The 72,089-nt window shown below is 40.3% G+C and overlaps 3 protein-coding genes across 4 annotated transcripts; 1 reads left to right on the top strand and 2 right to left on the bottom strand.

Moving 5' to 3' along the window:
* Positions 1–50,708: 50,708 nt before the first annotated feature.
* On the bottom strand, positions 50,709–51,338 carry LOC138874779 (uncharacterized). Its single transcript, XM_070153563.1, has one exon. It carries the CDS (start codon positions 51,336–51,338, stop codon positions 50,709–50,711), a length of 630 nt encoding a protein of 209 aa, XP_070009664.1.
* Positions 51,339–55,970: 4,632 nt separating this feature from the next.
* On the top strand, positions 55,971–57,038 carry LOC104226367 (uncharacterized). Its single transcript, XM_009778344.2, has 2 exons — positions 55,971–56,477; positions 56,595–57,038. The coding sequence occupies exons 1-2, from the start codon at positions 55,971–55,973 to the stop codon at positions 57,036–57,038; spliced, it is 951 nt and encodes a 316-aa protein (XP_009776646.2).
* A 728-nt stretch (positions 57,039–57,766) lies between these two features.
* Positions 57,767–65,889, bottom strand: LOC104226366 (ycf3-interacting protein 1, chloroplastic). Of its 2 annotated transcripts, none has more exons than XM_009778343.2 (6): positions 65,527–65,889; positions 65,402–65,446; positions 64,219–64,332; positions 60,531–60,611; positions 59,087–59,254; positions 57,767–58,091 (listed from the first exon to the last, which is right to left on the bottom strand). In XM_009778343.2, exons 1-6 carry the CDS (start codon positions 65,818–65,820, stop codon positions 58,002–58,004), a joined length of 792 nt encoding a protein of 263 aa, XP_009776645.1. In that variant the 5' UTR covers positions 65,821–65,889; the 3' UTR covers positions 57,767–58,001. The 2 variants fall into 2 exon arrangements, with proteins under 2 accessions (XP_009776645.1, XP_070011613.1); XM_070155512.1 differs by having other exon boundaries at positions 57,767–57,978.
* Between the last annotated feature and the right edge of the window lie 6,200 nt (positions 65,890–72,089).

Below are 72,089 nucleotides of genomic sequence, written 5' to 3'. Positions count from 1 at the left end.
TGCAACCCCTGAGAACCCTTCTCAATGGGTTAACCTAAACAAATTCTGTGCATACCACTCTGGCATGAAAGGGCATACCATTGATGAGTGTCGTTCCTTGAAAGATAAGATACAGTCTTTGATTGATAACAAGATCATTATGGCAAAAGAACCCGCTCCAAATTTCCGCAACAACCCTCTGCCAGACCATAAGGGTGGAGGTATCCACATGATTGAAATAGAATATGACTGGGATTCCGAGGGATCAATCGGGTTGATCGCAGAAGGTGATGACCCAAAGAAACCAACGATTACTCTCAATCCAATCATAGTCCAAATCCAACCGTTTGAGGACGCTGAGGTAAATATGTCTGTACCACTTGAGTTTGAAGCAGCGCCATCCGCAAAGACACCAGCACCAATTGAGGTTGAATTCGTGTCTCCGGCAAATGCACTCGCAACATTTGATGTTGAAGTCTTGCCACCCAAGGCACGTGTTCCGATCGGAATAAGGATAGCAACGCCGGTCCCAGTAGCGATGTCAACCATGACACCATTCCATATAAATGTTGTACCCTGGGACTACACAGCCGAGGCAAGAAGGAAAGGCAAGGTCAGGTTCGAAGAAACTGTCGCTGCACAGGGTATGACAAGAACTGGTAGAGTCTATACCCCTGAACACCTAGCTGAATCAAGCAAGCAGGCCTCCAATTGGCCGCCCCTCAATGAGACAGGTCTGGACAACCTTTGAAGGAAGATACAGGCCAAGGAATATTCGGTCATCGACCAGTTAAACAAGACGCCAACACAAATATCCATTCTCTCTTTGCTGCAAAATTCTGAGGCGCACAAGAATGCTCTGTTAAAGGTGCTAAGTAAGGCATACGTACCAAGTAACATCACCGACGGGGAAATGGCTAACATGGTAGGACAAGTGTTGGAGAGCCATAATATCACCTTCCATGAGGACTAGCTGCCACCTGAAGGACTGAGGCATAATAAGGCACTGCACATCACCGTGCAATGCGAAGATTATTTCATCACCAGAATCCTGATCGATGGAGGTTCCAGTCTCAACATTTGTCTGCTGGTAACACTCAAGAAGCTGGGTAAAGGATTGCACGAGATAAAGATGTAGCAATCAATGTGAAAGCCTTCGATGGTTCTCAGAGATCCACCATTGGTGAGATTATTTTATGCTTGCAGATGGGACCAACATGGTTCGATGTCGATTTCCAGGTGATAGACGTGCCAACATCTTACAACTTACTACTGTGGGTTTAGCAGAAGCTAAGTTTCTTGAATTAGGATACAAGTGCAGACCTAGCTGTGGGTGGCACTCTGTCATTGCTGTTGAGGTTCGAAGTTTACAAATTGATTATTCGAACTGCTAAATGATCTTTGTCTTCCAAGAAGGGTGAATAAAAGAAATTATATTCTTGTTAGCTAACAGTCAGCACCATCCATAGTCACTGCTGCTTTGTGATCTATCGAAAATAGATTAGTATGTGATAGGATGACTTTGTTTTAGTTGCTTGAGGACAAGCAAAAGTTTAAGTTGGGGGTGTTGATGTGCCGTAGAATTGCGAAACTTTTGATACTAATTACATAGGCTGTAGGTTGTGTTTTAAAGCATATTAAGTCAATTATTATGGAGTTTTGGTGTTTTGCAGCAAACTAGACTTCAAGAACCAAGAACAAGGAAAAGACTACAAAAATGCATAGAAGGGCAGAAATGCGGCAGGTTTGCGATCACAGAAGTGATGTGCGGGCCGCAAACCAAACGCAAAGTGAATAAGATAAACTCAGCTTTTGGAAATTGACTTTGCAGTCAATTCTGCGGTCGCATAACACTTATGCGGACTGCATAATGATCGCCGAATTGCAAAGAGAGTTTCTGCGAGAGCAGTTCTGCAACGTTAGATTGGATTGCACAATCAATATACGAACCACATAATGGTTCTATGATAGAGAACTGGGAAACTGGAGATTCAATTCCGCGATGGAAATGGTGATTCTACGGGATGCAAACGTGTTCTGCGGTCGCAGATGTGATCTGTAGGGTATTTTTGTCACATCCTGACCCCGACTTTTAGCCCATTATAAATAGAATAACAAAGATTTTTGGCCCCTTTTAGCCCATTATAAATAGAATAACAAAGATTTTTGTGGGCCATCTTGTTTGAAAAAGAGGCATTGAACACACTATTGTTTTGGAAGCTTTTGAAGAGAGGATCTTGTCATCTTTGTAAGTTTTATGGCTTTATTTATTACTTTGTTCTTGGATTCTAGTATGAGTAACCAGCTTTAAATACTAAGGTTGTGGACCTTAAATGAGTGTAATGTTAATGGGTGTTTACTATTGAATATATATATATATATAATGGTTGGTTGGTATTTATTCATTTCTCATGCTTCAACTAATGTTGATGGTTGCAAACATTGACTAATGCCATTTCACTCTATCTTTACTTGGAAAGGTAACTTAAGGTTTGGTAGAATTGAATAACAAAAACTTAAGGCTTTAAACGTTGTTTAATAGAAACGCTTAGGAATAAGTGAGTTTTATTTGGCATAAATTGGTTGTCCTTACTTTTATATTTGAGAAAATAATAAAGAGGAAATACTACCTAACTATTGGAAAATATTGGGTAGTCATTTACGAACCATTTGCATATCAAAGGACCTTCCATTAGAAATATATTATATTAACACCGATAGGATTATATGCTATTAATGGGGACACAACCTTGGTTTTCTTAATCAAATTAATTATACTCTCACAACAAAATAGTTATCTTGCTAATTCACAATTACAACATTCTCTTTTTAAGCTAACGGAGTAGAATTACGATTTAAGTCAAGTTTCACACTATTCAAGTAAACCTTTTCACACTTATTCCCCGTGGGATTCGACCCCAAACTTGCTGGATTATTATATTTGACACCGACCGTCTTACACTATTTATTTACGTGTAATTTGAGTGTATCAACCACCCGATGTTATGTCAAACGAAGGGATTACATCCCAAGAACCATCTTCCACTGAGGCGAGCAAGGATGAAGCGGAGGTCCTGCCCGAGGACATCTCGCTCGGTAAATAGTGGGTGATGAAGATGAACGTGGGGGTGGACGTCGTGGATCTTTGGCTAACTCTTGGAGAAGGTGGAAGGCACCCTTAGCATTCTTGAGTGGCACACTCTTGAAGAGATTGGGAGTATTCGAAATGACTTGGAGGGACGTACACAGACCGAGATAAAACTAAGGCAAACTACCACCGCCTTAGAGTGCAGACTCATGGAGGATTTGAGTACTATCGATGCTATGAAGGCAAAGATAGTGTCACTCGAGGATCATGTCGATGCTGGCATGACCGAGGCATCATCAATATTGTGGTGACGAGGGAGGCAAAGATCGAGGCTCCCAAACCCCTGGTGTTCAAAGGTGTTCGTGATGCTCAAGAAGTTGAAAACTTCCTTTGGCACTTATCATTTAACATGGGGAAATGCATCTCTATGCTTACATGCCAAGTATGCATGTCAAATGTAATACATCACAGTGATAACTCATGTATTCACACTCTCAGTGTACTCAATCACTCGGCACTCGGTACACTCAATCACTCAGCACTCGATGCCTACGCTCATTGTTGGTATGCCAGACTCCAGAGGGGTGAATCCTGCCCAAGCGCTAATGTAAGCCAATATGGCCTGCTGCAGCATGCAACCCGATCCCATCATGAATCAATAAAATTTGCTGTGGCATGCGGCCCGATCCCATCATGAATCAATAAAACATGTTGCGGCGTGTAGCCCGATCCCATCATGAATCAATAAAACCTGTTGTGGCGTGCAACCCGATCCTATGAATATCACTCACAATCTGGTCTTGAGGACCCAACTCAGTCATGAATCTCTACAGTCTCACAGGCTCACAGATCTCATACCACTCACCTCGAACAATGATAATATGATAAAACAGTAAATGATAACAGAGACTGAGATATGATATGCAAATGAATGAATATGACTGAGTACATGGGTGTAGCTTAAGCAAATAACTCATCAATAGAAATGACCTCGCAGGTCCCAACAAAATAAGTATATAGTCTAAACATGATTTCTAACATGGAGCACATCTCAATTATTTTAACACGTAGGAATTTCATGGATAGAAACAAGATTAGTGTGACGACCCGGCCAGTCGTCTCATGAGTTACCGCTTCGTTTTCCCCATTTTTAGCTTCCTTATGCTTCATTATCCATATCTTGTGTAATCGAGTTGATTTGAAGTGGTTTTAATAAGAAATAAGACACTTAGTCTCTTTTAAGAAGGCTTAAGTTGGAAAAGTCAATCGGATGTTGACTTATGTGTAAGAGGGTTCGGATGCGAGTTCCGATGGTTCAGTTAGCTTCGGGAGGTGATTTGTGACTTAGGAGAGTGATCGGAAGTGGTTTTGGAGGTACGGTGTAGAATTAGGCTTGAATTGGTGAAAGTTAGTATTTTGGCGAATTCCGGTTAATAGGTGAGATTTTGATCCGAGGGTCGGAATGGAATTCCGAGAGTTTCTGTAACTTCGTTATGTCATTTTGGACTTGTCTGCAAAATTTGAGGTCATTCGGACGTGGTTTGCTTGGGTTTTGATCAAAAATGGAATTTGGAAGTTCTTGAGATTCAAAGGCTTGAATTCGATGTGATTTGATGATTTTTGGTGTTAGTCGAGGTGTTTTGATGATTGGAACAAGGTTGAGTAATGTTTAGGATGTGTTGGTGCTTTTGGTTGAGGTCCCGGGGGCCTCGGGCGTGTTTCGGGTGAGTTTTGAGCGAGTACGAACACCCCGGAACTTAGAAAATGGAGGGGGCAGCAGTTGTGGTGCGGACCGCGCTCTTTTTTCGCGCTGGGCGCGCTGGCCTAGCGCTGACCGCGTCAAAGTGGCCGCGGCCGCGGTCACTCAAGACTGCAGGTTTCTGGTCCAACTTCGGAAGATCATATCTTTTGTTCCACAAGGAATATTGAGGTGATTCAAAAATGAAAGTTGTAGTCCTTCGTGTCTAGTTTCAAGAAAGGTAACGATATAGCAATTTGGACATCTGTAGCGAAAGTTATGGCCAAAATATTAAAGCATGTCCCTGCAGAGAAAGGCCTGCGCGGCCGCGGATGTTTCTGCGCGGACCCTGCTGATTTTGCGCGGACCGCGGTCATTTTTGTGCGGTCAGCGGTGTCGGAATCCGGGGGGGTACCCTATAAATACGAGGTTTTGGATTTTATTTGATATTTTGACCTAGAGAGCTCGGATTTTGGCGATTTTTCGAAGGTTTTTCAAGAAATTAGTCGGGGTAAGTGTTCTAACTCATATTTGGTTAGAGTACATGAATCTATCACTGAATTCATCATTTAATTTGTGATTTGAGATGGAATTTGGGAAGAAAATTGTGGAACCTTTCAAAAATGTAAAATGATGATTTGAAAGACCAAATGGTATCGGAATTGGATAATTTTGGTATGGTTAGACTCGTGAGGGTATGGGGATTCTAAAAATGTAAATTTTACCCGATTCCGAGTAGTGGGCCCGGGGCTCGGGTTTTGCTAATTTCGAGATTTTTGATATTTTTCGAATGTTTTCGCTTGGGCTATGTTCCCTTAGCATATTGTGACCTATTCGTTCTGATTTTGGATAGATTCGACGCGCGTGGAGGCCAATTTGAGAGGCAAGGGCATAGCGAGCTAGAGTTTTGGCCAGTTTGAGGTGAGTAATGATTTTAAATGATGTCCTGAGGGTTTGAAACCCCGGATTTGCATAACGTAGTGCTATACTAAGTTGAGATACACTCTGTGTGACGAGCGTGAGGTTCAATGCTACGGGGATTGGGACTTGGTCCATCCCGAATGATATTTTACTACATTTTTTATTGAGAAATACTTTATTATTGTGAATTGGGCTTGTTGCCATGCTTGGGGCCTTGTGCCGACCTGTAGATACCTTAGGGGATTTTTGACTGGTTTTCCTCACTTACCTTGTTAAAGAATTTATATCCTCAGTCATGTTTCCAACTGTTTAAGAATATGAACCAGATTTTTGAAATGTTAAACATAAATAGAAAGAGATATGAGAGCTGAGATCCCGACCGTACATTATGCCCGTGAGGCTGTGATTTTAAATGACTGAGAGGGGTCGAGGACCCACTAGTGAGGATATTTTATATGATATGGATCGGGCTACACGCCACAACAGATATATATTATACATATTATGGATCGGGCTGCACGCCGCAACAATTACTTATATGGATCGGGTTGCACGCCGCAACAATTATATAGCGCTTGGGCTAAAGGAGCCCCTCCAGAGTCTGCACACCCGCAGTGAGCGCAGTCGACTATTATTATTATGGATCGGGCTGTACGCCACAACAATATGCGGATCGGGTTGCACGCCGCAGCGGTAAATATATATATATATATATATATATATATATATTTTGATTCGGTTATCGTGAGAAGTATATGAATTGACAACTGAGGATAAGAACGAATAAATGAACTGAAATGCTTGAGGAGCTGATTTATACTGACTATATCTGTTTACCTGGTTTAAAGAATTTTCACATGATTTCCTTATCCACAGATGTTTAAATGATTTTACTGTTTTGATATAGAACTGCTTAGTGCCTTTACGTGATTTCATACTGTCAGCCATTATTTATTGTTATTACTTACTGAGTTGGAGTACTCACATTACCCCCTGCACCATGTGTGCAGATCCAGGTATAGCAGAGTCCGCACCTGAGTGCCGATTCCTTTCAGGCTACGTAGTGATTTGGAGTTACGAGGTAGTTGTTTGACGTACGCAACCCCTTGTCTCTCTTATCCTCTATCATTTACGTTTTCTTCAGACTGTTGTATCGGATTCCGTACTTTGTAGACTTATAGCAGATTCTGTAGTAGCTCATGACTTGTGAAACCCCGGTTTGGGCTGTGTCGGGATAGTTCCTGCTGTTATTATCGTTAAATTCCGCAATTTACGAGCATTATTTTATATGTTACTACTGTTTATGATGGTTAACTGTTTAAAAGAGGTGTTCTGTTTTGGTCTGGCTGGCCTTGTCTTCACGAGAGGCGCCATCACGACCGGGTATGGGGATTTGGGTCGTGACAAGTTGGTATCAGAGCCTAGGTTACTTAGGTCTCACGAGTCATGAGTAGGTTTAGTAGAGTCTCGCGGATCGGTACGGAGACGTCTGTATTTATCCTCGAGAGGCTGCAGAACTTTTAGGAAAAATTTCATATTCTTGAAACTCTTGTCGTGCGAACTTGTTGGTCCGAGTACTAAACTTCTGATATTCCATTCTCTCACAGATGGTGAGGACGCGAGCTACCGGACGAGGTGGACGACCACCAGTGCCACCCACTGAGGCCACCAGAGGCCGTGGACGTGGTCGTGGATGTGGCAGAGACAGAGCAGCGAGGGCAGCACCTGTTGATGCATCGGCTGCCCCGGCTGCAGATCAGGTTCCCACTATGGATGCTCCAGCAACACCAGTTCAGGCACCAGCTATGCCTATCGTGGTTCCGGGTCTTCAGGAGGCCTTGGCACAGATCTTATCAGTTTGCACTGGCCTGGATCAGGCAGTTTCAGCCACTACAGCCGTTTGGATGGTTCCAACCGATCGGGAGAGGATCAGGAGATTTGTGGATGGCCTTAACTACCATCTCCGTATCTTGATGACTAGGGAGAGGGTATTGGGTGCTACATTCGAGGAGGTGGTTGATATCGTTCGGGAGATTGAGATGGTTCGCTGTCATGATAGAGATGAGAGGGAGGCCAAGAGGCCTCGAGGCTCTGGCAGTTTCAGTGGTGCTCCTTCGAGGGGCTAGTTCCAGCAGGGTAGAGGTCGTTCTTTTAGGCCTGCTCAGTCGGCCCGTCCAGAGTATCGTGGGGCATCCTCAGGTCGTGGTTATCATGGGTCACCGCAAGGCCAGTCATCACTTAGCGCCCTTCCAGCTCAGAGTTCATCTCGTGCCCTATCAGTCCAGGGTTCTTCCGTGGAAGGTCCTTTTTCTGGCCATTCTGGTGCCACGGGTTCACTTCAGTCCCCATCTCCAGCACCGGGTAGTTGTTACGAGTGCGGAGAGTTTGGGCATATGAGGAGGTAGTGTCCTCGACTTCGCGATAGTCAGTATCAGCAAAAGGGTCAGCCCTCGACTTCTGCTCCAGTTACTTCACCACCCGCCCAGCCAGCTAGGGGTGGAGGTCAGGCAGCCAGGGGTCGCCCTAAAGGGGGAGGTCGATCAAGGGGCGGTCAGGCCCGTTTCTATGCACTTCTTGGCAGGCCAGATGCTATTACTTCAGATGCTGTCATTATATGTATTGTTTCAGTCTGCCACAGAGATGCCTCTGTATTATTTGATCCCAGTTCCACCTTTTCTTATGTGTCATCATACTTTGCTCGTTATTTGGGTACGCCCCGTGAGTTTCTTGCTTTACCTGTTCATGTATCTACCCTAGTGGGTGATACTGTTATTGTAAACCGTGTGTACCGGTCATGTGTGGTGACTATTGGGGGTCTGGAGACCCGAGTGTATCTATTGCTATTGAGCATGGTGGATTTTGATGTCATTCTGGGCATGGATTGGCTATCTCCGTGTCGTGCTATTCTAGACTGCCATGCTAAGACAGTCACTTTTGCTATGCCGGGTGTACCGCGGATCGAGTGGCGTGGTGTGACTGATTATATCCCTAGTAGAGTGATCTCTTTCTTGAAGGCCCAGCGTATGGTTGGGAAGGGTTGCCTTTCATATCTAGCATTTGTGAGGGATGTTGGAGCTGAGACTCCTAGTATTGATTCTATCCCAATTGTGAGGGATTTTCTCGATGTTTTTCCTGCAGACCTGCCGGGCATGCCACCGGACAGGGATATTGATTTTGGTATTGACCTGGTGCCGGGCACTCAGCCCATTTCTATTCCGCCATATCGTATGGCACCAGCAGAGTTGAAGGAATTGAAAGAACAGCTTTAGGAACTCCTAGATAAGGGGTTCATTCGGCCTAGTGTGTCCCCTTGGGGTGCACCAGTTTTGTTTGTAAAGAAAAAGGATGGCACGATGAGAATGTGCATTGATTATAGGCAATTGAACAAAGTAACAATCAAGAACAAGTATCATTTGCCTCGCATTGATGATTTATTTGATCAGCTTCAGGGGGAGAGGGTGTTCTCCAAGATTGATCTCCGTTCGGGCTATCACCAGGTGAAGATCAGGGATTCAGATATTCTTAAGACTACTTTCAGGACCAGATATGGTCATTATGAGTTTCTTGTTATGTCCTTCGGGCTAACCAATGCCCCAACAATATTCATGCATTTGATGAACAGTGTATTTCAGCCTTATCTGGATTCATTCATTATTGTATTCATTGATGATATTTTGGTGTACTCGCGTAGTCAGGAGGAGCACGCGGAGCATTTGAGAGTTGTGTTGCAGAGACTGAGGGAGGAGAAACTTTATGCAAAATTATCCAAGTGTGAGTTCTGGCTCAGTTCAGTGGCTTTCTTGGGGCACGTGGTGTCCAGCGAGGGTATACAGGTTGATCCGAAGAAGATAGAGGTGGTTCAGAGTTGGCCTAGACCATCCTCAGCCACAGAGATTCATAGCTTTCTTGGGTTAGCAGGCTATTATCGCCGGTTTGTTCAGGGATTTTCATCCATTGCATCGCCCTTGACCAAGTTGACTCAGAAGGGTGCTCCATTTGTATGGTCGGACGAGTGTGAGGAGAGCTTTCAGAAGCTCAAGACAGCCTTGACCACAACTCCAGTGTTGGTTTTGCCATCAGCTTCAGGTTCATATACTGTGTATTGTGATGCTTCAAGAGTTGGGATTGGTTGTGTGTTGATGCAGGAGGGTAGGGTTAATGCTTATGCTTCTCGGCATTTGAAGCCCCATGAGAAGAACTACCCCGTTCATGATTTGGAGTTGGCTGCCGTAGTTCACGCATTGAATATTTGGAGGCATTACTTGTATGGAGTATCTTGTGAGGTGTTCACTGATCATCGCAGTCTTCAGCATTTGTTCAAGCAAAAGGATCTTAATTTGAGGCAGCGAAGATGGTTGGAGTTGCTTAAGGATTATGATATCACTATATTGTACCATCCGGGAAAGGCTAATGTGGTGGCCGATGCTTTGAGCCGAAAGGGGCAGTGAGTATGAGGAGTTTGGCATATATTCCAGTTGGGGAGAGACCTCTTGCAGTTGATGTTCAGGCCTTGGCCAATTGGTTCGTGAGGTTGGATATTTCGGAGCCCAGTCGGGTGTTGGCTTGTGTGGTTTCTCGGTCTTCTTTATATGATCGCATCAGAGAGCGCCAGTATGATGATCCGCATTTGCTTGTCCTTAGGGACAGAGTCCAGCATGATGATGCCAGAGATGTGACCGTCGGTGATGATGGTGTGTTGAGGATGCAGGGCCGAATTTGTGTGCCCAATGCGGATGGGCTTAGAGAGCTGATTCTGGAGGAGGCCCATAGCTCGCGGTATTCCATTCATCCGGGTGCCGCAAAGATGTATCAGGATTGAGGCAACACTACTGGTGGAGAAGGATGAAGAAAGATATTGTGGGATTTGTAGCTCGGTGTCTCAACTGTCAGCAGGTGAAGTATGAGCATCAGAGACCGGGTGGCTTATTTCAGCATATGGTTATTCCCGAGTGGAAGTGGGAGAGAATCACTATGGAATTTGTGGTTGGACTTCTTCGGACTTTGAAGAAGTTCGATGCTATTTGGGTGATTGTGGATCGGCTGACCAAGTCTGCGCACTTCATTCCTATGTGTACTACCTATTCTTTAGAGCGGTTGGCAGGGATTTATATCCGAGAGATTGTTCGGTTGCATGGCGTTCCTGTTTCCATCATCTCAGATAGAGGTACTCAGTTTACTTCGCAGTTTTGGAGAGCCGTGCAGAGAGAGTTGGGTACTCAGGTGGAGTTGAGTACAACGTTTCATCCTCAGACAGACGGGCAGTCCGAGCGTACTATTCAAATATTGGAGGACATGTTGCGTGCTTGTGTTATTGACTTTGGAGGTTCGTGGGATAAGTTTCTACCACTTACAGAGTTTGCTTACAATAACAACTACCAGTCGAGTATTCAGATGGCTCCATATGAGGCTTTGTACGGGAGGCGGTGTAGATCCCCGGTTGGTTGGTTTGAGCCCAGCGAGGCTAGACTATTGGGGACAGATTTGGTTCAGGATGCCTTAGAGAAGGTGAAGGTGATTCAGGAGAGGCTTCGTACAGCGCAGTCACGTCAGAAGAGTTATGCGGACCGGAAGGTTCGAGATGTGTCCTACATGGTCGGTGAGAAGGTCTTGCTGGAGGTTTCGCCCATGAAGGGTGTTATGAGATTTGGGAAGAAAGGCAAGTTGAGTCCTCGGTTCATTGGGCCTTTTGAGGTGCTTCAAAGGATTAGGGAGGTGGCTTATGAGCTTGCTTTGCCACCTAGCATGTCGAGTGTGCATCCGGTATTTCATGTTTCTATGCTCTGGAAGTATATTGGGGATCCGTCTCATGTTTTGGACTACAACACGATTCAGTTGGATGATGATCTAACCTTTGATGTGGAGCCAGTAGCTATTTTCGGTCGCCAGGTTCGGAAGTTGAGATCAAAGGATATAGCTTCAGTGAAGGTGCAGTGGAGAGGTCGGCCCGTGGAGGAGGCTACCTGGGAGACCGAGCGGGAGATACGGAGCAAATACCCTCATCTATTTGAGGCTTCAAGTATGTCTCTTGACTCGTTTGAGGACGAACGTTTGTTTAAGTTGGGGAGGATGTGACGACCCGGCCAGTCGTCTCATGAGTTACCGCTCCGTTTTCCCCATTTTTAGCTTCCTTATGCTTCATTATCCATATCTTGTGTAATCGAGTTGATTTGAAGTGGTTTTAATAAGAAATAAGACACTTAGTCTCTTTTAAGAAGGCTTAAGTTGGAAAAGTCAACCGGATGTTGACTTATGTGTTAGAGGGTTCAGATGCGAGTTCCGATGGTTCGGTTAGCTTCGGGAGGTGATTTGTGACTTAGGAGAGTGATCGGAAGTGGTTTTGGAGGTACGATGTAGAATTAGGCTTGAATTGGCGAAAGTTACTATTTTGGCAAATTCCGGTTGATAGGTGAGATTTTGATCCGAGGGTCGGAATGGAATTCCGAGAGTTTCTGTAACTTCGTTATGTCATTTTGGACTTGTCTGCAAAATTTGAGGTCATTCGGACGTGGTTTGCTTGGGTTTTGATCAAAAATGGAATTTGGAAGTTCTTGAGATTCATAGGCTTGAATTCGATGTGATTTGATGATTTTTGGTGTTAGTCGAGGTGTTTTGATGATTGGAACGAGGTTGTGTAATGTTTAGGATGCTTTGGTGCTTTTGGTTGAGGTCCTGGGGGCCTCGGGCGTGTTTCGGGTGAGTTTTGAGCGAGTACGGACACCCCGGAACTTAGAAAATGGAGGGGGCAGCAGTTGTGGCACGGACCGCGCTCTTTTTCGCGCTGGGCGCGCTGGCCTAGCGCTGACCGCGTCAAAGTGGCCGCGGCCGCGGTCACTCAAGACTGCAGGTTGCTGGTCCAACTTCGGAAGATCATATCTTTTGTTTCACAAGGAATTTTGAGGTGATTTAAAAACGAAAGTGGTAGTCCTTCGTGTCTAGTTTCCAGAAAGGTAAAGATATTGCAATTTGAACATCTGTAGCGAAAGTTATGGCCAAAATACTAAAGCCTGTCCCTGCAGAGCGAGGCCTGCGCGGCCGCGGACGTTTCTGCGCGGACCCCGCTGATTTTGCGCGGATCGCGGTCATTTTTGTGCGGTCAGCGTTGTCGGAATCCGGGGGGTACCCTACAAAATACGAGGTTTTGGGTTTTATTTGATATTTGGACCTAGAGAGCTTGGATTTTGGCGATTTTTCGAAGGTTTTTCAAGAAATTGGTCGGGGTAAGTGATTCTAACTCAGATTTGGTTAGAGTACATGAATCTATCACTGAATTCATCATTTAATTCGTGATTTGAGATGGAATTTGGGAAGAAAATTGTGGAACATTTCGAAAATGTAAAATGATGATTTGAAGGACCAAATGATATCGGAATTGGATAATTTTGGTATGGTTAGACTCGTGAGGGTATGGGGATTCTAAAAATGTAAATTTTACCCGATTCTGAGACGTGGGCCCGGGGCTGGGGTTTTGCTAATTTCGAGGTTTTTGATATTTTTTGAATGTTTTCGCTTGGGCTATGTTCCCTTAGCATATTGTGACCTATTCGTTCTGATTTTGGATAGATTCGACGGGCGTGGAGGCCAATTTGAGAGGCAAGAGCATAGCGAGCTAGAGTTTTGACCAGTTTGAGGTGAGTAATGACTTTAAATGATGTCCTGAGGGTTTGAAACCCCGGATTTGCACAACATAGTGCTATACTAAGTTGAGATACACTCTGTGTGACGAGCGTGAGGTTCAATGCTATGGGGATTGGGACTTGGTCCATCCCGAATGATATTTTACTACATTTTTGATTGAGACATACTTTATTATTGTGAATTGGGCTTGTTGCCATGCTTGGAGCCTTGTGCCGACCTGTAGATACCTTATGGGATTTTTGACTGGTTTTCCTCACTTACCTTGTTAAAGAATTTATATCCACAGTCATGTTTCCAACTGCTTAAGAATGATATGAACCAGATTTTTGAAATGTTAAACATAAATAGAAAGAGATATGAGAGCTGAGATCCCGACCGTACATTATGCCCGTGAGGCTGTGATTTTAAATGATTGAGAGGGGTCGAGGACCCACTAGTGAGGATATTTTATATGATATGGATCAGGCTGCGCGCCACAACAGATATATATATTATACATATTATCGATCGGGCTGCACGCCGCAACAATTACTTATATGGATCGGGCTGCACGCCGCAGTTATTGTCACACCTCCTTTTTGCGCGCCCGCCCCGAAGGGTAAAATGCGCGAGAGAGTTTTTCCAATTTAAGTGACAATATTTGAAATGAGATTATTTATTTAATTCAGAGTCGCCACTTGGGAAAGGTTTGATTTAATTCAGAGTCGCCACTTGGGAAAGATTATTTATTTAAAGAGTCTAACGCGTTTAATGTCTTTGGGGAAGGCAGTGAAATTCACTAAACAGTCCATCCCAAATTTTAAGTATTTTATTATGACCAGTTATTGAGGGCCCCGCAATTTGCATTGTTTTATTTGGTGAGGCGTCTCATTTTATGAAAGGATAAACCTACAATGACTATATTTTTCTATTATGTCTCTATAAAATGAAAGAGAAAAGGTCTTAATTTATTTACATGCTTGAGTTGTTATAGTTGGGTTTCGAATATGATTCATAAATTCTGAAAATGATGCAAGCAGGGCAGTCCGTTGCCAATGCGGGCCCAGGCCCAACGTGTATGACATAAAACTAGACCTGGGCCGTCTTATACTAGGCATGTTACTACCTAGTTACATTATACTAGGCATGTTCTCAGTTTGTCAAATTAAAAAAAAACTTAGCAATCTAATTTTAATCCTAAACCATTTACATGCTGAAATTAACCAATATTATTTAACTAAACAATATTCCTACAAGTTTGAAATGGCCTATTCGTTTGATTTTTAACTAGACGGAGTTGCTACACCATTCATTTATTTTTAGGCAATATATAGATAGTTCATCCGTTAAGCTATCGTCAGATGTTCCACTATATATATTAAATAGCTACATGATTCTGATTTTTGTAAGCTAAATAATTTATATATACAAATAAAATTCAGAATATAATTAAATAAATTTAGAACTTCAACTCTTCATTTTTTCGTATTCATGCTTCCTGTTTCAGTTTACAATAATCAGCGTGTCAGTTGTGTACCTGATATTGGAAGCAAAAGAAAAGGGAGATCAGCAGAAATTCAGTAGCATACAACAACAGCAACCCCAGCAACCAGTAACAACCAACAACGAGAAACTTAGTGACAGATTTTAAAATCAAAACAAAAATCCAGACACAACAACAACAATCAACGGACAGAAGCAAAGGGAATATTATCAGATTTTGAAAGACTAGTTAGTGTTTAACCCTTAATTTCTGAATCCGTATATCAGAATATTTGAATTGTATATCATGTGTATATTCTTCTTCTTTTGAATTTCCAGAATGTTTTTCTTTTTATTTTTCTAAAGTCTTGGTATTTTTCGGAATTTCCTCTCTCTTAAAATTTTTCTTCTGTCTTCTCCCCCAAATCTGATTCAAGTTTTTCATTTATATCCCATCCCAAACCCTTTAATCCATTAATAAAACCACACTTTCTCCTACCAAACCCATTATCTTCCCACTCATCCCCCACTACATTAAACAAATATATCAACCCCACCTCATTATATCTTGTCCCACATGCCTAACATAAACAAATACAATATTCCCCTCCACTACATTATGTCTTGTCCCCATTATATTAAACAATTATATCACCCACACCCCATTACATTTTGTCCCCCATGCTTAACATAAAGAATTATTAAAAATGTTCAATTACCAAACTACCCCTCCGACCTTATTGCAATTACCATTTTACCCCAGAATGTACTGCAATTTACCAAACTACCCCCATCAGCTCTAAACAATTCAATTAATCAAACTCAACCAAAATATAGCCAATAAGACCAATTTCTTAACCAAACTCAACAACAAATCATATGAACAACATGAACAACATCAAATTAATGTGAATGAATTATCCATATTGGGAACCAATCCTGGTTAACTCAGACCAAAAATGGATGAGCAAGAAAACAACAATATTAACAACACAATACATGATTCATCAACGAATCAAAAACCAAAAACATAAACTCACATTAAATCACTGAATTAAAATGAACTTCAAACCAAGATGAACATGAATTAAATCAACTTTAACAACAAAACATGACGGATTCAAATGATTAAACCAACATATTTCCCTATTACAACTAAATTTTTTTAGACAAATAACAAAACAAAACCGAAGAAGAAACAATTATGAATTTAAACTTGAATCTAACAACATTAACAATTTCTGAAAATACATAAAACACATGAAACACATTGAAGAAATAATTAATTAAACTTCAATTTGTATCTAACCAACATTAAACTAACAACTTTTTACCTAAACAATAAACAAGAACGATAAAACAAACATGAAACAAACTGAAAAATTCACAAAATAATGAACAAAACAAACATTTACCGATTTTAGATTCGAGAAATATCACAACGAAATACGGACAAAAATAAAACTCAAAAACCAACTAACCGGAAATGAAACGACGAACAATGACTGACCAACGATGAACTTAAGAAGCAACTGAAGGAATGATGAAGCAGTAGCAGCAGTGAGGCGATACCGGACGGGGCAGCATCAGCGCAGCTGAAGCAAGCTGGGAACGATTGAAGAAGATGAAGCAGTGGCGACCATGGATGTCGAGCTCAAGCTTGAGCTCGACGAAGAGGACGAAGGCAGACGCGGCGGGGTCTATTTGGATGCAACAGAAGCAGCAAGAAACAGCTGGTCGTTGGTGAGGTTGAAGGCAGCCATGGACGTCGAGCTCAAGCTCGAACTTGATGCCGAACGACGAAGATGAAGCAGAAACAGTCATGAACTTCTTTGAACGTGCGGGGGCTGCTGGAGGTCGATGAACCGTTCGTCGTCGACGACTGGATATAACAGCTGAAGATGAAGCAACAACGCAGAAACAAATGCGTGAGCAGCAGCATCAGCGGCTGGACGCGAGGAGGAGGAAGGAGGGGTCGTTCATTTTGGTGAATCCGCGGGTGTGTGTGTGTTATGTCGCCGTGGTTGTGTGTGTGTGTGTTGTCGATGTGGTTGTGTGTGTGGCGTGGGGATGAAGGGAATGAGAGAGGGGCATCCATGGGAGGGGCTTTGAGCTCTTTTGGAGAAGAAGGAGAAGAGAGCAAAAGAGGGGGGGGGTCAGTTTAGGGTTTTTTAGGGTTTTCTTTTTTTTGTTTTGTTTTGTTTTGTTTTGTTTTTGAAATGCAAGATAGGGGGTGTTGGGTTATGGATTGGGTCGACCCGGTTTGAAATGGACCAGGTCATGTGGAAGGTTGGACAATTGTTTGGGCCTGGGGTTGAAATTTGAAGAAGTGGCCCAATCCGATTTTTCTTTGTATTTTTGCTCTCTTTTCTTCGTTTATTTTTCTAAAACTAAATTCTAAAACTCCTTAAATTATTATTAAGACTAAATTAAGTTATAAAAGCACAAATTAACTCCCAATAACAATTGACGCATAATTAAGTAATAATTAAGCATAAAATTGTATATTTGGACATTAAATGCTAAAAATGCACAAGATGCCTATTTTTGTAATTTTTAATTTTTGTAAAACAAACTTAATTACTAACAATTGTAGGATTATATCCTAAATGCAAAAATGCGACATATTTTTTTGTATTTTTTATTAATTTAACAAATAAACATGCACAAACAAATACAAATAATTATCCAAAAATGTCACAGAATTCTCAAAATTGCACACCAAGAAAAAATCATTTTATTTTGAATTTTTTGGGAGTAATTCTTTCATAGGGCAAAAATCACGTGCTTACAGCTGCCCCTCTTTGCCCGAAGACACGAAGGGTTTTCGTGCAAAGATAAAGTGAGCGATTTTTTCCCATCCGAGTACTCCGTGTGAAGCATTTTTTTTTTGAAAAATATTTGACCGAACCTTTGCTTCAGAGGTTTCCTACATATCTTGGGCTAAACAGGAATCAGGTCAATGTAGTTCGGGCAACTTTGGTAGCTGGGACTACCCTGGGATTGCGATGCTTGCTGTTACTGCTGTTGTTGTTGCCACCGTTGATTTACTGATCGCCTTATTACAACCAAAGGAAAATTGAAATTGAGCTAAATACTTATGCGTGTCAATTGCTAGTTACAAGATCCCTATCTATAATTCTTTTGCAACTTGATCTTGGGTCTTAGCTGATTCTGCTTGTAGACTTCGATCCGAATCTTGATGCTTGCAAGTTGTAAGCGCTTGTTTATTTCTGCAGTATTGAATGAAACAGGATTGGCGGAGCTCGGGAATTTGATCCAATTTTTTGAGCGACCTGCCCTTTGTTTGTTCCAAAATGTGTGAACATCTTTTTTTTCTTTTGTTCTTTTCTTCTTTTCTTTATTCTGGATTGAGACTCATCCCGTAGGTCGTCTCGATCCATGCACCTCAGGGTCAGACCTTCTGAGACAACAAAACAAACGAATGAAATTTTTCTGCCCCAGTTTCACTAGGAAAATTTCGTGAGTTAATTGCCATAATAATCTACAGCACTGATGCGGGGATTGGAAAAAAACCTAGTCTACGAAGCGCAACTTCAGGGATTGGAGCCCTAATGTCGCAAAAGGTAAAAATGCACAACTTAGGGATTGGAGCCCTAATGTCGGCTTAACAGAAAAACGCTCAGTTCAGGGATTGGAGCCCTAAGGCTGGCTGAACAGAAGAATGCTCAGTTCAGGGAGTGGAGCTCTAATGCTGGCTAAATGGAAACTTGCTCAATTTAGGGATCAGAGCCCTAAATTGGGAGGATTGCCAGGTTATGCTGGAAAGGGTCCACGGGTTATGCCGGGAAGATTCATCGGGTTATGCCGGGAAGATTCATCGGGTTATGCCGGAAAAAGTCCACGGGTCATGCCGGGAAGATTCATCGGGTTATGCCGGGGAAGTCATCGGGTTATGCCAGGAATATTCCACGGGTTATGCCGGGAAGATTCATCGGGTTATGCCGGGGAAGTCATCGGGTTATGCCGGGAAAGGGAAAGAGGTCCCCGAGTTATGCCAGGGAGGTCCACGGGTTATGCCGGGAAAGGGAAAGAGTCCTCGGGTTATGTCGGGGAAGTCGTCGGGTTATGCCGGGAAGATTCACCGAGTTATGCCGGAGAAGTCATCGGGTTATGCCGGAAAAGGGAAAGAGGTCCCTAGGTTATGCCAGGGAGGTCCACGGGTTATGCCGGGAAAGGGAAAGAGTCCTCGGGTTATGCCGGGGAAGTCATCGGTTTATGCCGGAAAAAGGGAAAGAGGTCCCTGGGTTATGCCATGGAGGTCCACGGGTTATGCCGGGAAAGGGAAAGAGTACTCGGGTTTTGCCGGGGAAGTCATCGGGTTATGCCGGAAAAAGGGAGAGAGTTCTCGGGTTATGCCGGGGAAGTCATCGGGTTATGCCGGGAAGATTCACCGGGTTATGCCGGAGAAGTCATCGGGTTATGCCGGAAAAGGGAAAGAGGATGCCAGGGAGGTCCATGGGTTATGCCGGGAAAGGGAAAGAGTCCTCGGGTTATGCCGGGGAAGTCATCGGGTTATGCCGGGAATATTCACCGAGTTATGCCGGAGAAGTCATTGGGTTATGACGGAAAAGGGAAAGAGGTCCCTGGGTTATGCCAGGGAGGTCCACGGGTTATGCTGGGAAAGGGAAAGAGTCCTCGGGTTATGCCGGGGAAGTCATCGGGTTATGCCGGAAAAAGGGAGAGAGGTCCCTGGGTTATGCCAGGGAGGTCCACGGGTTATGCCGGAAAAAGGGAGAGAGGTCCCTGAGTTATGACAAGGAGGTCCACGGGTTATGCCGGGAAAGGGAAAGAGCCCTCGGGTTATGTCGGGGAAGTCATCGGGTTATGCCGGAAAAAGGGAGAGAGTTCTCGGATTATGCCGGGGAAGTCATCGGGTTATGCCGGGAAGATTCACCGGGTTATGCCGGAGAAGTCATCGGGTTATGTCGGAAAAGGGAAAGAGGTCCCTGGGTTATGCCAGGGAGGTCCACGGGTTATGCCGGGAAAGGGAAAGAGTCCTCGGGTTATGCCGGGGAAGTCATCGGGTTATGCCGGGAAGATTCACCGGGTTATGCCGGGGAAGTCATCGGGTTATGCCGGAAAAAGGGAGAGAGGTCCCTGGGTTATGCCAGGGAGGTCCACGGGTTATGCCGGGAAAGGGAAAGAGTCCTCGGGTTATGCCGGGGAAGTCATCGGGTTATGCCGGAAAAAGGGAGAGAGGTCCCTGAGTTATGCCAGGGAGGTCCACGGGTTATGCCGGGAAAGGGAGAGAGTCCTCGGGTTATGCCGGGGAAATCATCGGGTTAGAAAAATGCAGGAAAGAATCGGGAGGAGACTTCCCTTTTGGGTTGATTATTGCAGCATAGCTATTTCTAACCCTTGCGCATTTCCTTTTGGCTGCACCTGCCTCTTGCAGGGTTTTACCTGCTTCCTGCTTAGTTCGTTTTGTATCGCAACTGCTTCAACTTCAAACAAAGGAAAATTGTTAGTTTGAAATTGTGGTCGGTTTTGTGGCCTTCATTGTTTTTCTTGATCCCAAGCCTCATTTCTGTTTAGAAAATTCGCCATTGATTGGCTTCCAAGGCGACCTCCTTTCAAACTGATAAGACTCAATATTTCAGGATTTCACGATGATTTGCACGTGTACGGCTCTGTCTCTTCCGTCTCACTCTGCTTGGGGATTTTGAGGTAATCAAACGTCACGATCAGTCGGGATTGGACTGACGCATCACTGAGGCCGGGTATGTTCTCCACCTCTTGCCAGACAGAGCCCTGTGAAACCGGTCCTGCCACCTTTTCTTTCTAGCATGTTTTGGGGCTTAGGGTTAAACCGAAAAGGAATCCAAATAAAGGTAAACAAAGAGCGAGGAAATGAATTTAAAAAGAGAAGCGTCCTTTTCGGGGAAAAGAAAGACTTATCTGAGGTGCATGCTGGCTTTAAATTGACATAACCTATTTTTTGGACTGGATGCCCGACTCTCACGAACCTACATTTTCTCACGAACCAAATGGGTCTATGTTTCCAAACCAGGGAACCTTTCCAGAACCTTCTGTGGTGAAATCCTCTTTTCGGCCGACATCTCCCTTTGCGAGTTTTCGCTAGCCGACCTCTCTCATTTCTCTTCTTACCGTCGCCTTATAGTGCTCGTCATGAGTTTTCACTAACAAGACTCTCTCATTTTGATTTCTCTGCTCGCCATCGCCTTATGGTGCCTGTAGGTTTTCACCAATAAGACTCTCTCATTTTATTTCTCTCATCCTGACTGCGTCGGATCCGAGCAACTGCGTCTTTTGATTTTGAAGAAACTTTTGCCGATTGATCGGAAGGACTTGCAACAGGTTTGGGGTCAAAAGAACTTGGATCGAATTACAACTTTGGAACCGTCCAGGCGGGATTATCGCTGAATTATTATAACGTCTGCCCCAGTTTAACTTTTGGGGAAAAACTGGATTTTTGTTTTGATGTGACTGAACCCCATAGAGAGGCTACCTACGTATCCTTTCGGAATCAAGTCAAACGTAGTTCAGGTAGCTTTCATTTTTATGTTTTTTTTAGAACTTCCGGGTTCCAAAGAGGGTAATGAAAGAAAGGTAAACGGCTCAAAGGGTCAGCAAAGGATTTGAGTGTTTGGGTAGCGGGAATGAAAGCCTTCGTCCTCTCAATTGTGCAAAAACAATCAGAGCAAGTTCAAACATAGTATCTTTTTACTGCATCTGCATTCACGGCTGTGTCGGGATCTTTTCCTTCAATATCACCTAGATATAATGCTCCCCTGGGCAATATCTTCCAGATGATGTATGGACCTTTCCAATTAGGAGCAAATTTTCCTTTCGCTTCCTGGTGATGTGGAAGAATGCGCCTTAACACCAGTTGACCTACTTCAAAATTCCTGGGTCGCACTTTCTTGTTGTAAGCACGGGCCATTCTTTTTTGGTACAACTGCCCGTGACAGACCGCAGCCATTCGCTTTTCATCGATCAGCGTTAACTGTTCCAAACGGATTTTGACCCACTCACTGTCTTCAATTTCAGCTTCAACAATGATCCGGAGAGAAGGGATTTCTACCTCTGCCGGTATTATAGCCTCGGTCCCGTAAACCAACAAGTATGGGGTTGCCCCTACTGATGTGCGTACTGTAGTGCAATATCCCAGCAGGGCGAAAGGTAATTGCTCATGCCATTGTCTGGAACTCTTGGTTATCTTCCTCAAAATCTTCTTGATGTTTTTGTTCGCTGCTTCAACAGCGTCGTTGGCCTTGGGCCGATAAGGAGTGGAATTCCTATGCGTTATTTTGAACTGTTCGCACACATCCTCCATCAAATGACTATTCAGGTTTGCTGCATTATCTATGATTATAGTTGTAGGAATACCGAAACGACAGATAAGATTTGAATGTATGAAATCCACCACGGCTTTCTTAGTGACTGATTTGAGAGTGACAGCCTCGACCCATTTTGTGAAGTAGTCGATAGCGACTAATATGAATCTGTGCCCATTTGAAGCTTTGGGCTCAATCGGACCAATGACATCCATACCCCAGGAAACAAATGGCCAAGGTGCAGACATGGAACGCAGTTCTGTGGGAGGTGTGTGAATTAGATCTCCATGCACCTGACACTGATGACACTTTCGAACGAAACTGAAACAGTCCTTTTCCATGGTCATCCAGTAATACCCGGCCCGTAGGATTTTCTTTGCCAAAACATACCCGTTCATATGAGGTCCACACACTCCTGCATGTACTTCATGCATGATTCTGCCTGCTTCTTCGGCGTCAACACATCTTAATAAGTTGAGATCAGGGGTTCTTTTATACAATATCTCACCGCTAAAAAAGAATCCACTTGCCTGCCGCCTAATAGTTCTCTTCTGATCTCCAGTAGCATGTTCAGGGTATTCTTGTGTTTTCAAGAACCTCTTAACATCCTGGTACCATGGCTGGATACTTGGTCCTGCCTCGATGGCATTGCAGTAACCATGCCTTTCCCTGATTTGGATTTCCAAGGGATCGATGTGGGCGTTGCCTGGATAAGGTAACATTGAAGCTAAAGTGGCAAGTGCATCGGCTAATTCATTGTGACATCGCGGGATATACCTGAACTCTACTGATCTGAACCGCTTGCTGAGATCCTCTACGTGCTGCCGGTAAGGAATAAGCTTGACATCTCGAGTTTCCCATTCACCCTGGGCTTGCCGGATAATCAAATCAGAATCCCCCATAATCAACAAATCCCCAACATCTTGATCGATCACCATATTCATGCCCATGATGCAGGCTTCATATTCAGCTGTATTGTTCGTGTAAAAGAAACGAAGCCTAGCTGTAGCCGGATAATATTGACCAGCAGGTGAGATCAAGATTGCCCCTATTCCTACACCTTTGGCGTTTACGACCCCATCAAAGAACATCTTCCAAACGTGAGTGTTTTCCGAGACCACTTCTATGGTATTTATTTCTTAATCTGGAAAATAAGTACTCAATGGTTGGTATTCCTCATCAACCGGATTTTCGGCCAAATGATCTGCTAATGCCTGGGATTTCATTGCCGTGCGGGTGACATAGACTATGTCAAATTCAGTAAGCAAGATTTGCCACTTGGCCAGTCTTCCAGTAGGCATTGGTTTCTGAAATATATACTTCAAAGGATCCAGCCTGCTTATGAGGTAAGTAGTGTGAGCTTGGAGATAATGTCTCAATTTTTGAGCAACCCACGTCAAAGCACAACACGTTCTTTCCAGCAGAGTGTACTTGGCCTCGTAGCCGGTGAATTTCTTGCTCAAGTAGTAGATCGCCTGCTCCTTCTTTCCGGTTATGTCATGTTGCCCGAGGACGCAACCAAAAGAATTTTCCAGGACTGTCAGATCCAAGAACATGGGTCTCTCTGGCTCTGGCGGGACCAAAACTGGGGGATTTAAAAGATATTCTTTGATCTTGTCAAAGGCTTCTTGACACTCAGCCGTCCATTTGATCGCTGCATCCTTCCTTAATAGCTTAAATATGGGTTCACACGTGCTAGTCAGCTGGGCAATGAATCGACTGATATAGTTTAACCTGCCTAACAGACTCATCACGTCTTTCTTCGTTCTTGGGGGAGGTAGATCTCTGATAGATTTTATCTTTGTTGGATCTAACTCTATACCTTTCCTGCTTACTATGAAACCTAAAAGCTTGCCTGACGGGACTCCGAAGGCGTATTTGGCCGGGTTCAGCTTCAAGTCGTACTTTCTCAGTCTCTCGAAGAATTTCCTCAAGTCTTGGATATGATTGTCCCGAGTCCTGGACTTGACTATCACGTCGTCCACATACACCTCTATTTCTTGATGCATCATGTCATGAAAAATGGTAGTCATGGCTCTCATGTAAGTTGCCCCAGCATTCTTCAGACCGAATGGCATAACCCGGTAACAGTAAGTGCCCCATGGTATAGTGAAGGCAGTCTTCTCGGCGTCTTCTTCATCCATCAACACCTGATGATATCCAGCGTAACAATCTACGAAAGACTGGATCTCATGTTTGGCGCAATTATCAACAAGGATGTGGATGTTGGGCAATGGGAAATTGTCTTTGGGACTCGCTCTGTTCAAATCTCGATAATCCACACATACCCGAGTCTTCCCATCTTTTTTCGGCACTTGGAACTACATTCGCCAACCACGTGGTGTACTGGACTACCCGAATTACTCCCGTTTTCAGCTGCTTGGTGATTTCTTCTTTAATCTTGTCACTGACATCAGTTTTGAACTTTCTTTGCTTTTGTTGAACTGGAGGATAATCAGGGTGAATTGGCAATTTATGCACCACTAGATCAACACCTAATCCTGGCATGGCATCGTATGACCAAGAAAACACATCTTTAAATTCAAAAAGGAGTTGAATTATCGCATCTCGCGTTCTCTCGTCCGTGTGAATGCTTATTTTGGTCTCTCGGATTTCCTCAGGAGTTCCCAAATTAACTGGTTCGGTGTCATTCAGATTCGGCTTAGGTTTGTTCTCAAAGTGTTCCAATTCTCGATTTATTTCCTTAAAAGTCTCTTCTTCATCGTATTCCATTTCTTGGTTCATTATTTCGCAGCTAGACTGCATGTTGGATTCGGGCATGAAGTCCGCAAGCATGTCATGTTATTTAAAACCGCATTTTTAGAACTGAAAGAAATAAAACAACAAAAAATAAAAAAATCAGAGAGAATAAATAAGATGAAAGATGAAATATTAATTTCATTTCATTGAATTTTGAAGATAATAGGGTTTACATCAGAATTTAAGGACATGAAACTAAAAGGAAATCATTCGAGTTACACCCCAAAATAACTCGTGATGCAGAAAAGGTGGCAAGACTGGTCTACCAGGATTCCCGCTTGATCGAAAATGGAGTAGTCTTCCAGTTTTGCAATTTGGCACCAGGCCCCATGTAAAGCACCTCAGCGGTGTTCGAGCCTTCTCCCGGCTGAACCATATGGGTTTCATACAACATTTGCCTCAAAACCCCACAGATTTCTTCAATTTCCTCGGTCGTGAAGGTCTCATCCTCTCTTTCTTCAATGTACTTAGCTCTGACAAATGTTCTATAAAGATGCGGAATTGGCTGCGATAAAACCCAACCATTGCTCTTCCGTTGGTTTGCCCACATTACGTCAGCTTCTTCGGCGTAAAAACCAACACCGAAGAACTTTTTGGCGGCAGGTAAGGTGATAGGTTCGGTGATACCTTGCAATGATGCCCCGAGTCCCTTCTCCGGTTTATAACCATGCCTGATCATTTCCTTGGCAACCATAACTGACGCTTTTGAGAGAAAAGGTTGAGGGTAAGGGCTTCCTTCTTCGCATTGGTCTGCGACTACAACCTCGAAAACTTGATAGACTATGTGTTCACTACCCTCCTTAGCTTCAAGGCATGGAACCGACGGGTCTCGATAAATTGAATGCTCATCCTCTCCGTGGACTATAATTTCTTGATTTTCATATACAAATTTTACCATCTGGTGGAGAGTAGAAGGTATGGCTTCCGTCGCATGAATCCAAGGCCTTCCTAGAAGGAAATTGTAAGAAGTATCCATATCTAGGACCTGAAAGGTCACCTCAAAATCCACAGGTCCAATAGTCAAAATCAAATCGATCTCGCCTAGGGTGTCCCTTTTGATGCCGTCAAAGGCACGAACACATACGTTGTTGGGCCTGATTCTCCCTGTCTCGATCTCCATTCTTTGCAGAGTCGAAAGTGTACAGATATCTACTCCGGACCAGTCATCCAGCATGACCCTCTTCACATAGTACCCTTCACATTTAACTGTTAGGTGGAGGGCCTTGTTGTGAGCGGCCCCTTCCGGGGGCAGATCATTTTTGCTGAAGGAAATTTGATTGATCATGAAGAATCTTTCTGCCATCCTCTCTAGCTGTTCCACGGTAGTTTCAATTGGGACATAAGCTTCGTTGAGGGTCTTGATCAACACTTTCTGATGCTCAGTTGAATTCATTAATAAAGACAACAACGAGACCTGAGCGGGAGACTTTCGGAGTTGGTCAATTATTTCGTAGTCCGCAGTTTTCATTTTCCTGAAAAACTCTTCCGCTTCCTCGGCACTAACTGGTTTCTTGAGTGGGAAACGCTTCTTTGTAGAATCATTCAACTCCTCCAGGTTGAGGTATTTCTCAGTTGGGTTAGTTTCATTTACTTTTCCCAGGATTTCTTTTCCTTTGTAGGTTACTACCGCCTTGTTATAATTCCACGGGATGGTAGTAGGATCTGTCATGGGCCTCTGCGGCGCGCGTCCAATAATCACGGGCTCATTCAGCCTTGGTGAAATTATTGGCCCCCGTTCCGCATAGGTCCCTTTGGGCACATACATTTTAGATCCTTTGTTCAGCTCAAACCTTCTTGGAGGGCTCAATGTCACTTGTCCTTTGTTCGAACCTCGGGGGACATAAAGGACAGCATCTTTCGAGAGTACAACCTCAGTTTTGGTTTCCACTGCTTTTTTCTGTGTTTTGAGGGGGGGTTTTACTCTTCTTGTCCCCCTTTTCTTGCTTTGCATACATCTTGGGCTTTTTCTCAATGTCGGCGATTGCAATGATGGCTTTCAAGATAGGATCAAACTCTTTATCTTCGCAGATCATCCCAATAATCGGTCCATTGTTGTGAGCCGGTAATGGGTTGTTGGTCACATTAGGAATGTCTTCGTCCTTTAACACTATCCGCTTTTGTTATATGAGGTTTTCAACAACCCTTTTCAAAGTCCAACAGCTCTCAGTGTCATGCCCTTCCACTCCAGAATGATAGGCACATCGGGCACCAGGTTGGTAAGAGGGTGACTCTTGGTTTTGCCTATTTGGGGGTACGGGTTGTAACAAACCAATTTGGACCAATTTAGGGAAAAGGTTGGAATATGACTCGCCAATAGGTGTGAAGTCCGTTTTCCTGGGCAGCTCTCGAGTGCGGTCGTTGTAGGGGAGATTATTTTGTGGAGGTCGGGGATTATACTGAGCTTGGTGAGGAGGTTGATTTCTTGGAAATTGAGCTCACTTTTGGTGAAATTGTTGTTGTGGCCTAATATATGATTGTGCATTCATTACTGTGTAGGGCTGAAGGTTCATAGCATAGGCCGCATCTTGATGGGGGTAGTAGTGTTTCGGGGCTCTTTCAGAGAAATGAAATCTGGACGGATGGGGTTTTCTTACACTCGAAGTTGCCATTGTTGCTTCTTCCTTCTTCTTTCGGTTTGCTCCTCCTCCAGACCCGCCTTGGATTGCTTGGGAGGTGGCCCTTATAGCAGACTAACTCAAGATTCGCTCTGTTTTTAAACCATTCTCCACCATTTCACCGATTTTGATGGCTTCAGCAAACGACTTTCCCAATGCAGACATCATGTTTTGATAATAATCAGCCTCTTGGGCTTGAAGGAAAACACTGACCATTTCTGTTTCATCCATCGGAGGTTTGACTCTGGCCGCTTGTTCGTGCCATTTGACAGCATATTCTCGGAAGCTCTCCAAAGGCTTCTTCTTTAGATTCGACAATGAATTCCTATGGGGGGCAATGTCGATGTTATATTGAAACTGCCTGACAAAATCCCGGGCCAAGTTGTCCCAAATGTGCCAACGAGATACTTCCTGATCTGTATACCATTCAGAAGCAATGCCGATCAAAGTTTCTCCAAAGTAAGTCATAAGAAGCTCTTCTTTTCCGCCCGCTCCCCGCAACTGGTTGCAGTATCTTTTGAGGTGGGCTATGGGGTCCCCATACCCGTCATATTTCTCAAACTTTGGGTTTTTGAAACCCAAGGGCAGATGTACGTGCGGGAACATGCACAGGTCAGCGTAAGATACGCTCTTTTGCTCGCTCAAACCCTGTAAATTTTTGAGAGTTTGCTCCAAGCTTCTCATTTTTCTGGCCATTTCCTCTTGTTCAGGTGTTTTCTCAGCTTTCTCCTGCCCTGCGATAAACTCGTACCGAGACGGCTGAGGGTAAGCGCTGGTAGTGAACTGGCTAGGTTCCAATGGAAGAGGTGGTGCTTGAAATGTGAAGGATGATGAATCGAAATTAGGCCTGGGTAAAACAGGTTGTGCCATGGCTGAACAAGGTGGAGCAGTGAATATGTTTGAAGCCGCACTAGAAGCTAACATATGGGGGCGAGACTCAGAAGGTGTTCCAGTAAAGTAGGTTGAGATGGTAGGAAATCCCAGTGGGGTATTTGGATAACTTATGGGGATGTTGGAGGTCCCACTTGCCCTAGGAAAAAGCTCAGGGAATCCAGGGATCACACTTGGTGGCTCTTTTCCATTGGCCCAGGCGTCCCACATTTCTATCATGCGGAGACGTAGAATTCTATTTTCCTCGACCGTTGCTGACTCAGAAATTGGGATGGCTGAGATTGAACTTTCCTCTGAAATAAGAATCGTTGGCAGAGGAACTTCTGAAGACATTTCGACACTTCCTTTCGACCTTGTGAAGTATGTATGAACACTTCCTCTTGATTTAGCGACGGGTGGCTGAACGTTTCCTTTTGATCTCGTGAAGTACGAATGTGAGGCCAGATTACCACAAAACCAAACCACTTTTCTAGGATCCTAAACTTATCAGCAAACAAATGGTTAGTTTGAAACAATCAACAAACAGGAAATCTCACATTGGGGTGTGATACACCTATACAGTTAGGAGGGTTTCTACAATCTCACATGCGTCATTCCGGCTTCTATTTAGGATTTTCTTTTATTTATCACTATTTTTCTTTTTTCTTTTTTTTCTATTATTATTGTTTTCATTATTTGCAGTTAAAAATGTGACCGGATCCGATGAGGATTGCCTACGTATCACGATGCCGCATGAATCAGATCTTGCATAGTTCGGGATAGAGGAGTGTAAAAGAAGCACACGTTTTATTACTGAAGCAATCCATTACAACCAATATTTGAAAAAGGGAAAATAAACAAACCTTGAAAATAAGTACAGACTCAAACAGACTAATGCACCCTGATGCGAAAAGACGGACAGAAGATGCTAAGATGCAGACTCGACCTATGAATACATTAAGGTTTCAAGAATTGGCGCCCGCGGGGCATCGTTCGGCCTCGCCGTGGTCTTAGATGTGAGATCCCTTTCACCTTGTTCCAGCTCATGCATTGTCTGCTTGACATAAACCATTACTGCCGAGAGAACGGTAATGCTGGTCATGTTTTCACACCGTAGACACCTTCTGATGATGGCATGGGCAATGGTCCTAATCTTATCTCTGGTTCGCCCCTTTTCTATAAGCAAGCATTTTATCAGATCACTGCATGTTTTTAACGCCTGAGAATCCTGCATATGCTGATTCTTCAGTTGCCGCACTTCTACCTCCATTTGGGCCAACAAGTCGTAACAGTGTCCGCTTTCAATTTGGAAATCCTCGGCCTGCTTAACTGCTTTAACCTCAAGTCTAGCCATCTTTCTCTTCATGTTGGCAACAGTTTTCTCGTGGTCGCGTTTCAATTGATTCAAGTATCGACGATGCTTATCTGCTCTTGTTCCCCACTGTATTTTGAGCTCTGCCATGATGTTTTCAGACTCTTCTAAACCATCTCGCCATTCCCTGACTTCACTTCTCAGCCCTTTTATCAACTGCTCGTCTGATCGACTCCTTGGTTGTTTATCAAGAGCCATTCTCAATTTCTGGATTTGGGCCCCAAGTTCTTCATTTTCTTGGGCCAATCTATTCTTTTCGCCTCGATCTACAGCGACCTGCATACTGTTATTGAATTTCAGACTTTCAACCTGTTGTTTCAACTCACCGATCTCTGTCCAATAATCCATTGCTAACCAGTTCCATTGCTCCTGGGATGACTCAGCGAAATCTCTGAGATGAGGTCTTTTAGCTGGTCTCTCACAGGACATGTCACCCCTAAACCAGGCGTGATACCCCGGGGAGACTTCTCTTTTAGCTGTATCCAACACACAAGTGTTTGCCGTTAGATGTTGACACTCACTCCAGATCTGGCGAACTTCTTCTTCGGGGAACCGACCGTCCGGACTGATTTCAACCACTTGGGTACTCAAGTCTTCATCTTTTGGCACTACTAGATACCTCCCAAGTTGCCTCAAAACCCGATACGGTGCATAGTGTTGGATGTTTTTAAGTCCCATCAACAGAAAGTGGGGCTTGGTTGCCGGCATGTAGATGATTTCCTCAATGGGCAGCCATCCGAGCATCCACTGAATTTGGTCGACAGTGAGAGTTCGGAAGAATGACGTCCAAGCTGTGACTCCCTCGGGCAGACTAACCCTTTCGATTCTTGTGTCGAATTCTCCAATACAAGTCTTCTCGGGCGAACCGTAACCCAAGAGCGGGGAGCGGTGGCACAAATGATCGGTCATCCACATTTGTAACAATAGGTTACATCCTTTGAAAGTCGCCCCCGGCTCGGCAAATAGTGAGAGCCCGGAAGATGTCAGCCATAATCATAGGCGCCAGAGTACTCTTATCATGGGTGAGCAAGGTACTAACGACCCTAACTACTTTTAGATCGATGTTTCCGTCTTTCCTTGAGAACACTATAAGGCCCAAAAAAGCTATCATAAAAGCTACCAGCCTGTGTTCATCCCACTTTTGTCGGTTACCTCTACTGCATAGTTTGAAGTCTGGCTTATTGAACCCGCCCACGTGGCCGTATCTAGCATATATGAGGCGGAGACTGCAGAAACCTTTTGCAAAATCTGGATGGTGAAATGTTCGGGGTATTTTTAGGAAATCTAGAAACTGATGTACCGTGACGACCCTAGGAGCAATCAAGTACTTGAACCTTAACGGAGCTTCATCACTTCCGATGTATCTCGCTATTTCTTCCAATGTCGGGGTGAGCTCAAAGTCCTATAAATGAAATACATTATGTGCTGAATCCCAGCAAGTGACCAATGATCTGATAATATCACCCCGAGGCTGGATGTCTAGTAAATCCGGGAGATCTTTCAGATACTTCTTTACTTTGTCTTGCCCTTCATTGCCTAGGTCATTCCACCATAATCGCAACTCAAAAGGGATCTTGGTCATTATTGAAAAGGGTTTGTTTTGTATTGTGCTCATCCTGCACATTTATTAAGGTGATTATGCCAACGAAAAAAAACTTTTATTAGACTCAAAAAATAAAACTATCTATGTTTTTTTTTTCAAGATTTTGTTTTCGAAATGATGGACTCGGTTTTCAAATGCGGCCTTTTAGCACTTCGGGAACGAAGATTTTAAGGCTGCGAGGATCAACCGGTCAAAAATCAAAAACGATGACCAAAGATGACCGTTTATGCAATGTCAGCCTTCTGCCGTCCCTTTCGGGAACATTCGGCTGTTTTTGACAAAAAAAACATCACTTGATTTTTTTTTTAGAATGGTGACCCGATATTGGGAACATGGCCTCGCAGATCCTCGGGGACGAGGATCCTAAGGCCATTGGGCAACTTGGTCAAATTCTTTTTAAAAAATGACCAAAAATGGCTGTTTATGCAAAGTCAGCCTTGCGGCGTCCCTTTTGGGAACATTTGGCTATTCTTGACAAAACGGCATCACCCGACTCATAAATTAAAATTCTGATATTTTGGCTATTTCTGAAAAAGGGGAGGTTGGACCCGATGAGGGTTGCCTATGTATCTCGCACCCTGTGAGAATCAAACCGGCGTAGTTCGGTCTTGATCAAACGTAGAGTAAATAAACTAAACCCCTTCTGAATACAATCTTTTTTTTTTCAAAAAGGAAATTTTTTTTTTTTTGAAATTTTATTTTATTTTTTATATTTTTCGAAAAAGAGATAAAGACTAAGGAAAAATCATTTTAAGGAAGTATTTGGACTACTAGTCTGAATTTATAAAAGAGATACTACAAAAGAAACAACACATTTTTTGCATTTTCCCCTTCTTCGTTTTTTTTAAATATATATTTTTTGATTTTGAAAGTGATTAAAAGAATTTTTTTATATGTTTTTTTAATAAATCAAACTAAAAGACAAACTTTGTTTTCATTTTTTTTTTCTTTTTTTTTTTTAAGAAAATTCTGGCGAGATTTTGACACTACTTGGACATTGGTTTTATTTTTACAAGAATAAGTAATTATCTCCCTACGCTGCTATTTTTTTTTTATATATTTTTTTTGGAAACCGGTCAACATGCAGAACTGAAGCAAATAAATGCGCAAAACAAACGGGATGCAGCAGGATGGTCTTTTCATTTCAGGTTGCCTGTCCTAGACGGACTCAACCCTTGTGTTGAGTCCCCTATGTCAAATGCAACATGATGCAAATAAGCGTTCCTACTAGGGATCCGGCATGAGGTTTCATTATACTAGGTTTATAACCTGGGTATATGTTCTAGACTGTATACCCGAGCGGACAACTCGAGTCGAGGAGGGGGCAACTTACCGGGAACCAAAAGGCCATCCGGCTTCGTAACTTGTCCGAGCCTCTTTTTATTTCAGGGTATTGACACTAACAGAATAGGGAGTCTCAACCAGTAAGCACATCCCCGGAGGTGAAGAGAGAAGGGTTTCGGCACAGTTTATATACAGTTCAGATAATATCAAGGCGGTAAAAGACAACATTTAGCACGTTATGCCAACATGTAATAAAGATCAGATAATAAAGCCAAATATAACAATTATTCTAAGCTCGAATTCTTGAACCCTGAACCAGTGGTTCTGGGTTCGTTCCCCAGCGGAGTCGCCAGAGCTGTCACACATCCTTTTTGCGCGCCCGCCCCGAAGGGTAAAATGCGCGAGGGAGTTTTTCCAATTTAAGTGACAATATTCGAAATAGGATTATTTATTTAATTCAGAGTCGCCACTTGGGAAAGGTTTGGCTTTTGGTGTCCCAAGTCACCGGTTTATCTTGAATCCCAAATCGAGGAAAATATTCGACTTTCCAAATGAAGTCTGCGAACCAGAAATTCTAAGTAAGGAATTCTGTTGACCCGAGGGAAGGTGTTAGGCACCCTCGAATCCCGTGGTTCTAGCACGGTCGCTTAAATTGTTATAATGGCTAGATATCTGATTTAATACATGTTATTACTTATGTGCTTTCATTAAGTTTAAACCGCTTTTATTATTTATCATTTTTATAGAATTACAACGTCGTGAAAATGCGTCTCGAACCACGTCACAGTCAATGCACCCATGGTTGTTAATACATTCCGACTCCGTTGAGATTTGAATTTGGGTCACATAAATGCACACCCGAGTTTAAGAATGTAATTTAATTAAGTCGCGCCTAAAGAGTCTAACGCGTTTAATGTCTTTGGGGAAGGCAGTGAAATTCACTAAACGGTCCATCCCAAATTCTAAGTATTTTATTATGACCTGTTATTGAGGGCCCCGCAATTTGCATTGTTTTATTTGGTGAGGCGTCTCATTTTATGAAAGGATAAACCTACAATGACTACATTTTTCTATTATGTCTCTAACAAATGAAAGAGAAAAGGTCTTAATTTATTTACATGCTTGAGTTGTTATAGTTGGGTTTCGAATATGATTCATAAATTCTGAAAATGATGCAAGCAGGGCAGTCCGTTGCCAATGCGGGCCCAGGCCCAACGTGTATGACATAAAACTAGACCTGGGCCGTCTTATACTAGGCATGTTACTACCTAGTTACATTATACTAGGCATGTTCTCAGTTTGTCAAATTAAAAAAAAACTTAGCAATCTAATTTTAATCCTAAACCATTTACATGCTGAAATTAACCAATATTATTTAACTAAACAATATTCCTACAAGTTTGAAATGGCCTATTCGTTTGATTTTTAACTAGACGGAGTTGCTACACCATTCATTTATTTTTAGGCAATATATAGATAGTTCATCCGTTAAGCTATCATCAGATGTTCCACTATATATATTAAATAGCTACATGATTCTGATTTTTGTAAGCTAAATAATTTATATATACAAATAAAATTCAGAATATAATTAAATAAATTTAGAACTTCAACTCTTCATTTTTTCGTATTCATGCTTCCTGTTTCAGTTTACAATAATCAGCGTGTCAGTTGTGTACCTGATATTGGAAGCAAAAGAAAAGGGAGATCAGCAGAAATTCAGTAGCATACAACAACAGCAACCCCAACAACCAGTAACAACCAGCAACGAGAAACTTAGTGACAGATTTTAAAATCAAGACAAAAATCCAGACACAACAACAACAATCAACGGACAGAAGCAAAGGGAATCTTATCAGATTTTGAAAGACTAGTTAGTGTTTAACCCTTAATTTCTGAATCCGTATATCAGAATATTTGGATTGTATATCAGGTGTATATTCTTCTTCTTTTGAATTTCCAGAATGTTTTTTTTTTATTTTTCTAAAGTCTTGGTATTTTTCGGAATTTCCTCTCTCTTAAAATTTTTCTTCTGTCTTCTCCCCCAAATCTGATTCAAGTTTTTCATTTATATCCCATCCCAAACTCTTTAATCCATTAATAAAACCACATTTTCTCCTACCAAACCTATTATCTTCCCACTTATCCCTCACTACATTAAACAAATATATCAACCCCACCCCATTACATCTCGTCCCCCATGCCTAACATAAACAAATACAATATTCCCCTCCACTACATTATGTCTTGTCCCCATTATATTAAACAATTATATCACCACACCCCATTATATTTTGTCCCCCATACTTAACATAAAGAATTATTAAAAATGTTCAATTACCAAACTACCCCTCCGACCTTATTGCAATTACCATTTTACCCCCGAATGTACTGCAATTTACCAAACTACCCCCATCAGCTCTAAACAATTCAATTAATCAAACTCAACCAAAATATAGCCAATAAGACCAATTTCTTAACCAAACTCAACAACAAATCATATGAACAACATGAACAACATCAAATTAATGTGAATGAATTATCAATATTGGGAACCAATCCTGGTTAACTCAGACCAAAAATGGATGAGCAAGGAAACAACAATATTAACAACACAATACATGATTCATCAACGAATCAAAAACCAAAAACATAAACTCACATTAAATCACTGGATTAAAATGAACTTCAAACCAAGATGAACATGAATTAAATCAACTTTAACAACAAAACATGACGGATTCAAATGATTAAACCAACATATTTCCCTATTATAACTAAAAACTTTTAGACAAATAACAAAACAAAACCGAAGAAGAAACAATTATGAATTTAAACTTGAATCTAACAACATTAACAATTTCTGAAAAATACATAAAACACATGAAACACATTGAAGAAATAATTAATTAAACTTCAATTTATATCTAACCAACATTAAACTAACAACTTTTTACCTAAACAATAAACAAGAACGATAAAACAAACATGAAACAAACTGAAAAATTCACAAAATAATGAACAAAACAAACATTTACCGATTTTAGATTTGAGAAATATCACAACGAAATACGGACAAAAATAAAACTCAAAAACCAACTAACCGGAAATGAAACGACGAACAATGACTGACCAACGATGAACTTAAGAAGCAACTGAAGGAATGATGAAGCAGTAGCAGCAGTGAGGCGATGTCGGACGGGGCAGCATCAGCGCAGCTGAAGCAAGCTGGGAACAATTGAAGAAGATGAAGCAATGGCGACCATGGATGTCGAGCTCAAGCTTGAGCTCGACGAAGAGGACGAAGGCAGACGCGGCGGGGTCTATTTGGACGCAACAGAAGCAGCAAGAAACAACTGGTCGTTGGTGAGGTTGAAGGCAGCCATGGACGTCGAGCTCAAGCTCGAACTTGACGCCGAACGACGAAGATGAAGCAGAAACAGTCATGAACTTCTTTGAACGTGCGGGGGCTGCTGGAGGTCGACGAACCATTCGTCATCGTCGACTGGATGTAGCAGCTGAAAATGAAGCAACAACACAGAAACAAATGCGTGAGCAGCAGCAGCAGCGGCTGGACGCGAGGAGGAGGAAGGAGGGGTCGTTCATTTTGGTGAAGCCGCGGGCGTGTGTGTGTTACGTCGTCGTGGTTGTGTGTGTGTGTGTGTGTGTTGTCGACGTGGTTGTGTGTGTGGCGAGGGATGAAGGGAATGAGAGAGGGGCAGCCATGGGAGGGGCTTTGAGCTCTTTTGGAGAAGAAGGAGAAGAGAGCAAAAGAGGGGGGGTGGATCCGTTTAGGGTTTTCTCTTTTTTATTTTTTTTTTATTTTTGAAATGCAAGATAGGGGGTGTTGGGTTATGGATTGGGTCGACCCGGTTTGAAAAGGACCGGGTCGTGTGGAAGGTTGGACAATTGTTTGGGCCTGGGGTTGAAATTTGAAGAAGTGGCCCAATCCAATTTTTCTTTGTATTTTTGCTCTCTTTTCTTCTTTTATTTTTCTAAAACTAAATTCTAAAACTCCTTAAATTATTATTAGGACTAAATTAAGTTATAAAAGCGCAAATTAACTCCCAATAACAATTTACGCATAATTAAGTAATAATTAAGCATAAAATTGTATATTTGGACATTAAATGCTAAAAATGCACAAGATGCCTATTTTTGTAATTTTTAATTTTTTTAAAACAAACTTAATTACTAACAATTGTAGGATTAAATCCTAAATGCAAAAATGCGACATATTTTTTTGTATTTTTTATTAATTTAACAAATAAACATGCACAAACAAATACAAATAATTATCCAAAAATGTCACAGAATTCTCAAAATTGCACACCAAGAAAAAATCATTTTATTTTGAATTTTTTGGGAGTAATTCTTTCATAGGGCAAAAATCACGTGCTTACAGTTATATAGAGCTTGGGCTGAAGGAGCCCCTCCGGAGTCTGCACACCCCCAGTGAGCGCAGTCGACTATTATTATTATGGATCGGGCTGTACGCCACAGCGATATGCGGATCGGGTTGCACGCCGTAGCGGTAAATATATATATATATATATATATATATATATATATATATATATATTCGGTTATCGTGAGAAGTATATGAATTGACAACTGAGGATAAGAACGAATAAATGAACTGAAATGCTTGAGGAGCTGATTTATACTGACTATATCTGTTTACCTGGTTTAAAGAATTTTCACATGATTTCCTTATCCACAGATGTTTAAATGATTTTACTGTTTTGATATAGAACTGCTTAGTGCCTTTACGTGATTTCATACTGTCAGCCATTATTTATTGTTATTACTCACTGAGTTGGAGTACTCACATTACTCCCTGCACCATGTGTGCAGATCCAGGTATAGTAGAGTCCGCACCTGAGCGCCGATTCCTTCAAGGCTAGGCAGTGATTTGGAGTTACGAGGTAGTTGTTTGACGTCCACAACCCCTTGTCTCTCTTATCCTCTATCATTTACGTTTTCTTCAGACTGTTGTATCGGATTCCGTACTTTGTAGACTTATAGCAGATTCTGTAGTAGCTCATGACTTGTGACACCCCGGTTTGGGCTGTGTCGGGATAGTTCCTGCTGTTATTATCGTTAAATTCCGCAATTTATGAGCATTATTTTATATGTTACTACTGTTTATGATGGTTAACTGTTTAAAAGAGGTGTTCTGTTTTGGTCTGGCTGGCCTTGTCTTCACGAGAGGCACCATCACGACCGGGTATGGGGATTTGGGTCGTGACAATTAGATAACTACACAGTACCACAAAATCAACAGAGTCACAATTTTTGTGGTACACGCCCACACGCCCGTCACCTAGCATATGCATCATTTCAACACCAACCACATAACACGTATTTTAGGGATTCATATCCTCAGCACCAAGTTTAAAAGTGTTACTTACCTCGAACAAGCCAAATCCAATACCGAGCAAGACAAACAATACTCTAGGAATGCATCTCATGCGTACTGACCTCCAAACAACTCGAAACTAGCCGAAAGCAACTCAAGAACATCAAATAATGCCAAAAAAAAACTCAATCGATAAAAGTTGAATCTTTAATCAAAAGCCCAAAGTCAACTAAAAGTCGAACGCGGGCCTGTACCTCGGAACCCAACAAAACTCACAATATCCAATAACCCATTGAATTGCGAGTCTGACCATACTAGTTTCACTCAATCCTCAATTTCTCTTTTAAAATCATCAACCAAATGCCAAAAACAAAGATAGATTCATGAAATATAATCAAAACCGAGTAGAAATATTTACCCCAATCCATATGGTGAGAATCACCCCCAAGATCATCCAAATCCAAGATCCATAGCTCAAAATATGATAAAATGACTCAAAGTCCGAAAATAGAGTACTTTTATGTACTGCCCTGTGGCACTCTACGTTATCGTGGTAGTACCTTCGTGATCGCGATGCACAGATATACGCTACCACAATTAACTCTACGTGTTCGTGGCAAAAGCCTCACGAACGCTATACACAAAGCTGACAGAACTATGCGAATGAGGGAGTATCGCCACGAATGTAGGAGTATTATCGCGAACGCGAAGAAGAGACCATCGACTGCCCAGCTCAGCCAAAAAACTACGCAAACGCGAAGAAGACCAGTCCCCATAACCAACGCGAATGCGATCAGCTAGTTGTGAACGCGATGAAGTAAATCACCCATATCCCATAATACACAATGCGATTGCAGTATCTTTTACGCGATCACGATGAAGAATTGAAACACTAGAAATCAGCAGAACACAGCAGTGCCAAAATGAGCCGAAACCCATCCGAAACTCACTCGAGCCCCCTCGAGACCTGGTCCAAATAAGCCAACAAGTTCTAAAAAAAAATACGGACCTACTTGAGGCCTCAAATCACACATAACAACATCGAAGCGATGAATCACACCTCAAATCAAGCTTAATGAACTTTTAAACTTTCAACTTCCAAAACTCGTGCCGAACCATGTCAAATCAATCCAAAATGACCTCAAATTTTGCAAACAAGATTCAAATGAAATAACGAAGCTATTCCAATTCTTGAAATCACAATCCGAACCCGATATCATCAAAGTCAACTCTTAGTCAAACTTATGAACATTCCAAACATTCAGATTTCCAAGATTCGCCAAATAGTGCTAAAACCTTCTAGAAATATCCAAATGTAAATCCAAGCATACGCGCAAGTCCAAAAAATTACCATCCAAATCTAACAAAATCATCAAATCTTTGATCCGGGGTCAAATACACAAAAGTCAAACTTGGTCAACTTTTCCAAGTTAAAGCTTCCTAGTTGAGAATCATTCTTTCAGATCAATCCCGAAACACCTGAAAATCAAAACCGATGATTCACGCAGATCATAATACATCATATGAATAAACGAAATACAAATTCTCAAAACGACCGGTCGGATCGTTACAGAAGAGGTGTTGTACACCAGGGGGTATCAATTGAGAATTTGAGTCTTTATCATGCATAGATATTCTAGACTCATGCAAAAACATGCATACATATGCTATTTGGTGCACACCATCCTTATATGCGGATCTGATGCCTTAATTATGCTCTTAGTTAATTTATTTGAAAAGCATGCTTAATATCTATTTTTTGACTAGGCACCTTGCTATTTATGTCCATGATTTCTTGGCTATTTCTCCATTTCTCATTTATAGTTATGAGTTGAATATGATATGGAAGCATGTATCTTTTATCTAAACCTCGCCACTATTTTATCGGGGTTAGACTTGATATTTATTGGGTACGTATTAATTTTATACTTATACTGCACTTTTATATATTTTTATGCAGATTTGATTTTAGCGGCGTCTATGAGGGTGCATAGTAGTTTGACTTGGAGGCTTTTTGATGAGCTGTACAACTTATAGAGTCCCTTTTCCTATCCTACTACTGCTTTCTTGTTTTAGATAATATTCCTGTATTTTGAGATTTAGTTATACTCTACTTTAGTTGAGACTTAGTTATACTCTATTTTAGTTGCTCATGACTTGTACTACCAGATTCTGGGGATTCAAACTTATCTATGCTTGATTTATGTTATGATAGTTGGTTATTTATATATGTTGGCTTACCTAACGAGTTATGTCAGGTGTCATCACGATCTTGGTGGGATTTTGCGTCGTGACATTTATTATTTATGATATCGTGTTTTAACATTGAGTTGAAGACGATAAACTTAGTGGATAGTAGCTCGTTAGGTGCCAGTTTGCTCATGAATTTGGATCATGACATGCAATTAATATTTATAAACTTTATTTTTCTCATAGTCATTATTTGGCCTTTCAATTAATGTAAAGGCTTCATTATTTTTGTGTGTGGTAACTTTGAGAATGCAATAAATATTCTTTCCAAATTTTCAATTTTTTATATTTTTCATTTAAGATTTAGTTGAACTTTTGAATTAAAATATTTAATTCATCACACTAGTAAATAAAGTTTTTGACAATTAAGATCCAACGTAGTGTATTATACAACATGGCTAATATCTCATTAAGTTGAAATAACCTTACCAATATAAATAAGTATTACTAGCTAATATCTCGTTGAGTTTTTTTCTTTTTTTATTTTTTTTATCCATAAAGGTAAAATGTTCAGCTTTAAGTGCATAAGTTATTCATTTCAAGAGTTGGCAAGTTTCAAAATGTTGATTACAAATATTCCTAGACTATGCATTTACAATAATTCAAAGTTCTTTTTAATTAGGTCTAGATCTTCACTGCTTTCGTCTTCCATTTCATCATCTATTCCACCATGTACTAAATCACATTTAGAATGGGAAAAAAGCTCCAGTGAATTCCTTTTTGACTTCGAGATAGTCTTGAATCCAAAATGGCGCAAATGCCCAGCAGGTAACCTCTTCAAAATATCCTTAGCTGCAGATTCTTGCACTATTAGTTGTGCCCGTTTGCGATCCAAAAGCCATAGCACAAATTTTATAGCTTCTGTTTCTAGTGCTGCTTATGAGGCTTGCCGATTCTTGCCGCTTCTTGTCCATGTTGATTGAAGATCTGGGGCCCTGTTTGAACAACGTCCGTTGCAAGAATAATTTTTCATACAGTAACGTTTTTTGACAATACACATGCACCACTTTCTTTGGCATGAAGACCTATTTTGGCATAGATGACAGGGACTCTCACTTTGATTCTCCTTCACCTTCTACGACTCACTTGTTTTTCTTATCCTTGTTTCAAGTACTTTTTTCTTGGCAAGTAGCTCCTCCCCTCGTTTCTTGGCCTTATCCCCTTTTTTTCTCTCCTCTTCATCCTGTTTCTCTTCATCCCGTCCCCGTACTGAGACACGACCAGTCTGAATAGCATATAGCAATGATACAAGCTTTAGGTCCTTTCCCTTTTCCTGACAAAACTCCTTCAACGCAGTTAATGAACTCAAGTTCTTCTAAGTGGAAGGTTTGTCCGTTCTTCTTCAAGGAGGAGAGAATTAGGGGACGACTAGAGTTTACTAGCATATATTCGTTGGTAAGATAGAGGCTTTATATTTTATAAAAATACAATAGCTATAAGCAACAATTACAAAAACAAAAAGGCGTGGTTAGTAATACATATAATGCATGTACTAAGTGACTAGTTGTATTAAATAAGTCTAAGTTTAGTTATTAATAGTTGGCCCTGTATAACAACTAAAATGAATAATCTACCATATGATACTATGGTGGATTACCATATACCGGTCCACATGTTTGGACTAAGCTTATATGAAGTCATATCGATAGGATGGTACAAAAACCGTTCGGGGAAGAGGAATTGCCCTAAATATACAACAGTCGTAGAATCCCCAAATAAAAATCCTAAGCCAAAAAACATATAATCCAAATCAGCATAATCATTGATTCAATACAAAATTAACCTTTTGAAGTATGTGGTTACCTTGAGGAGAGAAAGGATGGAGTGTTAGAGGTAGGCCAAAATCCAATTTCTTATTTCAAAACTCTCTAAGTTCTAGAAAACTAACTTTGATAATTCTAATTTTTGGAAAATCAATCACCAAAAAAAAGAAAATATAGTTGACGGATTCAGCGTTGAAAGAATGAGAAGCTAAGCAATAAAAAGGGGAAAGACATGAAGATCAAACAGAGGAAAATATAGCAAAAGAACGAAATCGTAAATCTATATTGAATCTAAATGGAAAATGGATAGAGAAAACATGAAAAATTATAGATTGTAACACAAGAATTAGGAAAAAGAAAAGAACAGAGACAAACAACCACTCTGCACAACTATGCGATAGCGGTAGAACTAATAGATACATCAGTAAAAATATATGAGTGTTTACCTTGATAATACGAAAAACAATTAAATTTAATTAGTGGTTTTAAAGATATGTGATTTAGTTCAATACCAATTAATAATTAAGAAATATGAAGTAGAAATGAAAGATAGAAGTGAATCAAACCAATGTTACTTAGTAACAGTGACCTTGAGCTTAGTGACCTCGAGGTGGCTTAGGGCAATAAGAACAATTAAGTAGGAAAAGCAAAGTAAGAAAAATAAAGCTAAAGGACAATTCTGATGAACAGTAGGCAAAAAGTAGAGAGTATATTCTTTGCTCAATGATAAGATGATGTTACAAATAATTGGGGTCCCCTTTATATAATAGGGGAATCCCTAAATAAGGTATATTTCTATTTACAGTAAGAAATATTCGTGGTACAACTGTCTAACCGCCTAGTATGGAATCGTACAATCCTATTCTGGGATTTGTGCCATGATATTTGGACGTGGTAGGAATCTAGCTTATTCTATAACAAATCCATAACGGAACTATTTCGGGGTCGAGCATACTTGTCCTTGGTATTCCTCGAACTCCTATCTCCGGGCATTGAACTTTGTCTTCGAGCTCGATTCTGATCCACCGGTCTCGAACTCAACCTCGCCCGGAATCGGGCCTAGGATGGAACCTCGAGCCCATAAATCAGAGGCATATGATTTTGACCGTATACAGATAGTCCCCGCGTTTCTTAGAATAAGATGATAAGAAATGATTTTAACCTTGATTTCCCCGAGCCTCTTATGGTGACGTTATACCCGTGACGTAGGCGTTTGAAGCGATCAGAACTACCATGTCAGCACGCTTCCCCAAAATATCAAATGCGTGGCAGCACTAGTCGGCCACTTGCGCCGCTAAATCGTCGCCGCCTTTCTATAAATATGAGGCTACTCTTTTGAACAAAGGACTTTACTCGTTTCATCTTCATCTACTTTGATCATTTCCCTTCTTTATTTCTTTCTCTAATCTTCTGATTCCATGGTTCGGACCTGTGACCTCTTGGTCGCATGGCAGCAATTTTACCAGTTATGCCAAGGCTTCCCTTTTTAAAGCTTCGATTCGAGGAAACGAGGGAAGGGCACAGAATCCTTCCCGCATCAGAAAATATGCGAACTTTACCCTGCCGCTCATCTCTCTTAACTTCAACCTGGTACAACACTTCATTCCTTTTGCTTTCCATGGAGTACGGTGGCACTATTATTACTAACTTTTGCATCCTACACCAGTACAACGTCCTAAGAATGAATATTCTTGGATCGTTGCTCGTTTATATTGCAAACCTTTTTTGGTTTTTCTTGTGATAGAAGGTGAAGCTACATCTTCTTGTCTTCCCTTCTGGTCTTTTTCTTTTGCTGCTCTTTTTTAACGAATTGTGTCCCAAAATTTCAACAGAATGCTCAATCCCCGCTTTTGGAAACATTTATCGAGGGTTTTTTGCCCTAAATTTCTTCAAGCACACAATTCCAAAGATCAAAACGGGGTTCCTGGGAGGGAGGTTCCCGAAGATGCCGCTCTCGAGTCGTGGCCCTAAAAGTAGATTAGGCTCTTGGATTTTTTTTTTTACTTCTTTGTTCATGTGTAAGGATCCTTCGTGGATGTTGTAAATATATTTTGCAACCATCTCTTGAAAATATAAAAGGATCTCTTTGTCTCATTTTTGGCTCGTGTTGAATTTCATTCCGTCTTTATTTGCAAAAAAATTGGTTGTACAACTTTAGCGATTAGTCCGAATACTGGACTCAGAACATAATAAATCCTTAGGTTTTTAATTGATCAATATAATACCCCTTAAGGTTTTTGTTAATCCTCGAGCTAAACTTAAATTGATTTGATGCGAGCTCGGGACGTCGGGACTTCTGAGTCCGAGTTGAGTGAGAGCAAGGTTTCGAATTTGAAATAAAGTTAACCCTTAGGCTTCGTAGATAGCCCCCGAGTGAGAATTTCCTCAAAATCGGGTAGCCCTTGGGCTTAGTAGTCGAGTGAGCACTTGCTCGAACACGAAAAAAGTTAGCCCTTAGGCTTTTTTATAGTCCCCGAGTGAGAATTTTCCTCAAAATCGGGTAGCCCTTCGGCTTAGTAGTCGAGAGAGCACTTGCTTGAACTCAAAATAAAGTTAGCCCTTAGGTTTTTTTATAGTCCCCAAGTGAGAATTTTCTCAAACTCGGGTAGCCCTTGGGCTTAGTAGTCGAGTGAAAACTTTGCTAGAACTCGAAATAGATCGATAAGAAATGAATTAATCTTCAACGCCTAGATCCTAACGCCAATCTCATGACGTCAGCGGTTGAAGTGATTGAAAGGTTGCTTTTCGTACGGTTCCCAAAATCATTAATTTGAGGCGGCTGAAGGTCGGCTTTTTGGCTTCCTCATTATGCTTAAATGACCTCTATAAAAAGATAAACTTCACAATCTTGCAAACTTTATTCCCATATGTTCTCAAAGTCTCATTAGCTCTTTCAATTTCTCTGAATTCTCCCTTCTCTTCTACTAGCTCTTACTTCATTATCAACATTCTCCATTTTCTTGAATTTTTGTATTATAATGGCTAAGACCTCTAAATCGGTTCCCCATAAAGAAAAAACTTCTTCATTTTCTTGACCGACCAAGAGCAAACCGGTAGTGCCCCTCGTATTTAGGAGTGCATTCCCCCGCCATGTGAAATAATATCCGATTTCAAGATCGAGAAACATGTATCGACACTAGGCCGATGTGAGCCCACGTCTCGATATGTCTGTTTGATAACCAAGGACAAGCTCATGCAAGTAAAGGAGGACTGCAAGTGGGAGAACAAAGAAGTAGTGATCCCTTCCCCCGAGGTGGATATTACTACATATAAAGCGGAGTACTTAAGCATGTATACCTACCCATTCACACTAGGCCCTGCAATTCTAGCTCAGGGTCCCATATATCCAGTTATTCTTGACTTTTTCCAATGATACCAAGTGACATTTGGCCAGATCTACCCTTCATTCTAGAGAATCATTTATTTGATCAGGTTCTTTTCGAGTCAGGTCGAGGGGATGCCTTTCACCCTCGAACATCTGATCAGACTGTACAGTCCTCGACTTTATCGTGGCGTCTTGATAAAACTGCAACGCCAATCCTTGAAATATCTCTTCTCCAGTATTGACAAGGACAAAGATTAAGGGTGGATGATTCGGTCTGTCCTAGTCAGGACCTCCAACCTGATTCCTACTAATTGGATGTCGTTCCGTTCCCCGAGGAGTGGAACATGAAACGTAAGTACATAGTAGGTTTATACCCTGCTTTCTCTTCTTTTTCTCGGCTTTATCCTTTCCCCTGGTCTGACCCCTTTTCGATGGAGCATCTACTGCTTGGTTTCCTGGTGCGGTCCCAGACCTTGAAGACTGGGTACGAAAACTGGCCTCCGCTTCATCGTATTCAGAGCGTTGCTGGCTAAAAATCATGGTGAGTTTTATTTTTTGTTCACTTTTACTTCTTTAGTGAAATACTTACTCCTTTTTAGTGCAGGTCTCAGAGATGCCGTTACTATGCAGCCGGCTGGTGAAGAAGAGATATCAAATCCATCCAAGGAAAAGAAAAGAAAAAGGAAGTCTCCTGCAAATTCCTCGAGGTGAAAGAAAGGCAAGGCTCGAAAGCCCAAGGCCGATACCGTGGCCCTATCCCCGGAAACGGCTCAACGCCTTCGGGATAAGGAGGAAGAGGAAGAGGATGATGACTGCTAGCTGGTAGCTCGGGAAAGAGGAAGCTCTGATGCTCAGAAGGCTGCTGAACCGACGATGACGGAGGCGGTTCAATCTCGAACCGAAGAAATTTTAGAGGGGAGCTCGAGCAAAGTCCCCAAGCTATCAGGCAAAAAAGGTGCACCTTGTCCCGAGGGACGTTTGGTGAACGATCTCGAAGAGCCTAACTCCGAGGCTCTTCAAAGACAGGGTAATAGCCCAAGTTAATCACTTGTGGTAATCAACATAGATGACTCGCCGCAGGGCCCGGTGTTTTCTAAAGGGAAATTCCAAGATGCTCGAGACATGGGGACTCCCGATGTGCAACGACTCATGAAGAGAATGATATTTTTCGGGAGTGTCTCACGGGAATCGAAGAAGGTCCCAATCCTGATGCCTCGTTTATCCTTAAGGAAGCCGAGAAGCTCCTCAAACAAGTAAGTTTTGTCTTTCATTATTTCGATTTTAATCTCCACCTTTCTGATTCTGACCTCCTTTTCTTATGAGAAGGCCGCGTCATTTCACCGACGAGCATTCGCCAAATCTCGGACTGAGCTTGCCCGATGCGAAGCCAAGCTTAAGAAAATCTCGTAAGAGAGGGACAATCTTAAAATCCTCTATGTTAAGAATGGGCCAAGTTTGTTGAAAAGGTAATATAGCCTTTGAGGGTCTATTATGTACTTGTTTGTTTTGATGACTAATACTTTTAATTTTGCAGTTTCATCAGAAGGGTGAATTGGTGATGCAGCTTCGAGAGGAGCTTAAGATGAAGGATGTCGATACCTTGGGGTCGAGGCAAGGCATGGACAATCTTGTCTTTGAGAAAGAAACTCTTTGAGAGTAGCTGGCTTCCCTCGAACACCAGTTTCAAAGTGTGAAGGAGGAGAGCCTAGCTCGAGGCCGCGAAATGGAGGAGCTTAAAGCTAAATTCGCTGCTGAACTGGCCAGGGCTAAATATGACGCTGAGGCAATTATGTCTTCGTACCGAGCCGATGCTAAAGCAGCTAATACTCGGGCAAAGGAGATTTCTTCTATGGCAGAAGTTAAGTTATCAAGTGCACTTGACCATGCTAGGAGACAGTCCCGGAGGGTAACCCTCAAGGAGGTACATGCTCGCGGCTTCGATCTCTCAGCCAATATTGAAAGGGCGAAGATTTTGGAAGAAGAGTCTACCGCTCTGATTTCTGATAAGGATGATTTGGCTAGTGGCTCCGAGAGTTGAGGAGACGAATATGAAATCCCCGAGGGTGAGGCTCTCAAATATACGGCTCCTGAGGATGCGGCTGCCAGAGATGTGACCCCGAAGTAGTTTTAGGTTTCCTTATTTTGTTTTTGCACAAGTATCCCTTGTGTAAATATCTTTTGTAATCATCTTTTGGAAATACAAGAGGAACTTTTTATCTCATCTTTGACTTGTGATGGGTTTCATATTGTCTTTATTTATGGTATATTTCGTTCGTATAACTTGAATGATTGGTTCGAGAATTGGTTTGGGCTCGGGATATAATGGACCCTTAGATATTTATCGATAGATATAATAATCCTTGAACTAAGTTTAAATTGATCCGATGTGAGCTCGAGATATCGTGACTCTTGAGTCTCAGTCGAGTGAGAACAGAGTCTCGAACTATAAGTTTTTTCGCCCTTAAGCCTTTCGAGGTTGGCCCTTGGGCTCTTATATATCGGCCCTTAGGCTCTTTAAGTTGGCCTTTAAGCTCTTTAAGTTGGCCCTTAGGCTCTTTAAATTGGGCCAATTCGGCCTCTAGAATGGCTATATAAGTTTTCCCTCATTTCGGCTAAAAGACTTAGTGAAAATTTAGTTATACCTTAGCATGTGTTTTTGTACCCGTTGGGTTTTTCGAAGGTTCGACATGTCAGGACCTTGTTTGTGTATTGATAATTGAATACCTCTTGAGGTTTTATCGAGATCTGATGTTATCGAAGCCTTTAAATTATTCGAGGGCTGAATTTATCGAAGCCCATTAAATTATTCGGGGGCTGAATTTATCGAAGCTCATTATATTTTGCTTTTGCTGAGGGTAGCCTGATTTAACCAGTTTTTACAAAGTGTTTGAAGGCCTTTGATTTATAGCAGAAGTTGGACATTTCCAAGCTACATTATTTAGGTCGTAGCCTTTTCACATGACCGTAGTCTTTAATATGGCCGTAGCCTTCGGGTATGTCACTTGGACTTGTTTCCCAATAACTTTTTGAACTTGATTGAAAATTTAGCCCCCGAGTATATTGGCCTTGGCCTTTTTTTTTGAGGGGATGCCTCTTTGAGGTCTTATGAGTCCGAGTTTTTGGTAACTCGGATGTATTGATTGTCGATGACATTCCTTGAGTATTCGGGGGGTGCTTTTATGCTTTGGCTCTTGAGCCATTTCCCATAGGATTATAAGTATAGAGCTCGTACAATAGTAGACATTTTTGAGACGTAAAGTGTTTTTGACATAAACATTTCAAGTAATTTGATATATGCGTACATGTTTTGATGTTGGGCACGGTTCATCTGACCGTTTGGCCCATTGTTTTCCTATTGAGGCCCTCTTAGGTGTGAAGTATTTTTCTTGAAAATATAACCTCCGGGGGTGATGCCCCCTAGTATTCAAGGTTGATTGAAAAGAAGTATTGGATACTGTTGGGTTCTTCTTAGGTAGCACATAGTTGTTCCCTCATTAAAAACCTTGCTGGAAAAACCCATTTGGGACAAAATCCGATCTAAGGGAAAAATAGTGCAACACATGCTTTAAAACCTAAGGCCTTCGTGTAAAAAACAATGCCTTCAAGATCGTATGCCTTTGATAGATTCGATCGAAAATATGTAACGAGTTAGTTTTGAACTCAAATAGACAAAAGGATAAAAATATACCTTACCAGTAGTATCGTTTGAGTAGTGACATGTTCCAATTGTTTGGCAGTTGTTCACCTTTTATTGTGCTGAGTTTGTAAGATCTTTTACCAACAATCCCGAGGACTCAATACGGCCCTTCCTAGTTCGGTCCCAGTTTTCCTTCATTCGGGTCTTGAGTATTGAGGGTGACCTTTCGTAGAGCTAAGTCCCCGGCTCCGAAATGTCGGAGGTTGGTCCTTTTATTTTAGTATCTTTCGATCCTTTGCTTTTGCGCGGCCATTCGAATAAGTGTTGCATCTTGTTTTTCATCTACCTTCGGGGTATGAAGCAAAGGCGGGCTCGACAGATATCGCTTTAGTTCTTCTAAGTCTTGCTGACATTCCGGGGTCTACGCGAAGTCCTTTTTCTTTTTGAGCAAAGAGAAAAAACGGTGACTTCGATCCGACGACCTCGAAATGAATCGACCCAAGGTAGCTATTCGCCCCATTAGCCTTTTCACGGCCTCCACACAATTCATGATCATGATATCCTCAATAACCTTGATCTTATCGGGGTTAAGCTTCATATTGTATTTCCTCATGATTGCAAATGTTTCCTGCAAATGAACTAAATGGTCCTCTGCGCACAGGAACTTAATAAACATATAATCAATATTAACTTCCATTATTTTTCTTATTTGTTCTTCAAACATTTTGTTAACTAGGCGTTGGTACGTAGCTCCTGTATTTTTTAGCCGGAAGGGTATTACGTTGTAACATTAAGTTCCAAATTTAGTAATAAACGAAGTCTTTTCCTGGTCCTCCGGGTTCATCTGAATCTGATTGTACCCGGAGTAGGCATCGAGAAAAGTTAAGGTCTCGTGGCCATCCATGGCATCGATCATGCGATCGATGCTTGACAAGGGGAAAGAATCCTTTGGACATGCTTTGCTCAAGTCCTTATAATCTATGCACATTCTAAGTTTATTTCCTTTTTTAGGAACTACAACTACGTTGGCTAACACTCGAGGTACTTTACCTCCTGAATAGATCCTATTTTAAGAAGTTTGGTTACCTCATCTTTTATGAAAGCATGCTTTACCTCGGACTGAGACCTCCTTTTTTGCTTTACCGGTTTGAGCCTGGGGTTGGTGCTTAGCCGATGCGCGGTGATTTCCAGTGAAATCCCTGTTATATTTCTCTCTCCGGCATAAAAATGACCTGCCCCAGCTCCTCGATAGTTGATTTGGTTGCATCGAATTCTTCGGGAATGATGAAGGCTCAAGGAGTAAGGAAATCCTTATCTTCGTCTTTGATTACTGTTGCTCCGACTCCATCAAGGCTGGAGGCGGTGATTGCTATTTGGCCGCCTATTTGCTTTTGGTGCTCGATTTCTTCGAGGCCAAAGGTTCTGGTATCGGCACCACTTCCTTGATTGCGAACATCTCCTTTGCAGGATGTTGCTCTCCGTGGACTATTTTCACTCTCTCCTCCATTGGGAATTTCATTATCTGGTGAAGAGTTGAAGGTACCACCCTCATATTGCGTATCCATGGTCTCCCGAGGAGTGCGTTATACCTTATGTCACCTTCGATGACATGGAATCTAGTGTTTTGTATGGCCCCGGCTACGTTTACTAGCAAGATAATCTCTCCCTTTATTGTTTCGCTTGTCATGTTGAAGCCATTTAGGACCCGGGACGCAGGTACAACCTAATCTTGCAGGCCGAGTTGTTCCATGACCCTCGATCTGATTATGTTTGTTGAGCTACCTGGATCCACTAAAACACGTTTAACTTGAATTTTATTTAATAGGATAGAAATTACCAGGGCGTCGTTGTGAGGCTGAGATATGCCTTCTGCTTCCTCTTCACAGAATGATAAGATGTCCTCGGGCACATAGCTCCGAGTCCGTTTTTCTCTGGTGATTGATACTTTGGTGCGCTTGAACACATGTCGTTGAGGAACATCGACTCCGCCAATGATCATGTGGATTACATGTTGTGGTTCTTCTTGTTCATTTTTCCTCGCATCTCTCTCTCTGAGGTGATTCTTAGCCCAATCATTTAGGAATTCTCGAAGATGGCCCTCATTGAACAAATGATCCACTTCTTCCCTTAGCTGTATGCAATCTTCTGTTCGATGACCATGTGTGCCATGATACTTGCACATCAAATTTGGGTTCTTTTGATAAGGATAGGTCTGTAGTGGCTTGGGACACTTGGTGTCTTTGATTCTCCCAATAGCTGAGACAATCCCTAATACATCTATGCTGAAGTTGTACTCTGATAATCGAGGGGCCTGGGCAGGGTCGGTGTGCTTATCAAACCCGTTTTTATTCATGAGTCCCCGAGAACTTTGACCTCGATCTTTTCTTCGATCGCTCTAAGGAGTGTTGCGGCTCTGGCCACTGTTCCTTCGGTCGGCATATAGCTAATACCGTTCTTTGTTGAATCTTGATTCCCGATCTGTGTCCCTCGGGGGCTTAGCTACGAATCTGTTAGGATGAACTGAACCCGAGGGGGCTCCCAACTGGTCATCCTCGACCCTGATTTTTGATTGGTAACGATTGTGCACATCTGACTATGTCACAGTTGGATACTCGATCAAGTTCTGTTTCAATTGTTGAGACGCGAGCGAGCTCCTTTCATTCAAACCCTGCATAAAGGCTTGTACTGCCCACTCATCGGAGACTGGTGGTAATTACATTCTTTCCATCTGAAACCGGGACCCGAACTATTTTAGCATCTCGTCGTTCCTTTGCTTTATTTTGAAGACGTCCGATTTTCTCATGGACACCTTTATGGCCTCGGCGTTTGCTTTCACGAAGGCGTATGCTAGCATAGCAAATGAATCAATAGAGTTAGGAGCTAAGTTGTGATACTAAATCATGGCTCCCTTTAATAATGTTTCCCCAAATATTTTCAACAAAACTGACTCGATTTCATCGTCATTCAAGTCATTCCCTTTGATCCCGCAAGCGTATGAAGTAATATGCTCGTTAGGGTCAGTTGTCCCATTATACTTGGGTATATCAGGCATGCGAAACTTTTTGGGAATGGGCAACGGGGCCGCACTTGGGGGGGAATGGTTTTTGTATGAACATTTTGGCGTCTAAACCTTTCAAAACTGGAGGTGCCCCCAGTATATTTTGGCGTCTAAACCTTTCAAAACTGGACGTGCCCCCGGTATTTGGTCAACACGGGAGTTGTAAGTTTCCATCTTCTTATCGTTGTCTTCAATTTTCTTTTCCTCGGACTCGATCCTCTTAGTAAGCTCTTCGAGCATCCTTATAATCGTGGGGTCAGTCCTCAAGCTACTTTCACCGGGCCTTTATAGTGCTGGCTCAGCACGCCGAGAATTTACTGGTTTAGTTGTATTTGGAGTTTTATTCTAACTCTGAAGCTAAGCGATGGCGATTTGCTGAGCTTGCAACATCTCGAATATCACTTGGAGGCTGACTACCCCTTCTTTCATTCCTTGTGTTCTTTAGCCACCGGACCGGGCTTCCCTGCATATATCTCCTTCGGGGTCCACGCCTAGATCTGCATTCAAAGCAATGTATGAACTAATATCAACAGGTTCCACATTTAGCACTTCCTCTGGGTTTATCGGTGGTACACCGAATTTTGCGTTGTTGTTTTCTCCAAGACCTTCGTTGTCATGAATGGGAGCGTTTTGTGAGCTAGACATGTTTCAGCCTGAGAATCAAAAAATCTTGACAAGAAAAAGTGTAAAAGCAACGTGTGTAATGAAAATCAGTAAAGAAATAATTACTATTATCTTTAGCCCCACGGTGGGCGCCAAACTGTTTATCTCAAAAATACGAGTGAAAATTAAATTTGATTAGTGGTTTTAAAGATATGTGATTTAGTTCAATACCAATTAATAATCAAAAAATATGAAGTAGAAATGAAGATAGAAGTGAATCAAACCAATGTTACTTAGCAGCAGTGACCTCGAGCTTAGTGACCTCGAGGTGGCTTAGGGCAGTAAGAACAATTAAGTAGGAAAAGCAAAGTAAGAACAATAAAAAGGACAATTCTGATGAACAGTAGGCAAAAAGTAGAGAGTATATTCTTCGCTCAATGATAAGATGATGTTACAAATGATTGGGGTCCCCTTTATATAATAGGGGAATCCCTAAATAAGGTATATTTCTATTTACAGTAAGGAATATTCTTAGTACAACTGTCTAACCGCCTAGTAAGGAATCGTACAATCCTATTCCGGGATTTGCGCCATGATCTTTGGATGTGGCAGGAATCTAGCTAATTCTGTTACAAATCCATAACGGTACTATTTCGAGGTCGAGCATACTTGGCCTCGGTATTCCTCGAACTCCTATTTCCGGGCATTGCACTTTGTCTTCGAGCTCGAGTCTTATCCACCGGTCTCGAACTCGACCTCGCCCGGACTCGGACCTAGGACGGAACCTCGAGCCCATAAATCGGAGGCATATGATTTTGACTGTATACAATGAGCTAATAAATAAAATAACTAAAATGGTACATATAATAAGTTGGTTGATTTTCTCTTATTGTATGACCCAGAAAATCGAAAGCATTTTAGTCTGGACAAGCGACCACTGGATACCAATTATATCTCATTCAATCTAGCTATCTCCAGATTATTGATCCTTCAATTTGTCTTGCATCACATCATAATACCACTTATCTTTTATGGAAAATAATAAGAACCACTGGACTTATAATTGCGTAACAGACCAACTCTGAAAAATTGCTTCATGATCGGAAAAATACATAAGTTTCCGAAAGGAAAATTTTCGTTCTTATACCATATAAGAAACTATATTATCAAATATGTTCATAGTTTGCATATTACCTTTCATGTTAATAGTATTTCTATAAAATATATACAATGCATTAAATAAGGAATCATTGTAGTTGTAGGATTCCTTATTTAGGCGCGCTAAAAAAGGGGAATTAAATATTCTTCCAGATCTTTCACAACGCAAATCACGTACAATAACAATTATCGTCGGCTTCGTTACAAAATTTTTGTATTCTGTTTTTGCGATACACTCTGTTTCAACATTTTCTCTGATTTCACAAATAAAAAACGACCAAATCTTCTACAATTCTTCTGCAACAAACGCAATTATGGCGAAAATCCCAGTTATGCTACAACTGAATGGGAATTGGGATAGCTATGGGAGATTTAGAGAATTTCAGGTCGATGACATTGTAGTCGATGAGGATGCGAGTTATAGTCTATTGATTTCTACAATAGCACAGCAATTAATGATTGATACATCAGAAAAAATTATAGAAATCAAATACATTGTCAACGAGCATTGTCCTCCAATGGAAATTAGGAACGATATGGGTGTTCGTGTATACATGGAGACGAAAAAGGAAAACAAAAATTTAGGATCATATCCGCTATGTATAACTATTCGCGATTTCAATATGGAATTGAGTATCACCAATGAGAACACAGCTGCAGGTGTGTGATGTTATTTTTTCTATGAAATTCTGGTACAATGTCAATAAACTATACTTTATCTACATTTTATCTACAAATAAACTACATATATATCAGTATGGATTACAGAATATCTACAAAATTTCTACATTTATTCTACAATAAAACTACATATAATTTGAAAAATTAATATGAAATATTGAATTTCAACCTTTCTACAAATCATCTACAAAATTTCTACAAACTAGTCATAACAGTATTTATATTTATTTTCATGTAGGTTCGTCTGGAATACTAAAGTTACTTGATATGCCAACATCTCCTGTTATAGAGGAATATGAAAGTATAATAATAACAGATAGTACACCAAATTCTATTGAAGTTGGACAGGCATACCAAGACAAGGAAACAATTGCAACTGCAATGAAGCACTATTCTGTCATGCACAAGTTCCAATTCAGGGTTAAAAGATTTAGTGCTTAAAAGGTATGAACATATGAATAGTCAAAGATCATTATTTTTTCAATTTTGTAGTTTATTTGTAATTTTTTACTTCTTCAGTTTTTCCTTGTGATAATGTTTAACATAATTGTAGTTGAATTGTAGTTATGTTGTATATAGATTGTATAATGTGACCGTTTAAGCTAAAACAGTTTTTTTTCTTTTTAAATCTAAATTTTAAACCATTGTTTAAAATGTATTTATTTTGTAGCTACTGGCTGATATGTATTGGTAAAAACTGTACATGGCACTTCAAGGCAACTAGCATAAATGATTCTGCAATGTTCAAGGTCAGAAATTTCGACAGCCAGCACACATACTCTTTAATGGACAATATATTCATACAACGCAAACCTACTGCCATGGTAGTTGGTAGCATGGTTATTCCAAAATATTCTGATCCTAAGATAATTTACACACAAAAAGACATACAATTTGACATGTTGTCTGAACACGGCGTGAATCTAATCTACATGCAAGCCTGGAGAGCAAAGGAAAAGGCTTTACAGTTTTTGAGAGGTCATCCTGCTGACTCCTACAACAAATTGCCTAGTTATTTGTATATTCTAGAGAAGACTTATCCGGGGTCTGTAGTTAAATTGAAGAAGACATACGATGATTGCTTCTTCTATGTATTTGTTGCGATTTGTACGTCAATTAGTGGTTGGAAATATTGTAGGCTAGTTGTAGTAGTTGATGAAACCTTTTTAAAGTCAGCATACATGGGAATAATGCTAACAGCCAGTACAATGGATGCAGCAGGTACTGAAGTTTTATTGTAGAAATATTGTAGTTTGTATGTTTTTTGTAGTACTTGCAGATTAATTGTAGATATACTGTAGAAAAATTATAGTTTGTATATATATGTCTTCTTCTGCATTTTTCCTGCAGTCAATTAATTGCTTCTTGCCACATAATGTAGGTATCATATTACAATTGGCATATGTTGCTGTTGATTCAGAGAATGACGCATCATCGAAGTGATTTTTTGAGCAATTCAAACTCGCGTATGGTGAAAGACCAAATATGTGTGTTGTTTCGGATCAAAATGAGAGTATCTTGAAGGCAACATCTATTGTTTATCCTGGCATGCCACATTATTTTTGCATGTGGCATATTTGGACAAATATACGGGCAAAGTTCAAGAAGGGACATCTTAAGTTAAGTGAATTATACTTCGCCACGGCACGTTCATACACCATTGATGAATTTAATGAAAGGATGTCAAAGATTGAGGAGATTGACCCCCGTGTTAAAGCATATTTATACGATATTGGCTATCATAGATGGTTTCGAGTACATGCTACGGTGAACAGAACTTGGACTATGACATCAAACATTACAAGGCCCTTGAATGCTGTAACAAAATATGCAAGAGAGCTGCCGATAGTAGAACTATTAGAGTATATGAGGACCCTTCTTGAACGTTGGACGAAAGAAAAGTTATTGAAAGCAAAGGGTACATTCACATACCTTGGGTACAAATTCAACAAAGAGTTGGATGACAACAGAACATTGTCGCACAAGCTTAAAGTAAGATCTGATTATTTATTGAATCAAATTAATTTAAACATGACAATGTATATATTTTGTATATAGTTTGATTTTAACCGTATATGAATTATTTTTTTGTTTGTAATGTACTCGTAGGTGAGGGGTTCAACAGACTACATCCATACAGTAATAGATGGTGTAAGGCGCTATATTGTTTGTCTTGAAAACAAGAGATGTAGTTGTGGGCAATTCCAGCTTGATGAACTACCTTGTCCACATGCTTTGGCTGCTTTAAGACACAAGGATGAGTCTTTTGAACAATGTTGTTCTCCTTATTACACAAGGGCGAACCTCTTGCGTACTTATGAAATACCAGTAAATCTCCTGCCTGATGAAAGCAAATGGAATGTGCCACAACATAAAACTGAAGAAGTAGTAAATCCACCTAAAGGAGGGAAAAGGCAGCCAGGAAGACCTCAAAAAGAAAGATACAAAACATATGATGAAATAAATTCAAAGAAGTACAAGGTTTCATGCGGCAACTGCAGAGGAGAAGGGCATAACAAAAGATCTTGCAAGAATGCACCCAAAAAGAAATAAAATTTTATGTAGTTAACAGAATATTTCATAAAATTTGTTGGTTAGTTCTGGATAACAGATTTTGATGTGTAATTGTTGGTGTTATCATAATGTAGTTAGTTAGTATTTTTCTGTATTGAGACAATACTATCATAGATTGATTTGTTTATGAATGGTTTCTATATATATAATCTAGAACTTTTTTACTATCTATGAAATCCTTTACATAGTTGTTAATGTGTTTTTGCAGTATATCTATAATAAAACTACAAAAAAATACATTATCTGGAATTTACAGAGTATATACATTTTAAATCAGTAGAAAAGTAGTTAAAAACTTAAAATATTGTAGATGAAGTATTGTTTACATTCAAAAAATAAATATAAAAGAAACAAAACACACTTTTAAATATAATCTACAAATTATATACAAATACAACTACAAAAAATCTACAATATTTGTAGCTGACATAATAGGTAGATTAAAATTCAGGTAGAAAGAAGCTATATGGTGAAAATAATGTAGATGAGGTACTTTATACATTCAACAAATTGAATTTAAAAGAAACAAAATGTTTAGTTACTGATTTTTACACATTATCTACAAAAAACCAACAAAATAACTACATATTTTTTCGTTGACAGAATAACTGTATAAAAATTCAGTTGAAAAGGATTTATATGCTATAAATTATTGAGAGTGGTCAAATGTAACCATTCCAAACACTAGAAGAGACGAGACGAGACAGTTGCATATGAAAAAATAGAATCTAACTGATTCACTTACGTAGCTAAATACAGATACACTAAGAAAAAACAGAATAAATTGGAGTCTGGAGAGTGGAAAATTTACTCAATCAATTAACTCTATAAAAACAGATATACGTATCTATTTTCCGTGGCAATATACATGTTCCACTATTGTAGGACGAATCGTGTACATTGACACAACTTACTGACCCTGCAAAAATGCCAAAAGCTATATCACTGTAGAGAATTATAGAAGAGAATCAACACAACAGAGATGCCAATGATGATTGGAAATGCAGAGACCAAGTATAACGCTCCATATCCCTGCATGAAATTGTCCCTCGTCAGAACCAGCTCCAAAAGAAGCGGTAATGAGAGCAACATATCTGGCAATGTTTCACAATTACAAGTGCATAATCTTATTCAATTTTACTTAATAAGCACCTGATATCACTTCATTAAGCACATTTTCCACTAAACTGATAGTCGAGAAAATCTTCAAGAAATTGCTATATGATGGAGCTACATTACAAGGCATATGAAAAGATTTGAGGGCTGAAGCCAAAAAAAAATCTCATCTACCAGCTTAACTTGAATTTAGTCTAGGTTGACCGGACTCTTCATTTGTGGTGCCGGCGTGCCGCACTTGTGTCGACACGATACCGACACTAGTATGGGTGTGGGAAACATACCGAATCTGGCCAATCAACATTAGGTAATTTGACTACAAACTACTAAGAAATTAGAGATAAGATTTTGCATTTTGATTTCTCAAGACAAAAGCGACCGTAGATTTCTAGATGGCTACCTACAACTTGAGAACAAAAGATTGAGTTACCGCATTCAACAACCTACATGTAAGTTTTTCACATAATGTCTCATAATTTAGGCATATTATTATAGCTCTATTTTTAGATATAGCCAAATCCCACCACTTGTATATGTATACCTAGATCCGTACCCCGAATCTTAAAATTTAGATCATGAAGGATCCGACCTCTAGATCCACACCCGTATCCAATATGCACACCCCAGTCCGAGCAACTTAGGATTAAGCCATGACTTGAAAACTCTTTAAAAGAAGTGGGGACCTATTAGTTTTGACAGTTGTTCCAACAATAACATGTCAGATTGCTCCATTTAACATATTCCACGATGTTGTAAGCTAATTACCGGAAACAGTAAGTGGGATTACACTGGGTATGTTGTTGTTGTGTTGTAAGCTAATTACCGGAAACAGTACATAGCCTGCCTTATGAACAATCATAACAAAAGGGATAACCAGAGAAAATGTCTTAAGAATTATTTCGTCTACTAACCAAAGCTGGAGGAACATCTGGCTCATCACTCTCAGCTGACTCGTCAATCTCAGCTGCTGAATCCCAGTCAATCTTGAGCCGCTTAGCAGCCTCTTTTGGATCGATACCAGTGTCCGTGGCTTTTGCATACAGGGATCTGCCAGGCTTATTTTGCTTTGTAGCTTCAACCTAAATCCAACAAGAATGAGTATAACTACTAATTGGCTAAATGATGAAATTGGTGCCACTACAAAGACATCGCGTTTCCAGAGGATGTAAAATCAAGGAGTCTCGTCCGATTTCAAGAAATGAAAAAGAAATCAATATTATCTGCAAATGGAATTCTCCAGATCAAGTAAAAGCTTAATACATGAAAAAAATAGTACCGGTGTCTGAAATTTCCAAAAGAAAGAAAAGAACAAAGAAATGTATACTACTCCTATTTAGAAAAGTTGCAGCAAATGGTTTGAGAAAGATAAAACTATCCTGAAATCTAAAGTTGAGGAGAAACTATCCAACCAATAAATCATTGTTACAAAAATTCAAATGCAATAAATTTTCCTTTTTATCAGAGTATCTGACTTTGAGCATGAAAGGTTATATTCAACACCATGGACTATAGATGGCTTAGAATTTGCCTGGTAATAGGCGTATCCGAACAAAGTATCCCTAACAACACCTCCATTGCCTGTTAGGATGACTTTAATTAAGAAAAAACTTGACTCTCGGGTCAAATTTATCAAGAATTTGAGATTTCGCTCTCCAAGAAGTTGACATCCCTCTTAAAAGAAAAAAAAACATTGAACTTCTTATCAGATGTAGTGTCATTTACTTTTAGCTAACTCTAATAATAAGGAGTCTAGATATAAGAAAAGTAGTAACTTTTTGATATTCTATGAATTTAAAATGCTAAGCAAGAAAATATTTTATCCATGATCTGGATTGAAAACTTCTCAATCTTTAACAGTCTTGAGTTATACTATTTAACAGTATACTATTGAGTTATACTATTTTTTTTTGTCCTTCACCACTTCTTACCCCAATATTTAGTAAGTTTATCTGATTCTGTTCCTCGTGAACCAACATACTATACTAGAATGGTTTATGTCTGCATGAATGTGCTTCATGAAGCAGATATTGTGATTGTCAACCTAGTATTCAATGCAGTTGAATAAGATGAAGTTAAAATACCAGAACATTTACTGATGATTTTGAGTTATAATAAAACCTAGTCATGCATTAGTTGGTCCAATCAAGCTATGGGAGAAATCAAGTAACCTTATCAGAGCATTTATTTTCTCCTTCACCGGCCTCCCCCCCCCCCCCCAAAAAAAATAATTTTTTTCCTGCCCCGCTATGCAGAAACGCTAGCCCTATCACAAAATGGGAGCTGGATTATGTGCATTTACCATCATGTTTAATTGTAAAATTATGCCAAGAAGAACGTTTGAAGTCACAGTAATACCTCCAAATTAGGCCATGAATTCATCTCTTCCGCCAGCATCTGAAGAGCAGCAAAATCTTTTGGTACTTTTCCTTCATTGATCTGAAACCAAAATAAAAAAAACAAATAACGAAGAATTTAGCAAGGCCTTGGGAAATATATACTTAGAACCATAGACTGCAACACTAATAAGCACTCTAAAGACAACCAAAGCCTTTATCCCTGATCAAGGAACTTTAGAAATTCAATAATACTCACTAAAAAAAGATTCTTCTTTTACATTCAAATAAAAACAATCTGATCTATAGCTATGCATATAAAACTCACTGAGAATGTATTAAGGTGGACAAAGCAAGAAAAAAAAAAGAGCTTCTAAATTTTTTGCTATTCCGCTGTCTCATTTCATGTGGCACATTTACTTTTCAAGAGGTCATGAAATCTTCGACACAGTTCTGCAAATAATATGTTTGCAACACGATTCACACATTTCAAAATTCACACTCAGATGATGATGTGAGATTTTCCATACTGAACAAACTTTATACACATTTCAGTGAGAAGTCAAGTGCTTTCTTCCATTAGTAATAAAATATTTAAGTCATATTAACTCATTCACTCTCGAGAGCTAGTCAAATTGTACCACATAAAATGGGGCGGCATGCATGGTTAATATAATAGTTATTCTTCCTTGTGAACATCGATAAATTTTCTTATAACTTATTTTTTTGACTCACTGACTATTTAGGTTCACTTATTCTCCAAACTGCTAGTTTAACTCCACTATCACATTGTTACAAAGATCCACTTGCTTACAACAAAAAGTTCCATTCAATCAGATTTTTTTTTTTTTTTGGGGAAAAGGTCAGGTAAAAGAGTTATTAATAAAGTACCAAGATGTTATTATGGTACAGAAATACATTGAAAAAAAGGAAAGCTTAGTATGGATCTCCATACAACTTCAGTTTAGTGCTTAAATTATAAAAGAAATTCATGGAAGTAAATTATGTAACGCAACAGTGTAAGTTGAGTTATTTGTTGTAGAGTAATACTAATACCAAAAGTAAAAAGAACGTTCTCCTATACATGGGATGTTGTAAAGTAATACCAAAAATAAAAGAATGTTCTACACTTTAAACATTATTCTGAGGGTGATCACAATCAATTCTACAGATTTTAGGACAAATTGTTTCGAGAGATATATGAACGACCAATCTTTTCCTAAAGCTTAAATACAACTAGGAACAGGAAATTGTGTTATAGACATATAGCAGTTACCCTACCAAGCACATAGAGAGACATTTTCTTAAATAGGTAATATATCAGAAGAAATCCAAAGGGAGTATAGACCTATAGACCATCAAGTAGACATAATCAGAGTGCAAGATCAATAACAGATGTCGAAATATAATTTTGCCAAACAGTATAAAATGAAACCCTAAATAATTCAACACAACCCCTTGTTAACTTAAACTTTTCCCAGCAGTAATTTATTTCAATCTCGTTTCGCATCATTGTTAATGCCACATACATGTGTAGTTCACTTTATTGTCACTAGGGTTTACATATAAATCCACATACATTCTACAAGAATATTCTTCTCGTACTATGATGTAGTTGTGAATTTGATCGACCACTCCAACAATATCAGTAGAATTTTGCGGAATTAGTTGCTCTGACTACAACTTCTATGCTTCATGAAACTTTAATCTGAAGGACATTGTGGTAACTCCCAAAGATCTTGCAAAGAGTGTTAGTTTCCTTTTAACTTGGCCTGCCTAAACTTGCTCATGTTGCCGATCCCAAACTCAACTAGTGGAAAGTAGTGGTAAGTTGATACCCAGTGTAAAGCTAGTCAATTTATGATGACTCTCAAACAACATTAGGTTCGTCTGGGACCGCTATAAATAGTGAAGATTCATATAGTTGACCCCAACTAACTTGGGGTTGATGCGTTGGTTGTTGCAGTGTTAGTTTCATTCGTCTTCATCATGGTTTGGCAGATACTAAAAGTAGTATTTAGTTAAAGGGTTGGTTGCATAGTTGGTTTAAGGGATCTTATACAGAATAGAGTTAAGTTTAGAATTAACATCACAAAAGTTTATTATATTTCAAGTAATGCAGAATCTTCCCTAGCTATCTAACTTTTACCATATAGTATGACACTTCCATTTCTGATGTAGTAGCACTAATCTCAAACCACAACGCAGGGACCAACAGTGGAAATTTTCCACTCTTTTTCCCCTTGTGACTCGAATCTCCAAAATCGTGGTTAGAAGTGGAGGACCCCTTCCTCTTACTCTTGTCTCCCATATAGCATGATACTTAAAGGAGTTTGGTATGATTTTACATCTTATCTTTTCCTTTTCCTAACTATGTTCCCCCTTTGGAAGTATTCCTTTCCTTTCTGCTGTATTATTCCTCAAAAGTTACCTCTCAGAGGCTTGTGGATTTACCACATCACAAGAACTAATAACATGATCGACATGCATTCTAACAGAGATTGCTTAGATATGTTATAAGATGTTATTGAATTTGAAAGAAATATGAGAATCTAAGCCAAAACCTGAGGGGTAGAGTTACTTGATACCTTTATTGGAAAACACTTAAAGGAAATATTTCCACTTGCTCTGCAACACTTGATGAAAAGATGTTGAGATTCTTTTTGCTTACAAAACCTATTGATTATACAAGGTCCTTAATGCAGAAAGGACAGTTTCAGCAGTTCATAATGAACTGTTCTCCATATAACTTGTCTTTTGGTGGAAAACATTCTTACTCAAACTGGAAAAACACAAAAAGGGAAGTGGAAAGAAGGGGGGGAAATGCTGTTGAAGGAAGAAAAAAGATGAAGGAAAGAATGAGAAAATGAAGGGAGTAATATGAAGCAGTGACAGAAGAAGGAGAAATTGTGGTATTGCTTCTTCAGTGAGAACCTCTCATTCAGTTGAGCAATTTCTGTAATCAACGTGATTCAAATATCCACCTATTTCAGTGCACAATTGAAGCATGTAAAATAATATTTCCTAAAACAAGTGTTAACATCAGTTTTCGTTCTTTTAATATCAAGTCCTGCTTTGAAAGTGCTTCCTGAAAACTTAAAGTCTTGAAAACAAAACGAAAGAACAAACTGTATTCTTTTTCTTACCAAGCAGCTCTTAGTTGGCAAGAGAAAAACTACAAAAACATCTCTAGAACTCTTATACGTTTAATATCCTATTGCACGTATCAGAGGGTCGAAAAAATCTTCTCCATCAACTCCAATATATTACACTGTAAATCCTTCTAAAACATTATGTTGCACTTGCACTATTACCTAGCTGACTTCTATCTTGTGATCTACTTTATTAGATTCTTCCATTAAAAGGTCCGGAACTTTTTCATTTGCTTAGAACTTCCCTTTGCAACTGCATCAGATTAAACACTTCACATTCAAATGTTCTACTCGTGTTATTTATCAATTTATCAGTTATGCATCAATCGCAATCAAATGATCTATTCTTATTAGATGTCCTATATTTCTCCTTTTAAGAGATAACCATATTGTAGCAACAATATGCCGTCATAATTCCAGGTCACACTTTCAGGACCAGATCATAACTTTTTAAGCAGCAACCAGAAATATAGTTCAGGAGCAGAAATATAGTCGTGGTTCCAAAATGCCATATAATTTGGTCAGCATTAATCTGAGGTATTTGTAGAGCAGACTTACTTCTTCTAAAGCAGCAGCTAAGTCATCCCTTGTTGGAGCATTTTCATCGTCGATGCCAAGCAGCCGCCTCCTCTCAACGTCCCTGGGGTCTTCAATCATTATAGTCAATTTAACCTGTAATAAACCCAAAAGAATAGGTCAATCGAGAAACGAATTGACATTTGAATTACCCGTTGAGCTAGTTAACCAAGACAGTTTATCAATCAATTAATCACTACTCCTCAATCCCAAATTAGTTGGAGCTGACTATGGTAATCTTAAGTATCCATTCCACTCTATGGAGATCCATTTCATTTCAACACTAAATAATTTATCTTTAAGGGCAAGTTAAGATTCTTTAAAACTACAGTTCCCTAAATCTCACACTTACTCCTACGTGGACGCCTGGACCTAATGTAACTAAGCTTCAATCCAAGCTAAGACAATTGTTGTGGTACTAAAAAAAGGAGATCAACATCTTTCATATACCAATACCATTAACTAAAGAGACAATGAAATGTGCAAAAAGCATTTCAAACTTAGTACATGTGGTGAGTTTAAAAAAATAAGTGATCTTTCAAAATAAACTGAGAGCTTAAACAAGTCGAAAATTCGAAGGGCGTGTATGGAGGTCAACGAAAATGTTCACCATGAACAATATAAAATCTTTCTTTCAAGGAAAATATTTTTCATTAATGGGAAAATGACTTTCTTCACTTATGGGCTGAAGTCTCAGGCAGCGTGAGGAATGTTCCATAATATGCGCAAGCTGAGATGGAATTCCATTCTAACTGAGGGCTTGCTTCTATTAGACGTGGAGTTGGTCAAGGGACTGTTGTTGGTCAAGTAGTAGAGGGTATCGGCCATAACCCGGTTACTGGTACAAGTAACATGAAGAAATGTAGTCATTCTCCTTTTATACATAATATCCCATCCCTAACTCCGTATAACTTACTTCAATCAATACTTTGACATTATTGCTACGTTTTAAAACTCAAAAACTACTGCCCAAAACGTTATCCTCAAACCTTATCCCACATTTTGCACAAATACCATATGTCACCAACCTTTCTACCAAACCAAACATTCAAAAATGATGCAAAAAATTGTTATTTGCAACCAAAAAAAAAACATTACCATACATGCCAAATGCACCAAAACTAAAAGAAAAATTCATAAGGGGTTAAGGAAAATAAAGCCACACCTCACCGAAGAGCATATCCCGATTCCTCTTGAGAAGCTCCAAAACCTACAAAAAGATACAATTTTGAACAACCAAACCACATGTATAACAAGAGAATTGGGTAAATTAAGCAAAAAAGTTTATACTCTTTTAATTTGAGAAACGTATTCAAGGGATTGAGGATCTGGGTCATCATCATCATTATCTTCTTCTTCTTCTGTGACAGCATAAGTTGCACTGTCTTCTTCTTTATTCACAAAAAGAGGTCCCAAAGAAGTGCTTCTGCTTAACCGAAACCGATAATTTTGAACATTAAAGAAAGAAAAATGGCGTCGTTGATGAGTAAAAGGTAAGACATAAACGGAGGAGGATAAGAATGGTAGTGATGATGAAGAGGAAGAGAGCGGTGGGAGTGACAGTTGAAGCATGTTTGAGGCCATTGTAATGGCCACTGGATATTTTACTTGGGATAACAAGCATTGCTTGCTGTTAAAGAGTTTAACGGAAAGGATAATAGGACAAAAAAGAAAAATCTGTGTTGATGTAATGAAACAATAAAGAATAATATTGCAAACAATATTATTTCCCTATTGATTTAGGATGAATTATGATGGAATAGAATCACAATCTTAGCCATAAAGTAATAAATCCTAAAATTTCAGTATACATGCATAAAATTCCTTTTTTTTTTGTTGATTCGTTACAAATCCTGTAAGAAAAATCCAGTGGGACAAAACCTTGTAAGGGAAAAAGAGTACAACGCGTATTAACTCCCGCTAATGAGAACATCGGTTAATGTATTTGAGTCTTTGCATTCAAATCTTGTGCACCATCTTCAAAATATTGTTGGTATAGATTTGATAAACAAATCAACCATATTAACTTGAACGAATATGTTGCACCTTGAAATCATCATTCTTGATAGAGATGTATTGACTTCGTGTGATCTTGTTGCAATCATCATTTCAATATCTTCACATAAGGGTAAAGACTCTTGCTCTCGTATTATCATGCCTATAGTTATAGCAAGATATATATGTGCACAAATTGCACTTAGGGTGTGGTAATTCAGGACCAAGAAATTCTCCAAGAATTGTATATGCTATCAACATTTTAAATCGTTCATGGATTGTCATATAAGTATAGTCAAATAAGCTATATAAATAGACTTTAGATTTACATCAAGTTTTCATGTCATGCCAGACATATAAGAACATGAAAGTGACCGCACACTATTGACTTTATACTTTTGAGTGTTTGAACTACATGTCCAAAACTACATGTCTTTCATATGAAACCAATTCTATTTGAATTTTCTCTCTTCCATTTGGCCAATATTTTGTGTGGCTGTATTCTACAGAATTAAGATCCTCATCTATACTTAGCTCTATCATAGTTGTTATCGACGAACATTTTATATCAGTTTCAACCTCCTTTTTTCATAAAGACATAACATAGAGATCTCTTATTCTAATAAGAGTATTTGCAGTGAAAATATAGTTACTTTCTTTTGGTCAGCAAATGCATATGGCATGCTTTGCAATATATTACATATGAATTATCTTTGAAGTTCATATTATCTTATTCGAGGATTTAGATGTACAAATAATAATTCATTCCACGTAACTTTTTCTCAACTGTTTATCCTGTATCTTCCTCATGTTAGAAAAACTAACTTGCTTCCTCAATTTTGTAAACCCACATTTGTGCGTTATGATGTTAAGTAAACTATACACCGCACATCAATAATAATAAGATGAAATTATTTAGTTCCTAACCCTGAACCACATATGAGGGGAGAATGTAATATGCTTTCGTTTATAACGTATAACAAACTGATACAGATAACTTTGTTCTCATAAGCAATAGTTATGGAGGCACTTAATAAATCATTTTGCTAAACCAGCTGTGATGTAAACCAACTTATCAAGATGAACTGTCTTGAATAGAAAATATGCTATAGAAAATATGATAATTATGCTCGAATTAAATTATTGAGCAGGTTACCTCGCAAACATCAGGTGGCAGGTTAATAATAATCACACATGTAACCATCTTATAGATGCATCTTATGTGGTATGTATGGCAGGTGAATGGGCCCATATCACCTTTGATATTTCCAGTATTCATGGGTTTCAATCCTAATATTAGTTGGTCTATTAATTAAAGAGAACAAACAACATAAAAGAATTCGTAAAGAACTTTCTAGTTCTTTAATATTTATCCATGTGAATTCTCTTTTATTTTTGTATAATAGACTTAAATTAATATGGCTAAACTAGTTATGCCAATTGGATAAATTATCACTATTGATACTTCAAGTTTACACCATGATATGTGCAATTATCAATAATCTCCAAGTTTATTATGATATAGGTTTTTATATCAATAAACTTCTACATTATTGTTGCATACTTTTATTTGTGTAGTACAAACTAGAGAATAAAGTTGTAATGACCCGACCGGTCATTTTACTTTCTAGATCCTCATTCCCCTAATTAAGACTCCTCGTATGTGTTTTTATTATTTTATGACTTGCGGGGATGTGTCACGACCCAAATCCTAACTTGTCGTGATAACGCCTATCGTGGTACTAGGCAAGCCGATATTTCCAAAATATTTCCAACACTTAACAGAAAATGAGTCAAAATCATTTTTAAATAACAAAAGTTTTCATAAACAAGGTCAAAATCCAAAACACAAATGCGGAAAAATTGCTCCCAAATCCTGGTGTCATTAGGCTCATGAGCATCTATACATCACCAGTCTAGAAGAGAAAGGTCTACGAGAGTCTGTATCAAAATACAAATAAAAAAAACATAAGGAAGGAGAAACAAGGACTACAAACGCCGGACATCTACCTCGTAATATCCAAAGATCGACCGTGCACGATATCAACGCGCACCGTGTCCGAAAACACCTGAATCTGCACACGAAGTGCAGGGTGTAGCGTGAGTACAACCAACTTAGTAAGTAACAATAATAAATAAGGAGTTGAAAAATAGTGACGAGCTACACAGTTGTAGTTCATTTTCAGTAGACTTAACAAGAAAGTAGACATGCTTTCAAATCCGGCAATTTAAGTCAAATCAGTTTATACATGCCAAGTTCAAGTAAAAACCAAATATAATATCTCCTAAAAGTTTCAAAATAGTGACATATAGCAGCTATGTGCAACAATAATGAAAGAAATACAACCTCTCAGGGCAACAATCACTTAGTCTTTCTCAATAGCTTATCACTCGGCTCTCAGCCCTCAACACTCACACTCAATAGGTACTTGCGTTCACTGGGTGTGAACAAACTCCGGAGGGGCTCCTTCAGTCCAAGCGCAATAATCCACACGGACAACTCACGTGCTGCACGGACAACTCACATGCCATAATATCATATCAGGATCCGCACGGACCACTCACGTGCTATAGTATAAATATCTGGATCCGTACGGACAACTCGCGTGCTATGGTATCAATATCTCACAATGAGGCCCTCGTCCTCACTCAGTCATCAACATCTCTAGTCACGGGCCCTCGGTAATCATGGAAACCAGCCCAAAACAGAAATGATATAATGTATCAACAATGAATAATAGAGACTGAGGTAAAATGTGCATGTAAGACTACGACTGAGTACAAGTGGCAATTAGCAAGTAATTGAATAGGTATCACGGCCTCTGTGGGTCCCTACAGTACCAACACATAGCCTAAACATGATTTCTAATATGATTTACAGTCAATTTTCTATAACACATAGAGGGCATATAGCTAACAACAAGTTATTCAAATTTATAGTTTCACGGAATGGACCGAGTCACAATTCCCACGGTGCACGCCCACACACCAGTCACCTAGCATGTGCATAACCTCCAAAACAATCACAGAACCAGATTTAGAACTAATACTTACCTTAGTCCGATCCAAGACTCTACTCTAATGCGCCCTTGCCTTGCAAGTCGGCCTCCAAATGTCCTAAATCTAGCCACAAGCAGTACAATACAATCAATACGGGCTAAAGGAATCAATTCCACAAGGAAAATACGAAATTATAAGCCAAAATCCGAAATCAGCCTCACGCCGGCCCTGGGGTTCACGTCTCGAAATCCAACAAAAGTCACAAAACCTGAAAGCCCATTCACTCGCGAGTCTAGTCATACCAAATTCATCAAAATCCGACATCAATTGTCTATTCAAATCCCCAAAATCAACTCTCCAAATCCATAGCCTCAAATCCTCAAATTACACCTAAAAAACACACCAACTAGGTGAAAAATCAATGGGGAAACATAATTATTGAATAGATTTAACCACAAGTGACTTACCTAAAAAATCCCTTCGAAATCTCTTTCAAAAATCGCCCAATTCCGAGTCCAAAATGTTAAAATGAACCCAAAATCGCGAACCCTAGCATTTATATGTTCTGCCCAGTTAAACCGCACCTACGGACCAAAAATCCACTACTGCGGTCCCGCTTCTACAGCGAATTCTCTGCACTTGTGAAAGTTACTTAACCCACCCCGACTCGCACTTTCGCTCCAGGTCTCGCACCTACGGAGGCTCTTCTGCGGGCCACGATCCGCTTGTGTGGAAACAACCTACACTCCTTCATTCCTCCAACTCCTCTTATGCGCCCTCTTCACCGCAGCGGGAGAATCTTCACACTTGCGATGCCCACTCCGTAGGTGCGATTACACCAGCAGTGGAATTTCTTCAACAACTTATCAACTTCAAAACTTGATCCATTAATCACCCAAAATCAACCCGAGGCCCCCGGGACCTCAATCAAACATACCAACACATCTTAAAACACGATATGAACTTAGTCGAATACTCAAATCACCTCAACCAACAGCAAAAACACGAATTGCACATGGATTCAAGCCTAATGAACTTTGAAATTTCCAAATTCTACAAATGACGTCAAAACCTATCAAATCACGTTCGATTGACCTCAAATTTGGTACACAAGTCATAAATGACACTACGAACCTACTCCAACTTTCAGAATTCCAATCCAACCCCGATAGCAAAAATTCCACTCCCGGTAAAACTTCCCAAAAACTCAACTTTCGCCATTTCAAGCCTAATTCCAATATGAACCTCCAAATCACAATACAGACACGCTCCTAAGTGCAAAATCACCCAATGGGCTAACAGAATCGTCAAAATTCAAATTTGAGGTCGTTTACACTTAAGTCAATATTCAGTCAACTTTTCCAACTTAAGCTTTCAATTTTGAGACTAAGTGTCTTGATTCCCTCTGAAAGCTCTCAGAACCTGAACCAACCAACTCGGTAAGTCATATTACAGTTGTAGAGTACAAAAGGAGCAGAAAATGGGGGGAACGTGGCTATAACTCTCGAAACGACCGGTCGGGTCGTTATATCCTCCCCCTCTTAAACAAACGTTCATCCTTTAGCGGGTCTAGAAACATACCCGGAGTCACAAATAGGTGTGGATATCTGCTCCGTATCTCTCGCTTAGTCTCCCAAGTACCATCCTCCACGGGCTGACCTCTCCACTGCACCTTCACTGAAGCTATGTCCTTTAACCTCAACTTTCAAACTTGCCGATCCAAAATGGCCACCGGCTCCACATCATAAGTTAAATCACCATTCAGCTGATCCGTACTGAAGTCCAAAACATGAGATGGATCGCCGACATACTTCTGGAGCATTAAAACATGAAATACTAGATGCACACTCGACAAACTAGGTGGCAAGGCAAGCTTGTAAGCCACATCCCCAAACCTCTTAAGTACCTTAAAAGGCCCAATGAACTGAGGGCGAACTTGCCCTTCTGAACCTCATAACACCCTTCATGGGTGAAACCTTCAGAAGAACCTTCTCCCTAACTATGTAAGCAATGTCACGGACCTTCCTGTCGGCATAACTCTTCTGTCTAGACTGCGCCGTGCGAAGCCGTTCCTGAATTAATTTAACCTTGTCCAAAGCATCCTAAACCAAGTCAGTACCTAATAGCCTAGCCTCGCCCAACTCAAACCAACCCACCAGAGATCTACAACGTCTCCCATACAAAGTCTCATACGGAGCCATCTGAATGCTCGACTAATAGTTGTTGTTGTAAACAAACTCCACGAGCGGCAGAAATTGGTCCCATGAACCCCCGAAATCAATGACACAAGCGCGTAGCATGTCCTCTAATATCTAAATAGTGCGCTTGGACTGTCCGTCTGTCTGTCTGAGGGTGAAATATTGTACTCAACTCAACTTGAGTGCCCAACTCTCGCTGCACGGCTCTCCAAAACTGCGATGTAAGATGTGTGCCTCTATCTGAAATGATGGAAATCAGCATACCATGAAGGCGAACAATTTCTCTGATGTAAATCTCAGCCAACTGATTTGTAGAATAAGTAGTACCTACTGGAATGAAGTGCGTGAATTTGGTCAACCGATCCACAATCACCCAAATAACATCGAACTTCCTCAAAGTCTGTGGGAGACTAACTACGAAATGCATGGTGATCCGATCCCACTTCCACTCTGGGATCTCTATCCTCTGAAGCAATCCACCCGGTTTTTGATGCTCAATTTTACCTACTGATAGTTAAGACATCGAGATACAAACCCAACTATATCCTTCTTTATTCTCCTCCACCAATAGTGCTACCTTAAATCTTGATACATCTTTGCGGCACCTGGATGGTTGGAATACCGCGAGCTGTTGGCCTCCTCAAGAATCAACTCCTGTAG

This window comes from Nicotiana sylvestris, chromosome 8, assembly GCF_000393655.2.
Source record: "Nicotiana sylvestris chromosome 8, ASM39365v2, whole genome shotgun sequence".
NCBI lineage: Eukaryota > Viridiplantae > Streptophyta > Magnoliopsida > Solanales > Solanaceae > Nicotiana > Nicotiana sylvestris.
Note: the sequence above shows the minus strand (reverse complement) of the source record. Positions and strands in the feature narration are given on the sequence as shown.

Bases quoted from the DNA above. Each gene is read 5' to 3' on its own strand.
- LOC138874779 (XM_070153563.1), bottom strand. From the start codon at position 51,338: ATGAATAAAAACGGGTTTGATAAGCACACCGACCCTGCCCAGGCCCCT.
- LOC104226367 (XM_009778344.2), top strand. From the start codon at position 55,971: ATGTGTGTTGTTTCGGATCAAAATGAGAGTATCTTGAAGGCAACATCT. The intron at 56,478-56,594 runs GTAAGATCTGAT...ATGTACTCGTAG, and splicing joins CATTGTCGCACAAGCTTAAA to GTGAGGGGTTCAACAGACTA.
- LOC104226366 (XM_009778343.2), bottom strand. From the start codon at position 65,820: ATGGCCTCAAACATGCTTCAACTGTCACTCCCACCGCTCTCTTCCTCT. The intron at 64,333-65,401 runs GTGTGGCTTTAT...GGTTTATTACAG, and splicing joins GGGATATGCTCTTCGGTGAG to GTTAAATTGACTATAATGAT. The intron at 60,612-64,218 runs GTAAGTCTGCTC...TTTTGGTTTCAG, and splicing joins TAGCTGCTGCTTTAGAAGAA to ATCAATGAAGGAAAAGTACC.